The sequence below is a fragment of the Lithobates pipiens genome, unplaced genomic scaffold (genome assembly GCF_037356315.1).
Source record: "Lithobates pipiens isolate NorthernLeopardFrog02 unplaced genomic scaffold, aLitPip1_a1.2 Scaffold_25, whole genome shotgun sequence".
Taxonomy (NCBI): Eukaryota; Metazoa; Chordata; class Amphibia; order Anura; family Ranidae; genus Lithobates; species Lithobates pipiens.
Window position 1 is genome coordinate 215101267 of NW_027507787.1, and position 72089 is coordinate 215173355.

Below are 72089 nucleotides of genomic sequence, written 5' to 3' on the forward strand. Positions count from 1 at the left end.
TTTGTGAGTAGGCAGGTACATTTCAAAAAGACAATGTCAAACTAACAAGGGACACCAACCTCCTTGAGGTTAAAAAATACAAGATAATAATGTTATTGTGGTAACTTGACATACAAAAAAATATATAGCAATAGAAAATAATTTTTCAATAATCCAAAAAAAAGGACATCTTAATGAAATAAAAAAAAAGACTATAAAAAAGAATTCTAGGGGGCGTGACAGGAAGCCGACCCTGATGGACGCCTAGTCTCCTCGCTCTCCCACCAGCCACCGCTAATCGGCACTTAAGGGGACAATCTGCACCCATCCGATGGGTAGATCCAGGGCTACCCACTCGTCTGCTGCCTGGGGACCATCCGCACCCCCGCTAGGCTCCGCTACGGACCTCCGCTCCTTTTTTCCGCCGACCGAGCTCCCGGCCGGCGGATCCTCCAAGATGGCACTGGGTACAGCTGCCGTGCCATCCCGGGCTCAATCTCCAGCCTGCAGCATGTCTTCCAGCCGCCAGCATAGCCCTGAGGACTGCAGGACCATCCAGGGGATGGCCTCGGCTCCCACTACCTCCGGTGCGGTGAGTCAGCTCCATGTCCCGGCCTCTCTCCAGGCCACACAGCTAGGCCTGAAGCCTACCACACCGCCCCTCTCCCCCCAGCTGCACCAGGCTGTGCACCTCCAGGGGGCATGTCAGCACCTCATCCCAGCGGGTCCATACCCGCTCCAATTGGAAAGGCAGCCCCCCCCCCCCCCCTCATCTGGCCACGGACTGTACACCCGGCCTGGGGGATCCCCGAGGGGATGCACTGCACTGAGGGTCAGCAGGCTTAGGCCCGGAATACTCCATGAAGGGCTCCCCTCCCCCACAGGGCACGCAGTGCTCAGAGGCATTCCCCCAGCTACTCCGAGCAACCTTGGACCACTGTATCCCCACTGCTAAACATTATTATAGAGATCTGGCTTTTAAAAAATAAAAGATTATTCATGAGATCACGGGAAATAAGTTTGTGAGAACTCTGTGTGAATATGAGCAGCAAAACAACTTCATTATTCCAGCATTATAAAGAACAAAAGAATGCGCAGCATCAAAAGATCACAGAATTTGCAGCGTGAGGAATGTGCTATCTCCATTACGAATGCTAGTTTTACCACACCAATTGCTTCCGTCTCGTACTTGCTTCAGAGCATGCATCGTTTTTGGTACGTCGGAACAGCATACAGACGAGCGGTTTTCCCGATAGGAATTTGTTCCATCGGAAAAATATAGAACATGTTCTATTTCTAGGTCTGTCACAATTTTCGACATAGAAAGTCTGATGGGGCATACACATGATCGGAATATACGATGAAAAGCTCCCGTCTGACTTTTTCTGTTGGAAATTCCGACCGTGTGTACGGGGCATAAGAGTTGAATCACAAGGAGGTTTATCCACCCCCCCCCCCCTTCTCTTCACATGTGGAGGTGCTGGTGACAGGTTACTACTGCAATGTGTGTAGCCTCCCTGGCGGTATTCCCGAGTCTGGCTCGGGGTAAGATTTAAATACCATAAGCGGTATTCCCGAGCCAGACTCGGGATCGCATCTCTGGATCCATGGATGGGGTTACTTACCTTGTCCCCTGGATCCAGCGATGTCTCCCTGCACTGTGACCTGCGAGCCGTCCTCTGCTCGATCTGTCACATTGCCGGGCGACGCACGGGGACGGAGTTCGGCACCAAATTCAAGAAGTAAAAAACACAGTATAGATTATACTTACAGATTACAGTACTGTATCAAATAATTACACATCCCCTTTGTCCCCAGTGGTTTCTCCAGTGCCCTGTATGCAGTTTTATATTATAAATACTGTTCTTTATGCCAGGAAACTGGAGATTGTCCATAGCAACCAAAAAATGTCCGTTTACATCAAAAGTGGTTATAGACCAGCTAGAAAACAGCGATAATAAATTAGAATCACTCGCAGAATTGAGCGATAGTAATTTGTGGGGAAATTCATCATCAAACACTAAAAGTAATGACAATGACAATTCTGCAACTCAGCATATCTCAGTGTTTTTGATTTGATTACATTATTGAATAATTTTTTATATTATTATATTATTATTTGTTATACTTATTTATAGTTATTTATTTTATTATATATATATATATATTATAATTTATGATTTCATATTTCAAATTTTATCATACCCAGGATGTCTATTAGACTCTTGTTTGGACAGATTTAAGTGAATTATTTCTAAGAATTACAGGCCTACAATATAAAACGCCAAATTTCCATGCAAAATAATGGTACCGCTTTCAGCACCTAAAATCTGAAATAATCATACCACCAGGGAGGTTAACGAGATCTGTCTTTCTTCGGATTGGACTCTCACTATACATATAGTTTTGAATAACTGGCCAATTGCATATCAGAATAGACGTTTTTTTGCACATACAATTTGTTTGATATAGCACATCTTTTAAAAGTATATTGTGTACATTCATATGTAGCACTGCCTTGTTTGTTCTGTTTGATATGTGTCATTTTGATACTTGCTGTATAACAGCTTCAGCCTTAATTGGCCGGAATCTTTTCACCCATTAAGGGATTTATATGTATTACACCTTCTCCATAAGCGCTTGTGTATTTGGAAGGGATGGTTTTGGAAAGTGTTTGTACGTTTGTATACTACCTATTTACATATTGGCAAGAAGCACACAATCACCTACTGTACTGCAGAGTTGTTAAAACCACTAGAAAAATTGTTACAATAAAAAGGACCACTTAAAGCATTGAGATCCTATGTTTAAAACTCTGTTGAGGTGAGGGATACAATAGGCTGATTGTATAAAAGCTTCGGAGCAGAAAGTTTATGCAGTGTACAAAACAACCATTATTACCATTGTAACTAAATAAAAGCACTTCTCTGCTAGAGGAGTGTGAAAGCTAATCATACCTGCCATTATTTCATAGAAAGTCACCATTGCATGCGTAAACAGTGCATGCTGGTGCCATTATCCCAGAGCTTGTGTTTTCTGTCACCGGATGGCTGGTCTTTGGCAGCTTAGGAAATGAGGTATTATTAAGTGCAAATTCACAAGAATTTTGCTTGCATATGAAGGGATAATTGAAGTAAGCAAGTGTGGGCAGGTGCCTTTAGGTTATGGATGCATGGAGCACTGATAGGTTATTGTCTGGTAATGCATGGGTTAATATGCTGTGACTTTTGCCTTTTTGATCAGTGATGCTTACCAAAGTAGGAGTATACTGTAATATATTATGGGATGTTAATTACGAAAAGCAAATCCACTTTGCACTGCAAGTGCACTTGGAAGTGCAGTCGCTCTAAATCTGAGGGGTAGATCTGAAATGGGTGGAAGCTCTGCTGATTTAATCATCCAATCATGTGCAAGCTAAAATGCTTTTCTTAAATTTTCCTTGCACATCCCCCTCGGATCTACAGCGACTTTACTTCCAAGTGTACAGGGGCGTAACTATAGGGGGTGCAGCAGTCGCGACCGCAACCGGGCCCTGTGATGCAGGGGGCCCATGCAGCCCCCTCTACATATGGCCGGCAGCAGCAGCATAGGCAGCTAGGGATACCAGTGCACCATGCACATGGGTGGCTGGAGGTGGGGGGTGACTAGCAGAGCTCCATGCTCGACTATCGCACTGGCTGCTCTTTAGTTGTGCATTCCCCGCATGACCTGTGTCCTCAGCCGGCTCCTCAGAGTACCCCTCTCCTGCTCCATGCATTGCCGCTCAGTCCGAGGTCTGTTCTCCCCAGCCAGAGTCCCACCCCCCCGAGTCCGGACCACACTGCACTGCATACTTCTCCCGGGTAAACAAACTTTAAGCACACAGATGCAGTTCAGCCCTATGAGAGCCGGCTCCCCGGAGGACACTGCAGGCTTGTCTGCCAGCCCCCCTCCTTCCCCGTCATACACAGATGATGAAAGGTCTTTCTGGGAGATATGCTGGTCACCCGTCCAGCACACTGGATGGAGCCCAGGCCAACATGGATGAGTGCGCGGCCTGCAGCTTGGTCATGGTGAGTGAGAGAACCCCATCCCCCACACACCATTACATACCCCCTCCATCTCCCCCTGGGGACAGGGACCCCCACCTCCCCTGGGAACAGGGACCCCCACCTCCCCTGGGAACAGGGACCCCTTCTCACCTGGGGGCAGTAACTTCATCTGCCCTGGAGAATAGGACCTCATCTCTTCTGGGGACAGGGACCCCATCCTGCCTAGGGACAGTCCCCCAATGGGGCACCTAAAAATGTAAAAAAAATTATAAAAAAAAACTACCAGTGGTGGAACTACAGGGCTCACAAAAGTCATACCTTTGACCACGCCCTGGAATTCCACCACTGGACTCGGAAGGGAAGGGCCCTGGCTGGGGTTCAGGGGGGCCCTTCATGGTTTCTTGCATCGGGGCCCTGAAGGTTCTAGTTACGCCACTGCAAGTGTACTTGCAATGCAAAGTGGATTTTCCTTTAATAAACAACCCTCTATATCTACTTTATCAACTTAAAGTGGGGTGCCCCCTAAAAAATTGTTTTAAAAAGTCAGCAGCTCCAAATACTGCAGCTGCTGACTTTTAATAATCGGACACTTACCTGTCCCAGGGTCCAGCGATGCGGGGGAACGAAGCCTCTCCCTCATTCCCCGGCCTGCTCGTGGCGCAGGCATTCTTACTGTGGGCACCCAGCTGTGGCTTCACAGCCGGGCACCCACTGCGCATACGCGAGTGGCGCTGCTTGCTGTGATACGCCGCACAGTCATCTGCATCTGGGACACGTGACAGGTCACAGATGACTGTGCGGCGCGAGGGGAAGTGATGTCACCAGCCCGGGCAATGAAGGAGGCAGACTACGAGGGACCCCCTAGCAACAGGCATTTGGAGGTGAGTAAAAAAAAAAATTTTCCCAATTATTTTTTTACATTTTTTTATGAATTTTAAGGATTTTTTTTTTTGGTGGCAACACCACTTTAAGGACTGAGCCTCTGTTTGAGATTTGTTGTTTACAAGTTAAAAACAGTTTTTTTTTTGCTAGAAAATGACTTAGAACCCCCAAACATTATACATTTTCTTTGCTAACATCCTAGAGAATAAATTGGCAGTCGTTGCAATACTTTCTGTCACATCGTATTTGCGCAGCGGTCTTCCAAGCGCACTTTATTTGGAAAAAATACACTTTTTTTAATTAAAAAATAAGACAACAGTAAGGTTAGCCCAATTTTTTTTTTAGATTGTGAAAGATAATGTTACGCCGAGTAAATTGATACCCAACATGTCACGCTTCAAAATTGCACCTGCTCACAGAATGGCAACAAACTTTTACCCTTAAAAATCTCCATAGGCAACGTTTAAAAAATTCTACAGGTTGCATGTTTTAAGTTACAGAGGAGGTCTAAGGCTAGAATTATTGCTCTTGCTCTACTGACTGTGGCGATACCTCACATGTGTGGTTTGAACACAGTTTTCATATGTGGGCGCTACTCACATGTGCGTTCGCTTTGTCATGCGAGCTCGGCGGGACGGGTCGCATTTAAAAATATTTTTTTTTTTCTTATTTATTTTACCTTTTATTTTTTATTTTTACATTGTTCTTTTTTTTTGTCCCTTTTATTCCTATTACAATGAATGTAAACATCCCCCAAAAAAAAGCATGACAGGACCTTTTAAATATGAGATCTGGGGTCAAAAAGACCTGCATAAAAAAATATATATTGTCATTTAAAAAAAAATGGCCCTTTAAGAGCTATGGGCAGAAGTGACGGTTTGACGTTATTTCCGCCCTGCAATGATATGGAGACGGATGGGGGCCATCTTCCCCTCATTCATCTCCATACCCAGCTAGGGAGAAGACCCAATCGCTGCAGACAGAGGGTCGCGGAGGGGGACCCTCTCCACCAATGAAAGCTGGCCAAAGAAGAGAATACCGGGGTTATGGCATCTAGCTTCTGCCATAACAATGATATTCCTCTTCAAAGTTAGGATGCACATTGGCATACGGCAGTCCGTAAGTGGTTATAGAACTTTCATGACCCAAATGACATGAACCTCTGAAGAAGGATTATTAGGTCCAAAACATGTCAGGTGTCATCTCCAGTCTGTTGTCTAAATTTTGGATTAGACAGACCAGGTTTTTTGATTATACACCAACCAATTTCTCCTCATAAAGCAAAAAGTTATGAGCACCAAAGCACTTATTGGGAAAGGAATTGCATTTCATTGTAACTAGAGAGTGTACCATACTGTGTAACTTTATTGGAATTTACTAAAGACTGTATGACAACTAGTTCTCTAATAAAAGAGGTTGATGGCTAAGTAAATTGCCTGATTTAAATTACTTTGGGAAGACAGAGTTAAGCCCTGTACACACGATTGGATTTTCCAACGGGAAATGTTGGATGTCAGGCTGTTGGTGGAAAATCCAACCACATGTACGCTCCATCGGACATTTGTTGTCGAACTTTCCGCCAACAAATGTTGGCTAGCATGTCTTCAAATTTTCCACCAACAAATGTGTGTTGTTGGATTTTCCGATCGTGTGCACACAAATTCATGGGACAAAAGTCCAAAGTACAAACACGCATGCTCGGAAGCAAGGATGAGCCGGAAGCGGTCGGTCTTGTAAACTAGCGTTCGTAATGGAGAATTAACATTCGTGACCAAATTATGAAATCTGGAAATGCAGCGCACAATTCTCTTCTTCTTTAATGGGATAATAATGAAGCTGCTTTGCTGGTGAAACTGATGGAGTTATTGCAAACAAATTTTCAAAGGCTTTTTTTTCTATTGATATCAAGAATAATATTATGTTTTTTTTTTAAATTATTTGTGCAAGTTACCACAACACCATTATTGCGTAGTTTATAAGATCAAAGATCCATTTATGTTGGTGTCCTTTGTTAATTTTACATTGTATTTTTTTTAAATGTAACTGCCTACTCCCAAACTGTCATTTGAAGTAAAACACATAGCCAAGTATTATTCTCCACAATTCTTTTATTGTGCATTAAGAAAAAATAGACATGCTATCTGCCAATAGAACTTAACCAAAAAGTGCATTCTATGCATCCAAAAATATAGAAAATATACCAAATCAAATCATTATTCAACCCAAAAAAAACAAAAAAAAATGTAAAAGCAATAACTCCAAGGCCAATATTAAATAACACGTTATCTCCTCTGATTCCACAACATGGCTGGTTGACAAACAGCCACGCAGAAATGAACTAAAAAGCATGAAAGGAAAAGTGCAAACTGAAAAGCCCTAAATGAAAAACGCAAAAAGAAAAGCGAGAATCAATGCTTACCAAACTTCTAATAACATAAAATTAGCAGAAGGAGCCCAAAGGGGGGTGCTAAAGAGCTAAAAAACCATGCAGTACATCTAGTACGCCACTACATTTGTAATTGTTGGCCAACATTTGTGTGACCTGGTGTATGCAAGACAAGTTTGAACCAACACCCTTTCGGACAAAATTCTGCGGTTTTGTGTGTACGGGGCTTAAGAGTATGCTCCTATAGTGAAAAGGAACAAAATGAAGTGTAACGTTCATGTTAACCTTATGGGTAACAGAAAGTAAGAAGCAAAAAGAAAGGAAGAGCAGCTAGTTTGGAAGAGGAGGAGGCGGTGGTGGCTGGTGACAGAGGTTTCATCAGAGGGGTGAATTAGTGTTTGTAGTCAGTGCTGGGAAAGATTTCACTAGAAGGTGAAAAGACTTTATTCTCCCGGTGTGAGGCTCGGTGGAGGTCCAGCCATGAGGAGCACGGACTCACACATTAAAGCAACACCTCCATGCTAACACTTGGCGAAAGTAATTATGAAAAGTTGACAGCATGCAGTTCCGCCATGCTGCCAGCACCCAGCATCACCACATTCACTAAGCTAAGATAAAATTCACTTGGTCAAACTTCCTAGCAGTTTCCTACAAATAGCAGAAAGGATAAAGAATGCTGTTGTAATGGGCTTTTTATTCTTCGTAGGGATCCCATCTAGTCCAGAAACTGGTAATTGATAGTATTTAATTGACATTTAAAATGGTTTTCAAGTAAGAACAAATAAACATACAGAATTGATGGAAGCAAGGATCACGTAAGTGAAGCCTAAGTGCATATTTTATGTCTGACACTCATCCGAGACAGGTCAGTCTGTCAATAATTTGGGAACTTTATGCAAGTGAGAGGTCTCTAATTAGTTTCGCTGGATATGGAAGGATCAGTTGTACAATCTGTCAAGTGTTCTATAAATTGTTCTCTATTCTAGCAGCAATGAATTAAACATTGGGAAAGTATACTGCGAAATACTTTTATTTTACTTTTATTGAATGTATACTTTGACAGCTTTGCATTGTTGGAATTAATTGGAACAAATACATTTTTCTTTTCTATGTATTTTTATTTTTGAAACAAAAGTCACTCCAGAGTTTTTTCCACAAATGAAGATTTATTTTCCAGTAACAATAATGGATTTGGGTCAACTGTCATTTTTAAGGTTTAAAACAAATGATTTGTATCTTCTTTATTATTTATTTGAATCATTCTGTCTATTGCCAAATTTTTTTTAATGGCTTGCACTTTTTTTTAATGTATTTTCACCTTTGCAGGCAAATTAGGAAAACACTGTGACAGACCCCCCCCGCCCGTACTCCCGAGTAGGTATCAACCAATATAGTTTTTTCAATGCCGATACAATACCGATATTTCGGCCACCTCTCAGGCCGATAGCTGGTATTCTCTGCCTATATTCTGTATGTTTATAAAATTTTATTTTTACACTGTCCTTTTACATTTCTTTTTTTTTTTTGTATCACTGTTATTGCTGTCATAAGGAATGTAAACCTCCCTTGTGACAGTAATAGGCAGTGACAGGTAACCTTTATGGAGGGATCGGGAGTCTATAAGATCCTAAACCCCTCCTCTGCACTATAAAGTATTAAAAACATCAAGATCTGCATTTTTGAATACTTTCTATTTTTTAAAACTGGCGCCTTTAAGATGCCAGTAATCCGGGAAGTGATGCCATGGCATTGCTTCTGGGTTACCAGATCCAAAATCTGAATGAAGCATCGGCTTTTTTCAGGTCTTCAGCCAGCCAGTAGACGTGCCGGCTGGTTACTCTGGCCTCCTGGTGGGACAGGAGTGCCCAGGTGAGCGGCAGAAGCCGGCAGGAGGGGGACGTCACCTCCAGCTGCTTGTAATAACAGCCGATTGTTATTACAATAAAGCTGACCGCTCTAAAGAAAGGTACTGGGGTGATGCATGCAGCTGCATCCATCACCCCAATAAAACCCCTTGAAGCAAAATGGGTATTATCAGGTACATTTGTGACTAATACCGATACTTCCAAAAAAAGTGAATATTGGCAGCACTGATAATCGGTCCATCCCTACTCGGAGTATGTCCGCCGTATAAGCTTCCCTTGCCTGGTGTCAGCACGATCCAAGATCCCTTAGTCCACCCAGTCACTAGCCCTAGCCTCAGTGTAGGGTGGATGAAAGCATAATACTTTTATTGAAGAACAGACACAAGTATATATTCCCGGTGGAGACAATGCCCCCTTCTTGTTGGCATAGAGACACAAGATGGTTAAACTTTACATCCAATAACATGAGACACAGGTAAAGAAGCTGCAAACTTAAAAATTACAGAGCTGCAGATTGAAAAGAAAAAGCTTACTAGCATCTGATCCACCCTCCTGACTGCAACGAGATCTGGAGAGAGGTTGTCCAATCAAAGATCTGGTTTTCACGCTTTTAATTCAGTGTTTTCTCATGTCTGATGCAGAGGAGAATTTTCTTACCCCCCTGCATTTCTTTCACTTGTGGAGGTGTTGGTGACAGCTTGAGCTTTCCATCCCAGTAGGGAAATTAAACACAGTTTGGATTTTCCATAGTGACTGGTTTACAGCACATGATTGCAGCTTATTTGGACTTTTTATGTTGATTTGCACAACTTTTATTACTGCACACTTGAAAAAAACTGTATTGTGGGTTTTTTAGTGCTGCCTTTATCAATGTTTTATTTTATTTTGTTTATAAATGCTTGCCATCGGGTGGTGTGTTCGGTAGCTGTTTTAGACCTAATTGGTCAAATTTAGTCTATTAAGGCATTATAGGGTTATTCACCTATCTCATAAGTGGGAAAAAGGCTCAATAGTTTATTTTATTAATCCCCCCTCCTTGTTGGCATAGAGACACAGGGCGGGTAAACTTTACATCCAATAACATGAGGCACAGGTACTTTTCAACAAATGTTATAAAGAAAAACTGGACACGCAGCCAACTTTGTCAGTGGAAAGGACACGTGAGGAAACTTTCCCCTTTCTTACATTACCTCTGGTCTTGGAGCAGGCATAATACACACAGTAAAGAGGGTGGGGTAGCGTTAGTGCCCAGCATTAACCCCATGGGCTTGGTTAGATGAAGTGTGGCTTCTCTGTCACCCTGTGTTCCTAATAGACACAGGGTAACTTACACATAAGAGGGAGCCTGGGGAGCTGAATAAGGAGTTTCCTGACCGCTCTAAGGTAAGCTGGGTTCCACGGGCCCCCCACCCAAAGTGACTCCCATCACAAACACTTAAAGAGGTATTCCACCTACAAAAGAAATATTAAAAGCCAGCTGCTATAAATGCTACAGCTGCTGACTTTTAATAAATAGACACTTACCTGTCCCAGGGTCCAGCATTGTTGGCAGCCGAGACCGATCGATTGCTCGGGTCTCGGCAGTCTTTAGTATAGATTGGACCCTATGCAATTTCCCTCTCCACCTACTCTGAGACATACAACAAATAGCAGCTAGACTTAAAATCAGTTTTATTTATCAGATCAGGCAGCAATTGAGATTGGTTTCCAGCAGTTACAGCATATCATTATTGCTTACTGACTAGTTGCTAGAGGTTACAGCACACATTACGGCTCACTGATTAGTTTCTAGAGATTACAGAACATCACCTCCTCACAGCAGGGGAGCATGATATACATAGGAATGCCTCCTTTATTTGCATACCAATGTCGCTGGCCGCAGCTATTTACTTAGTATTGTCGCCACTATTTACATACGAATGCCGGTTATTTACATGTAAACATAGGATCTGCAGGTGAGTCATCTGCACACAACAATAAGGCAGAGCTGGGCAGCATTAGTACCAGCACTGCACACTGAGATATTGGGACACAGCACAGGAATACAACTCCAAGGGACAAGGGAATTTAAACCTGGATAGTTGGCAAGTATGAGGCAGCTGTTTTGGGCCCCACAACAATGACCGGGCCCAGGGCAGCTGCCCCTTTTGCCCTGACTTAAAGATGGCCCTGGCCGCCATTGTCGGTGAGGGAATCAGGAAGTGAAGCGTTGCAGCTTCACCTCCCGGTTTCCTAGTGCACATGCGCGAGTCGCGCAGCGCACTAGGAATGGTCCGTGCTGTCTCTGGGACCCGTGGGTGTCCCAGCAGACAGCGTGGTGGGACAGTAAACGGCATAGACTCCCGTGGGAGTCTATGCCCGGAAGTGGGTGCAAATACCTGTCTTAGACAGGTATCTGCACCCCCCTCCCCCCTGAAAGGTGCCAAATGTGACACCGGAGGGGGGGGGGGGTTTCCGATGAGCGGAAGTTCCACTTTAGGGTGGAGCCCCGCTTTAATTTACATTTGTTGCATGCACCATTTACATAACATTACTTAAAACAATATTTTATAAAATTACAGCTGACCTTTTTTAGACGCTTACAGAGTCTAAAACTAAGGAAATGTTTTCCTTAGTTCTCTTTGTTTGTGAGAGGGTAGATTTTCTAAAACCGGAGCACTAAGAATCTGGTGCAGCTGTACATGGTAGCCAATTAGCTTCCAACATCAGCTTGTTCAATTAAAGTGGTTTAAGTTTTTTTTTTTTTACCTTAATGCATTCTATGCATTAGGATAAAAAAAAAACCTTCTGTGTGCAGCCCCCCTCAGCCCCCCTAATACTTACCTGAACCCCGTCTCAATCCAGCGATATTGCGACTCGACTGTCCGGGACTCTCTCTCCCGATTGACTGAAAAAACACAGCGGTGCCATTTTCTCCCACTGCTGTCAATCAAAGCCAGAGAAGGGTAAAAAGGGAAGCTCCACCTGAGTGCAATAGTAAAATGTATGTTTTAATGACACAACGTATGATAACACTTACAAGACAGCAACAATAAAAAGGCTCATCTGTTATTCAGTGGTCCATGGAGATTTCCTCAATTCCCAATCTGGGTGACGCTGCAGAGATATGGGGCTGCAGATGGATCATTATCGGCAGAGACTGCTTACTGTAGCCATCAGGAAGATGCTGGGGCCGGCATGGAACACTCCTGGGGGAGGTCTTCCAACAAGGAGACAAGCTGGTGTTGGATCTGCGGATAGGCTACCGACACAGAATTGAGCAGTACTTCCTGATGCAGTAATGTCCTGATTAGGCCCAATTTGGACATTTTCACTTAGGGGTGTACTCACTTTTGTTGCCAGTGGTTAAGACATTAATGGCTGTGTGTTTTGTTATTTTGAAGGGGCAGAAAATTTACACCGTTATACAAGCTGCACACTCACTACTTTACATTGTAGCAAAGTGTAATTTCTTCAGTGTTGTCACATGAAAAGATTATTAATAAAATAAATTAATAAAATATTTACAAAAATGTGAGGGGTGTACTCATATAGATTATATATATATATATATATATATATATATATATATATATATATACACACATATATATATATATATATATACATATATATATATATATATATATATATATATATATATATATACATATATATATATATATATATATATATATATATATATATATATATATATATATATATATATATACAGTATATATATCATATTTCGGCTGTGTACTTAGCAGGGAAGGTTGTCTTAAGCAGATCTGGATGCTCTATACTAAATTGTGATTTTTGTGGCATGTAGCTGCTTGCTCAGATGCAATGAACATTGGGCTGTCTATGACACAGCTGAGTTTATCAGTGACAGGCAGCACCAACAATCATACAGCTCTGCGGGAGCTGCCCGTCTATGTATCACGGAGGATGATTTTTGTTGTGATGGGGGTGGGGGGGGGGGGGCACAGCTGTGGAGGTATTGGCCAGTGTTGCAATAATTACATACAGTGCTTGAAAAAGTATTCAGACCCCTTGAAATTTTCCACATTTTGTCATGTTACAACCAAAAATGTAAATGTATCCTATTGAGATTTTATGTGATAGACCAACACAAAGAGGCACATAATTGTGAAGTGGAAGGAAAATGATAAAATGGTTTTTCAAAATGTTTTACAAATAAATATCTGAAAAGTGTGGCGTGTATTTGTATTCAGCCTCCTTTAGGCTGGGATCGCACTGCTGCGGCAGCGAGAACCGGATGTGATTCGCACCGCACTGCAGTGCAAATCACATGCGATCTCTGTGCGATGTGAGTTCAGCCATACAGATAGTATGGCTGAATTCGCATCGCACCCGCCGCAAACTCGCACGGGACCCTTTTTTTGGTCCGCAGCAGAATCGGATCGCATTGGGTGTTCACACCATGCGATCCGATTCCTGTCCGAGTTTGCAGATCGCACTGCGATATGCGAACTGATCTGGGGGTGTCATTAAGGTTTCACTGACACTCCCAGCAGTCCACATAGGGCAGTGTGAACTGCCGGCGGGAGGCATGCGATGCGGGAAAACGCCGCGGATTCGCGGCATTCCCGCATCGCTCCGGTGTGAACCCGGCCTTACTCTGATACCCCTAACTAAAATCTAAAGGAACCAATTGCCTTAGGGAGTCACTTAATTAGTAAATAGAGTGCACCTGTGTGCAATTTAATCTCTGTATGAATACAGCTGTTCTGTGAAGCCCTCAGAGGTTTGTTAGAGAAGCTTAGTGAGCAAACAGCATCATGAAAGCCAAGGTAAAGTTGTGGAGAAGTTTAGAGCAGGATTAGGTTATAAAAAAATATCCCAAGCTTTGAACATCTCATGGAGCTCTGTTCAATCCATCATCTGAAAATGGAAAGAGTATGGCACAACTGCAAACCTACCAAGACCTGGCCGTCCACCTAAACTGACAGGCCGGGCAAGGAGACCATTAATCAGAGAAGCAGCCAAGAGGTCCATGGTAACTCTGGAGGAGCTGCAGAGATCCACAGCTCAGGTGGGAGAATCTGTCCACAGGACAACTATTAGTCGTGCTCTCCACAAATATGGCCTTTATGGAAGAGTGACAAGAACAAAGCCATTGTTGAAAGAAAGCCATAAGAAGTCCTATTTGTAGTTTGCGAGAAGCCATGTGGGGGATACAGCAATGTGGAAGAAGGTGCTCTGGTCAGAGGAGACCAAAATGTAACTTTTTGGCCTAAAAGTAAACACTATGTGTGGCAAAAAACAAACACTGCACATCGCCCTAAACACACCATCCCCACCGTCATGGTGGTGGCAGCAGCATGTTGTGGGGATGCTTTTCTTCAGCTGGGACAGGGAGTAGCTGGTCAGAGGTGGTGGGAAGATTTTTGATAACAAACATGCAAATTAGCTATTTTGGAGCAACATCCGACTGTGTGTACGCTCCATCGGACAAACTTTTTCGTTTTTTTATCTGACTTTTGTTGGCTGTGCGAATGGACAAACTTTCTGGCAACAAAAGTCCGATGGAGAAAAGTCCAATCGTGTGTACAGAAAACCATAGGACTTTTGTACAAAGTACAAACATGCATGCTCAGAGCCAATGCAAAAGATCAGACAACAATACAGAAGTTGACAAAAGGTGGTGGTAAAGAGCAGAAAAAACGCGTGATTTGGTGAAAGTTGGCTGAAAAAGTCCTGCCGTGTGTATGCAATACAAGTTCAGGGCCGACGCCCTTTGTACAAAAATCCAGGGGAAAGTTTGTACAAAGTCCGATCGTGTGTATGAGGCTTTAGAGTCTGCGAAAGACTTGATACTGGGGTGGAGGTTCACCTTCCAGCAGGACAACGACCCTAACCATACAACCAGAGCTACAATGGAATGGTAGAATGGCCCAGCCAAAGTTCAGACCTAAATCCAATAGAGAATCTGTGGTAAGACTTGAAAATTTCTGTTCACAGACACTCTCCATCCAATCTGACAGAGCTTGAGCTATTTTGCAAAGAAAAATGGGCAGAAATGTCACTCTCTAGATGTGCAAAGCTGGTAAAGACATCCCCAAATAGACTTGCAGCTGTATTCAAAGCGAAAGGTTGCTCTATAAAGTATTGACTCAAGGGCGCTGAATACATATGCATGCCACATTTTTCAGATATTTATTTGTAAAAAATTTAGAAACCCATTTATCATTTTCCTTCCACTTCACAATTATGTGCCACTTTGTGTTGGTCTATCACATAAAATCCCAATAAAATACATTTATGTTTTTGTTTGTAACATCACAAAATGTGAAAAATGTCAAGGGGTATGAATACTTTTTCAAGGCACTGTAAAGGCCCATACACACGATCAGACTTTTTGACAACAAACATGCAAATTAGCTGTTTTGGAGCAACATCTGACCGTGTGTACGCTCCATCGGATAAACTTTTTTGGTTTTCATCAGACTTTGGTTGGCTGTGCAAACGGACAAACTTTCTGCCAACAAAAGTCCGATGGAGCAAAGTCTGATCGTGTGTACAGAAAACCATAGGACTTTTGTACAAAGTACAAACAGGCATGCTCAGAACCAATGCAAAAGATCAGACAACAATACAGAAGTTGACCAAAGGTGGCGGTAAAGAGCAGAAAAACCACATGATTTGGTGAAAGTTGGCTGAAAAAGTCCTGCTGTGTGTATGCAATACAAGTTCACGGCCGACGCCCTTTGCACAAAAATCCAAGGGAAAGTTTGTACAAAGTCCTATCGTGTGTATGAGGTTTTAGAGTTCATTCACACAGGGGCAACACGACTTCCAGCGCGACTTTGGGAAGCAACTTGGACACGACTTGAGTATAAATCACAGCGTGACTTGGGGCAACTTACAACGCAACTTGAAGTTGCCTCCAGGACAGGGGACTTTGCCAGTGGCCAATCACATAATAATCAGCTCTGTGGGAGGGAGGGGTTTTGCCTAGAAAACTATTTTTACTTCCTTGAAAGTTGCTTCAGTTAAGACAGGGGATCCGACTTGGAGGTGACTTCCATTGAAATCAATGTGTACAAGTCGCCTAGAAGTCGGATTAAAGTAGTACAGGAACCTTTTCTGAAGTCGGAGCGACTTCAGTAGTGTGCATTAAGACGGCTCTCATTCACTTAAGACCCATACACACGATCAGACTTTTTGACAACAAACATGCAAATTAGCTGTTTTGGAGCAACATCCGACCATGTGTATGCTCCATCGGACAAACTTTTTTGGTTTTCATCTGACTTTTGTTGGCTGTGCGAACGGACAAACTTTCTGGCAACAAAAGTCTGATGGAGAAAAGTCTGATCGTGTGTACAGAAAACCATAGGACTTTTGTACAAAGTACAAACAGGCATGCTCAGAACCAATGCAAAAGATCAGACAACAATACAGAAGTTGACCAAAGGTGGCGGTAAAGAGCAGAAAAACCACGTGATTTGGTGAAAGTTGGCTGAAAAAGTCCTGCTGTGTGTATGCAATACAAGTTCAGGGCCGACGCCCTTTGTACAAAAATCCAAGGGAAAGTTTGTACAAAGTCCTATCGTGTGTATGAGGCTTTACACTGATTTTATCATGTCGCATGACTTGAGGCGACTAGGGTTGACTTGGGGCAACTACAAGTCGGATCCAAAGTCGTCCCTGTGTGAATGGACTCTAAAGGCCCATACACACAATCTGACTTTTCAACAACAACGGTCTGACCGTCTGTATGCTCCATCGGACAATTGTTGTTGGTTTTTCAATGGACAAATGTTCGCTGTGCATGCTCTCAAACTTTTCGACAACAAATGTCCAATCATGTGTACACAAGTCCATTGGACTAAAGTCCAAAGTACAAACATGCATGCTCAGAGCCAATGCTAAACATCAGCCAACAATAGCAGAAGTTGCCCAAAGGGTGGTGGTAAAGAGCTGAAAAACCACGTGATTTGGTGAAAGTTGGCTGAAAATGTTCTGCCATGTGTATGCAGAACAAGTTCACAGCCAACGTCCATTCGGACAAAAATCCATGAAAAAGTCTAATGGAAGTCCAATCGTGTGTATGAGGCTTAAGTCTACCAGTAACTATAATAATGGAATCCCCTGCAATAACCATTGTGGAAGTAGAAAGCTATTGAAAATAAAAACTACACGACTTCTCCTTGCAGCTTCAAAGTGCTATAAAAAAAATTCTTGCCGGCCAACCTAGCGTAGAACATGTTTGCTTCCTAAAATTTCTACCCACGTCTGTTTTCTTTCTCTACTCGCATTCTAATCTCACGTATGAGGAGTGTTTTTACAGAACAGATTTAATTGGTTAATCACAGACAAAGAGAAATTGGAGATTGTTGACATCAATAAAAAGGCAATGAGACAACTATATGCCTTTTACTGTGCTGTTTCATTAATTGTAAAGCCATTCATGTGTACAACAAAATGATTTGCATATAAATAGAAATTAAATTCTTAATTGAATATCTTTGCTTAAACCGCTCAACCAAAATGCAAATATATGCATAGAAAAGAGCTTCCATTTCTATGGAAATTGTCAGATTTTTAGAATTCCAGGCATTTGGCAGAAGGAAAGCTGCTGTTTTAAAGGGGAAAATGACCTCATCTCATAGCAGCATAGAATAGCTGGATTCAAAAACAGTGAGACTGATTTTGTAAACTGGTGTAAGGGTGGATTCACACCTAGGCATTTTTAGTGCTTTTTGCATTTTGCAGATTTGCACCACAGAACGTGTTCCATAGGAAACCATGATAAATGGACTGCAGTGCAAATCTGCAAAATGCAAAAAGCACTAAAATCGCATAGGTGTGAATCCAGCCTAAAGGCAGTTGTTTGGAAGACTTAGCCCTTGTACACACGGTCGGAGATTCCGACAACCAAATCCGTCGGAGTAATTCCGACGGATTAATTCCGGAAGAGGTCCGGAAGTGATGTTGCATACACACGGTCGGACAAAGTTGTCGGAAAATCCGATTGTACATAACGTGATGACGTTATTTCGTTACGATGGGACTACGTTCAGGCTAGTAGCCAATAGCTTTGGTCTAGGAATTTGATCTGAGCATGCGTGGCACTTTGTCCGTCGGAGTAGGCTACACATGATCGGAGTATGTCCGATCGGAGCAGTTTGTCTGAAAATTTTACCGGCAAGTTGGAAAAGTTGGTCCGTCGGATATTCCGACGGAAACAGTCCGATGGAGACTACACACAGTCGGAATATCCGACAAAACGGTCCGATAGGACACATTCCGTCGGAATCTCCGACCGCGTGTACAAGGGCTAACAGCAGAGAAGGACCTTTAGCCTAGGGAGGGAAAGAAGGGCAAATACAACCAAGTGGTCTTTTCAGGATTTATTCAACCGAACAATAAAAAGTGCGCTATCCTTGTGCTAGGTATAAGTTAATAAATCACATAAGAGACACTAAAAAAGTGCATTAAATGTATGATGAACACATGCTAAATTTACATATCTGTGCAAACACTGCGCAACAGCATATATATATATATATATATATATATATATATATATATATATATACACAGTAGCTCACAAAAGTAAGTACACCCCTCACATTTTGTAAATATTTTATTATATCTTTAAGTGTGACAACACTGAAGAAATGACACTTTACAAGCTGTACACTCACTACTTTACCTTGTAGCAAAGTGTCATTTCTTCAGTGTTGTCACATGAAAAGATAGAATCAAATATTTACTAAACTGTGAGGGGTGTACTCACTTTTGTGAAATACTGTGTATATATATATATATATATATAGGAGTGGACAGCACCAGTGGGGGACCTGAGAAGAGAAGGATTGGGGCTGCTCTGTGCAAAACTATTGCACATTGTGGGTAAGTATAGCATGTTTATTGTAAAAACAAAAGACAAATCTTTCCAATCACTTTAAGGCTGAATTCTAGGCAGATGTTAAAGACACAAATTATTGCAGCTCTGTAATATTATTAAATATATAAAAGGGTTTCTTTAGCTACTTGCCGACAAGCCGCTGTCATTGTACTGCGGCAGCTCGGCTCGTTCCCGCGATTTGCCGTCATTGTACGTCGGCTCAGAAAATCTATAATGTGGGAGCGCCCACTGGGCCAGCAGGGGGAGCCAATTAGCGGGTGGGGAGGACTTGATGTCTGCCGGCCACCCGCAATCGTTCCCCGCAGTGGTAGAACTGGGATCTGCCTGTGTAAACAGGGCAGATCTCCGTTCTAACAGGGGAGATCACACAGATCCTGTCTTTATGCTATGCAAGAAGACGGATTTGTGTGTTTCCTCAGGCAGCCCAGTTAGAAAACACCTGCAGGGAACACATGTAACCCCTTGATCGCCCCCTGATATTAACCCCTTTCCTGCCAGTGTCATCAGTACAATAGCAGTGCACTGATTACTGTAATAATGTCACTGGTTCCCAAAAAAGTGTCAACAAATGTCAGTGTCCAGAATGATGTCCAATCTGTCCGCCGCAATCTCGCAGTCCTGCTAAAAATCGCAGATCCCCACCATTGCTAGTAAAAAAAAAAAAAAAAAAAATGCCATGAATCTAATCCCTATTTTGTAGATGCTATAACTTTTCCGCCCCCCAATCAATAAATGCTTATTGATTTTTTTAACCAAAAATATTTAGAAGAATACATATCGGCCTAAACTGAGAAAGTAGATTTTTTTTTAAAAATAAAAAAATATTGCTTTTTTTCAAAATTGTTGCTTTTTTTTTATTTATAGCGCAAAAAATAAAAACCGCAGAGGTGAGCAAATACCACCAAAAGAAAGCTCTATTTGTGGGAAAAAAGGACATGGATTTTGTTTGGGTACAACGTCGCACGACCGCGCAATTGTCAGTTAGAGCGACCCAGTGCCGTATTGCAAAAAATGGCCTGGTCATTAAGGAGGTAAATCCTTCTGGTCCTTAAGTGGTTAAACAAAAGCAGTGTGAGTGCCTGAATGTAACCTGGTATCAGTTTTTGTCATTACTATAAAGCAGAACTAGAGTGTGAGATAAAGAGGCAGCACTAGGAGCCAATCAGTTCATGTGCTGACAAGAAGCATGATGATAGGAGGAGAAAGCAGGGATGCGGAGAGATGAGCTCATCATTGTGCTTCTTCTCCTTTCACTGTCCAGTCACAGACTATGGGAGGTCCAGGATGACCTGTGCTTAGAAGAAGTGAGTTGAAGTCATAAGATGACTAGAGGATATCTAGTGGTGGAAAAATGCACTGCAGGGGAAATCTCTGGATTGAAGCAAAATTTTGTTTTGTTCTATCTTTTAATTGGCTACCCATGCTTATCTTGGTATTTTTAGTTGGAGTTCTGCTTTAAAGGTTCCTAAAGGTGAGTTGGCCTGTAAAGGGTAACTATACTTAAGAATTATTATCCTTTAACTTCCTCCCTAAGCCTTACACTCACCTGTCAGGTTGGCTATTACTTTTCACAGCCTAGGACCCCTTCCAGTAGTGGAGGCTGCCATTACAATTGTTTAGGTCCCCTTTGTCCTCCTAACATTTTACTAGTGTCCCTTTTACCTGCTTGGTTCTTGTTATATTAGTTTGAGTGTTTTGAATAATGGCTTTTACTACTGTATATAATGATATTCCGTGCACCTATGGTTACATTGTTCCTATTGTTACAGTGAAATTATTTCTAATAATATTATTGTCATCATCATTTTAAATACAAATTTTATTATGCACCATACTTTTCCAACAGTTATTGAGTTTTGCCATTCTCCATGTTTTCCTGATGAAGGATATGTTTTGAGCCCCTGAAATATGCTGGCTATATCCCCAGATCCGGGATACTTTTTCTGGATCCAATGCACACCTCTGGTGCTCTAATCCTTTTATAAACTATTTTGCTCTACTAATATACTTTTTGAAACTGTCTGAAGCACCTGGAAGCATTGCTAGTTCTGGGGCCAACATTCCTTCTGTGTGATGCTGCAGAAGTGTGCTATGCCCCATAACTACAGCCTTAGTGACACCCTCACCTGTGACAGATAATGGCTGTCTTCATGGGTCCTTGTAAGAACTCCAGGTGAACAAATAAACCCCAGTTTTATCCAAATGTTGTCAACCCCTGGCTATTTAAAGTGCCTGGTTCATTTCTTCAATGCCTTTGCCTAAGTCAAAATATTTGGGGACTCTCTGCTGTGTTCCTATTGAAGACTTGCCCGGCTGACGCCCCTTCTGGTTCCTGATCCTGTTTGATGCCTCTGACTATGCTAATCTGGCTTCCTGATTTCCTGGCTTGTTCTGACTACCCTCTTTGGCTACTGAACCCTGGCTATGTTTATCAGTTGTACCATTTTTACCTCTTTATTAAAAGGTGTGATTTTTTTACTGCATTTTCTGTCTCCGTCTGTTTCATGGTTCCTCACACTCTGTTACAATTGAGGAACACACTGCTGACACCACTCTCCCCTATCCTGCAGAGTGAACAGTAAATCAGCAGCAGGAGACTGGGGAGGTCAGCTCTATACTCTTTCTATTCTCTCCTCCTGTACATTTGTTTTATATTATCAAATTTGCATGCAATGCATATTGGGCCTGATAGAACAACTAATTCCCACCGTATGTATCCGCACTCTGGTCGGGCTACTCCTCTTTTACGCCCGCAAAGCTATAGCCATTAGCTGGCGTAAGCCTACTCCTCCTCCTTTCTCTTTGTGGAAACAACTAGTCAACAATAGCCTTCCTATGGATTTCTCCACAGCCTCAGACTCGCACCCTTCTTAAAGTGGTGTTGCCACCAAAAAAAAAAAGTGTTTAAAATTCTTAAAAAAAATAAATAAATAATAATTGGAAAAAAATTTTTTTTTTACTCACCTCTAAATACCTGTTGCTAGGGGGTCCCTCGTAGTCTGCCTTCTTCCTTGCTCAGGCTGGTGACATCACTTCCCCTCACGCCGCACAGTCATCTGGGACCTGTCACGTGTCCCAGATGACTGTGCGGTGTATCACAGCGCCCTGCGCCGCTAGCGCATGCGCAGTGGGAGTCCACAGTACGAATGATGGTGCTGCGAGCAGAGCCGGAAACAAGGGGGGGGCTTCGTTCCCCCGCATCGCTGGACCCTGGGACAGGTAAGTGTCCGATTATTAAAATTCAGCAGTTGCAGTATTTGTAGCTGCTGACTTTTAATTTATTTTATTTTTTTAGGGGCACCCAACTTTAATTCCCTATCTTCTCCCAATGTATAGGAATTTGCAACTGTGAAAGCAATTTATGTTTCAGCAATACATGTTCTAGCCTCATTATGGTGTCCTTCAACCCGTGAATGCCAACCTGCTGAGACCATTGTGATGTCTTGAGCTCCCTACTGTATTACATGTAATTGTTTGCCTCATCTCATATTTCTGTAGGTACCAAAGTCAACTCTTGTCATGACCAATGTATGTTGTTTTTCTGTTAAATGTTCAAACTTAATAAACAGATTTTCAAAAAAAATAAAAAATTGCATGCAATGCACCTGATTGGCTCCAGTCCATAAGGAGCGCCGCCCCCACCCCAACCCATGCGCCCACCTGTAATCCACATACAGGTTGCCAGACACATGGATTTCAATGTTTTTCTTTTTTGAAGCACATGATTAGAGCCCGAGGCTCTAATTGGCTTAAAAAAAGGGTGGGCTTGGGGCACAGCACTGCGCCCTGATCCCACCCAGTTGTGTGACAATAACAAGGAATATTCGCTATTGTCTTCCTGATTCTCCTCCTGCCCAATTAGGAAGCGGGTCCTAAGACCCGATTTGCCTTGGAGTCTTTGCTGCCTTCCCGTCTGTCTTCCGCGGGAAGAGGGGGAAAATCACCATCTTCCTGTCTGTCTCCCGCGTGGGGGGTATCATTTTGCCCCTCCCTCAAAATATTGCGCACCAGCCACCACTTCTCTCTATCATGCCCCTCCCTCACTGGATTTGGATGCTGATGGCCATATGGGAATAACATAAAATAAAATCAATTCAAATTTGAGTACACTAGTTGCATTAAAACTATATTTACTGGTTTACTAATACTGCGATAATGAGTGTCATTAAAAATGCAAATCCTTCACTGTAAAGCCCAACGTGTTGCTGGACCTGCCTAGAATCCCTTCTTCAGGGGAATTTCATACGACATAAAGCTTTTATATTGGTATTCTATAATGAGACAAAATCGTACATCAAAATCATGCTCAGGGTCATGACCCCAAACATGATTTTGATTTTGATGTCAGTATTACATTGTATATCCCTGTATGTTGCGGTCGTTCAGGTGCTTATCTAATCGTTTTTTGAAACTATCAATGCCCCCCGCTGAGACCACCGCCGGTGGAAGGGAATTTTACATCCTTGCCGCTCTTACAGTAAAGAACCCTCTACATAGCTTAAGGTTAAAACTCTTTTCTTCAAATTTTATGTGGCCACGAGTCTTGTTAAACTCCCTTCCACAAAAAAGTTTTATTCCTATTGTGGGGTCACCAGTATGGTATTTGTAAATTGAAATCATTTCCCCTCTCAAGCGTCTCTTTTCTAGAGAGAATAAGTTCAGTGCTCGTCACCTTTCTTCATAACTAATGTCTTCCAGACACTTTATTCGTTTTGTTGCTCTTGATATACCATGTTCATATTTACACTTCACACTCCTCCTGCACAAACTTGCTTTCAGACTATTACCTCTTATCTCTCTCTCTCCAGCATATCACTTCTCCTCAGGCACAGCTAGCACATGGTTAGGCTTGACTGGTTGAAGCCAGGTCTTGTAGAAATGCATTTTGTAGACAGAGACCATGTCCTTGGTGGACTACTGATCCCAGCCAGTCCTCTTCAAGCCCTGCCAGCCCTCCTGGCTGCAGCTGCCCAACTCCACTGCCCGTAGCATCACAGTCTCTCCCTCCGGCTCTACATCCATCTCAGGCTGCACACTCCCAGTCCACTCCGGCATGCCTCCCCAGATTTCCTGACTATGCCTGTCCCTCACCAACACCAGGTGGATCCCTCCTGGAGACTTTGTCTGGCAGTACCTTTCACTGTCCTCTCCTGCTCCTGGTCAGAACACCCCTGTGGTTTGTATGAGGGTAATTTCCACCGCCGAGCTCCAGGCCCAAGCCCCCCGCCCCCCAGACTTGGGAACTTCCTCAAAGGCCACAACAGCTAGTACTCCATCTCCCAGTTCTTCCACCGACAACTCCTCCCCAGCTGGGCTGACTCTAGGTATTTAAGGAGGCCTGCCCATTGCCAATCCAGGTTGGGGATTGGTCAGGGCTACTCAAAACACCCCAGACAGCTCCACCTCTCTTCCCCTTCTTCCTTCTAGAAGCCTCTAGAAAGAGAAGGGAGGTAACCGAAAGATGATGCTATCTGAGTTAGAGGTCGACCGATATGGGTTTTTCTCTGGCCGATGCCGATGCCGATATTTGGAAATCATGGCGGCTGATAGCCGATATATGATGCCGATTTTTTTGGGCCGATATGTTAGGCCGATTTTATTTTATTTATTTATTTTTTTCCTTTTTTATTATTATTTTTTTTTAATCCCCCTTGATCTAACACACCTTTCCCACTGGGGCGTTTTTCAGGCGCTTTTGGGCTAAAAATAGCGCCTGTAAAGTGCCTGCAAAATGGCTCCCCTGCAGTCTGTGTGAAAGACAGAGTGCTTTCACACTGAGGCGATGCGCTGGCAGGATCTTAAAAAAAAAAAGTACTGCAAGCAGCACGTTTGGAGTGGTGTATACCGCTCCTCCATCACTCCTGCCCATTGATATGAATGGGCACCACTGCCGAAGCGCATGCAATGCGATTTGCCAGCAGTGCTTCATGGGCGCATTTAACCTCTTCCTTGGCCGCTAACTGCGTTATATGTGCCCCACTAGCAGCCGAATAGCACCGCTAAAATGATGGTAAAGAGCCGCTAAAACTTGCGTTTTACCATCAACGCCTGCCCGCTCCAGTGTGAAAGCAGTCTTCATAAGTGATGCAGAAAATTTCTTACATTTAAACATTTATTAAACAAAACAAACCTCCAATCAGTTTACTTGTATGTATGATTTAGATTAAAAAAACTAAAAAAACCTATATATTAAATAAAAACAGGTAGTCAAAACTTTTGGACGAAAAAAAAAAATGGGCTAACTTTACTGTTTTTATTTTATTTTTATTTTTTAAATAGTGTATTTTTTTCCCCAAAAAATGCATTTGAAAGACCTCTGTGCAAATGCCGTGTGACATAAAATATTGCAACAACCGCTATTTTATTCCCTAGGATCTCTGCTAAAAAAATATATATAATTTTTGGGGGGTCTAAGTTATTTTCTGGCAGAAAATACAGGATTTTTACTTGTAAGCAACCAGTGTCAGAAAAGATTTAGTCTTTAAATGGTTAAACTGAGAACTCTACACACTGAGATGACTTCATTCATTCAAGTGTATCTTTCTGTTCTTTTCTTGGCAGCCTGCCCAGAGAGGAGGAAAGACGTTTCTATGACGACTCAGGCAACTTACACTGACTTCTATTACAGAAGTCATTTCAAAGTCCCGCTGTAGTTCTAAATCGGCTTTTTATCAGCACAATCGGCCGATGCCGATTATTTAAAAAAACGGCAAATATCGGCCGATATATCGGTCGACCTCTAATCTGAGTCACCAGCCTACTCTGAGCCACTCCCAGCCCACACAGATCAAAACAAACAGGCCTAGCTCACAGCTAGGCCTGGTAAAATTTACCTGTACTGACAAAAATCCTACTACTAGCACCTACCTAAAGTAGAGGGTGCTACATATGATTGTTATATTGGTGGCTTAGTTATTTTACTATAATTATCCCCTGGTGTTGTTAGTCTGTGTATGAGATATTTTAGTACTGTACTCAACAACAGAAGTGCATCAGAGCGCCCTTTCCATACTTTCTCTAACCCTAGCAGACTGACATGTTAATGATGAACACAATGTAGGCGTGAATGCAGGTTAGTGACACTGTGTGCTAACATTCATCAGACTCTGCTTTTCTCCCTGCAGATCAAATTGTGTGTTAAATAAGTAATGTAAAAGTAACTTGTTAAATGTACTGAATATAATAGAACCTTGATTCAGCAAATGCCATGTACTTTAAAAAGGAACTTGGAGCTTAGGCTCATTCCCTTCACTTAATATTATGTGTTACAGGCTGTTAAATCACTTTAGAATATATCATCGAGTAGTTACAGCTCCCTTTTCAGTGGAAATTGAGACTCTTCCTTTCTGATGGTGTCTTGTAATAAAATCATACTCTGAATAGAAATTGAGCATTTTCTTTCCTGATGGTGCCTCTTGATTAGGAATGAGCGAATCTGTCCAAGTTCGATTTGCATAGGAATCATTGGATCCTGCTTGAAATCTGCACAACATGAACTTTGTCGAGGACCTGATTGAATGGGGTGGGGGTGAATCTTGATACTAAATTCTGGCCATTTCAAGACTAATAGCCTAGCTATTGTCAAAAAGGGCATAGGGAGCCGGGCACTTCCATTTGGGTCATTTAAGAATGCAAAACAAACTGTAAAAAAGTAACTCATCGTGAGGTGACTTCAGGCTTAAAGCGGAGTTCCACCCAAAAGCAGAACTTCCACTTATCTGATTTCCCACCCCCTTCGGTACCACATTTGGCACCCTTTGGGGGGGGGGGGGGTGAGTACCTGTTATTTATGGGTATTTTTGGTGGCACAGTGGTGTAGTGGTTAGCATGCTCACCTAGCAGTAAAAAGGGTCGCTGGGTCAAATCCCAACCATGACACTACCTGCCTGGAGTTTGCATGTTCTCCCTGTGCCTGCGTGGTTTCCTCCGGGTACTCCGGTTTCCTCCCACACTCCAAAGACATGCAGGTAGGTTAATTGGCTTCTGTATAGTATATGAATGGGAACCTTGGTTTGTGGGCTCTTTGAGGGTAGGGCCCGATATGAGTGTACAATGTACAAGGATAGGGACAATTGTAGACACTCATTCAGGTTGAACTGGATGGACTGGTGTCTTTATTCAACCTTACTAACTGTTACTATGGGTACCCTGTCCCCACTTCCAGGAGACCGGGTCGTGGCAAATTATGTCAGCAGCTTGAGCCAGCAAAAGTGGCCAAGGAAAATGGAATATATAGTATAAAGGTAAGTAGATAACAGCTACTAACACGTATATATATACCAGCTATATAACAAAGTAAAATATATTGTAATAATTATCATATGATCTCTTAAGTCAATACAATGATATAAACAGCAAAACAAATGAATAAAAATAGTAGTGACACTTTATAGTGATAGAGATAAAAAATAATAATAAATAATAAAACTGTAGTATCGAGTGAAGGATTATGAGATTATTTAAAAGATAAGCAAAAAGTGCAATAGTGCTATGAACCAAGTCCAAGTAACAGGAATAGGAAATGTGATTATTCACAGTGGCAAGGAAAGGTCTGATGAAGAATCTGTAGCTTTGAAATGCATTCGAAGATCACACCAGTGCCCCAGGCTGCTAATTTAACCTTGACTCTTAACCACTTGCCGCCCGCCCTATAGGCAATTGACGGCGGCAAAGTGGTTTCATAATCCTGACCGGACGTCATATGATGTGATCAGGATTATGAGCCGCTGGGGGCCCCGGGGGCTCGCATCGCGGCGATCGTTGTTGCGGGGTGTCAGTCTGACACTCGGCAACTACGATCTCTGTAAAGAGTCTCCGACGGAGACTCTTTACCACGTGATCAGCCGTGTCCAATCACGGCTGATCACAGTGTAAATAGGAAGAGCTGGTGATCGGCTTTTCCTCACTCGCGTCTGTAAGGCGCGAGTAGAGGAGAGCCGATCGGCTGCTCCTCTGACAGGGGGGGGTCTGTGCTGATCGATTATCAGCACAGCCCCCCCGAGGATGCCCACACTGGACCACCAGGGACACCACCAGACCACCAGGGATGCCCAGCAAAAGGTAATCCTCCCTAGACCACCAGGGATGCCAGTCAGTGCCACAATGGATGCCAATCAGTGCCCATAATGGATGCCAATCAGTGCCCACAATGGGCATCACTGATTGGCATGCATTATTGTTTGGCACTGATTGGCATACATTAGTACAGTATAACATAATACAATGCTGCCTATCAGTGCCCACCTGTGCCGCCTATCAGTGCCCACCTGTGCCGCCTATCAGTGCCCATCCGTGCCACCTATCAGTGCCCACCCATGCCCATCTGTGCCGCCTATCCATGCCCATCTGTGCCGCCTGTGCCGCCCATCCATGCCAATCTGTGCCAGCTATCAGTGCCAATTTGTGCCACCTATCAGTGCCCATCCAGGTCGCCCATCAGTGCCGCCTATCAGTGCCCATCAGTGCCACCTATCAGTGCCACATATCAGTGTCCATCAAGGCCACCTCATCAGTGCCACTTCATTGGTGCCCATCAGTGCCGCCTTATCAGTGCCCATCAGTGTAGCCCCATCAGTGCCCATCAGTGAAGGAGAAAACTTACTTATTTACAAAGTTTTGAAACTGAAACAAAAAAAACATATTTTTTTTCAAAATTTTCGGTATTTTTTTATTTGTAGCGCAAAAAATAAAAACCGTAGAGGTGATCAAATGCCGCCAAAAGAAAGCTCTATTTGTGGGAAAAAAATGCTAAAAATTTCATTTGGGTACAGTGTAGCATGACCGCGCAATTGTCATTCAAAGTGCGACAGCGCTGAAAGCTCAAAATTCGTCTGGGCAGGAAGGTGTTTAAGTGCCCGGTATTGAAGTGGTTAAAGAGGCCACGTACCATATAGAGAGCAAGAGAGGGACACCAGGCAGGAGTTACTGTAATAGGATCCATAAAGGAAAAAGGTCTCCAGGGACACCCAAAGATGCATGCTGTAACCTTACAGCAGTGAGGTAAGGGGACACCCATAAAAAGACCATCTAGGACCACACAGAAAATAACGCCACCCCACTGAACTTTGTTGGATCACCTTAACCACTTGCCGCCCGCCCTATTACAAATTGACGGCGGCAAAGGGGTTTCATAATCCTAACCGGACGTCATATGACGTGATTAGGATTATGAGCCGCTGCGCGCCCCCGGGGGCGCGCATCACGGCGAACGTTGTTGCGGGGTGTCAGTCTGACACCCGGCAACTACGATCTCGGTAAAGAGTCTCCGACGGAGACTCTTTACCATGTGATCAGCCGTGTCCAATCACGGCTGATCACAGTGTAAATGGGAAGAGCCGGTGATCGGCTTTCCCTCACTCGCGTCTGTCAGACGCGAGTAGAGGAGAGCCGATCGGCTGCTCCTCTGACAGGGGGGGTCTGTGCTGATCGATTATCAGCACAGCCCCCCCGAGGATGCCCACACTGGACCACCAGGGACACCACTAGACCACCAGGGAAAAGGTAATACAAATCCATAATCCTCCCTAGACCACCAGGGTGCCAGTCAGCACAATGGGTGCCAATCAGTGCCCATAATGGATGCCAATCAGTGGCCACAATGGGCATCACTGATTGGCATGCATTATTGTTTGGCACTGATTGGCATCCATTACTATAACACCGATGCCGCCTATTAGTGCCCACCTGTGCTGCCTATGAGTGCCCACCTGTGCCGCCTGAGTGCCCACCTGTGCCGCCTGAGTGCCCACCTGTGCCGCCTATGAGTGCCCACCTGTGCCGCCTATCCATGCCCATCTGTGCCGCCTATCTATGCCCACCTGTGCCGCCTATCCATGCCCACCTGTGCCGCATATCCATGCCCACCTGTGCCGCCTATCCATGCCCATCCGCGCCGCCCATCCGTGCCGCCCATCTGTGCCAGCTATCAGTGCCAATTTGTGCCACCTATCAGTGTCCGTCCGTGTCGCCCATCCGTGTCGCCCATCCGTGTCGCCCATCAGTGCCGCCTATCAGTGCCACTTCATTGGTGCCACATTGGTGCCCATCAGTGCCACCTTATCAGTGCCCATCAGTGTAGCCCCATCAGTGCCCATCAGTGAAGGAGAAAACGTACTTATTTACAAAGTTTTGAAACGGAAACAAAAAAAAACTTTTTTTTTTTCAAAATTTTCGGTATTTTTTTATTTGTAGCGCAAAAAATAAAAACCGTAGAGGTGATCAAATACCACCAAAAGAAAGCTCTATTTGTGGGAAAAAAATGATAAAAATTTCATTTGGGTACTGTGTAGCATGACCGCGCAATTGTCATTCAAAGTGCGACAGCGCTGAAAGCTCAAAATTGGTCTGGGCAGGAAGGTGTTTAAGTGCCCTGTATTGAAGTGGTTAATTATCACCTATTATTTTGATAACACCAGCCCTTTATTTAAACCTAAAAGCTTACTCAGATTGTATGTGATTTCTGGATATAATCGCATCGAGAGTTTACTCAGTTTTTAATGCGATTCCTAGACATAATCCCTACACGGTTTCTCAACACATTATGCGATTTTGTATAGTCACCACTTTACTGCACTTTTGCACTTCTACATGGACATTTGAAATTGATATTCATCCGTCTGCTTAGACGACTATATAGTTTTATAAAATTGTTATTTTTACTTGGACTTGTTTCATAGCACTATTGCACTTTTTGCTTATCTTTTAAATAATCTCATAATCCTTCACTCGATACTACAGTTTTATTTTGCATGTATCTTTATCACTATAAAGTGTCACTACTATTTTTACTATTATTTTTATTCATTTGTTTTGCTGTTTATATCATTTTATTGACTTAAGAGATCATATGATAATTATTACAATATATTTTACTTTGTTATATAGCTGGTATATATATATATATATATATATATATATATATATATATATATATATATATATATATATATACACGTGTTAGTAGCTGTTATCTACTTACCTTTATACTATATATTCCATTTTCCTTGGCCACTTTTGCTGGCTTTACTGTAATGTAATTTCCTTACTTTTTAAGTACACCACTATTGTGAATTTACATATCTCTTAGTATAGCGCACCACTACTCTTATACCACTTTTTTTCCTGGGTTCAGACATTTCCCCTCAGTGAGTGCATCAGTACCCTAGCCCATTAATATAATATCCTTTCCCATCTTGGCGCAGGAATATATTTTCTCTGACTATGTCAGCAGCTTGGCCCCCTCCACCTCTCTCCTCCCCTCCTTCTGTGGGGCCAGTGCAGCACGCTTCGTGCATGCGCAGTAGGGACCCGGCCATGAAGCTAAAAGGCTACACTGCTGGGTTCCCTTACCTGCAATGGCGGAGGCAACACCCAACCAGCCAATGTAAACATCAGCTGCAGTTGCGGTGCAGACATCTCTGGACTCCAGGACAGGTAAGTGTCCTAATGTTAAAGGTCAGCAGCTACAGTATGTGTACAGTACAGTATGAACTCCACTTTAAAGTGATTGTAAAGGCTTGTTTTTTTCATATAAAAATAACAAACATGTTATACTTACCTCCTCTGTTGCAGTGGATTTGCACAGAGCAGCCCAGATCCTGCTCTTCTCGGGTCCCTCTTCTGTGATCCTGGCCCCTCCCTCCTGTTCAGTAACCCCACAGCAAACAGCTTGCTATGGGGGCACCGGAGCAGAGTCACAGCTCCCTGTGTCTATTCAGATATGGAGCTCTGACCTGGCCTTTTCCCCCTGTCTTCCCTGATTGGCCAGCTGACTTTGACAGCAGCGGCAGCCAATGGCGCTACTGCTGTGTCTCAGGCAATCAGGAGGGAGAACCTTAGAGGGCTGAAACACTTGTGGACATCGCTGGACAGAGAGGGACCTCAGATAAGTGTTAGGCCGCGTACACACGGGCGGATTGTCTGCCCAACTAAGTTCGTCAGACAATCCGACAGACAGTCCGTTCAACTTTTGAATGAACGGACTTGACCACACACGATGAACAGACAGTCCGCTGAAAACTTGCGCGATGACGTGTACAGCACGTACGACGGGACTAGAAAAACGACGTCCAATACACTGCAATGCAACCTTCGGCCGTGTAAATCCTTTCTGAGCATGCGCCATACTTAGTCCGTCCAACTTGCCTACACACGAGCGGACTGTCCGCTGAAACCAAGTTTGGACGGACAAAACCAAGTTTGGACGGACAAAATTACGGAAATTCCGAAAGACTAAGTCCGTCAGATTGTCCGCTGAAAAAGTCCGCTGAAGCCCACACACGAGCGGATTGTCCGCTGAAACACGGTTCAGCGGACTAAGTTGGGCAGACAATCCGCCCGTGTGTACGCGGCCTTAGGGGGGCTGCTGCACACTGAAAGCTTTGTATCCTAAAGCATAGACTGCATTAAGATAAAAAAGCTTCTGCCTTTACAACCACTAATAAAGGAAACACCATTCCTTTAACCACTCGTGGACCGCCCACTGTACATGTACTGCAACAGAGGGGCCGCTCTGTGCCAGATCACATAACTAGTATATGATCGAACACTTCCGGGTCGGGGCGTGCACATGGATAAGTGAGCCCTTAGGAGGAGGGAGAGATTGTGCCTTTATTGTGGCCAGGCAGGTCACTTTTTGAAGTCTTGTCCTACCCATCCAGGGAATGCCTGAACCTTGAGGTCCTGTCACGGACAGACCTTAGGTGGCATTGTTTCGTCCCCAGTTATCCAGAGGGATAAGCCCCTGGTTTCGGTCACCCTTTCTTGGGCTGAGTCATCCATCGAGATACAGGCTCTATTCGACTCTGGGGCTGCAGGCCTGTTCATTTGTGCTGCATTTGTTTCGCAGCACTCGATTCCACTGCAGCTGCGGGACACTCCACTTGCCATTGAGGCTCTTGACGGGAGACCTTTACAGCCTGCCCATGTGACTCATGTGACGGTTCCATTGTCCATGGCCGTAGGGGCTCTTCACTATGAGATAATCCAATTCCAAGTTATTTTCTCATCCAAATTACCGCTGGTTATTGGTTATCCTTGGTTACCCCCTCTTTTTTGATTGGCTCCATGCTGAGGTTCTCTCCTGGTCACCACAATGCAGTGAGACATGCTTCCTGAAGGTATCCAAGGTCCTGTGCACCCCTTCACTCTCCTCCCTGCCGGAGGAGTACCGTAATTTTAGTGATGTCTTTGACAAAGGACAAGCTGGTAGCTTGCCTCCACACCGGTATTATGATTGTGCAATTGACCTTCAACCTGGTGCCATACCTCCTCATGGCTGGGTTTACCCTTTGTCGGTCTTGGAGGATAAGGCCATGGAGGAGTATGTTGCTGACGCACTTTCTCGAGGTTTCATCTGCAAATCCTCGTCTCCTGCTGGTGCTGGTTTCTTCTTTGTGAAGAAGAGCGGTGAACTGAGACCTTGTATAGATTATAGGGGTCTCAATCGTGTCACGATTAAGAATGCCTACCAGATTCCATTAATTACAGAGTTATTTGACCGCCTCAAGGGAGCAACAGTTTTCACGAAGCTTGATTTGAGAGGGGCATACAATCTTGTGCGCATTAAGGAGGGTGATGAGTGGAAAACTGTGTTTAATACCAGAACAGGCCATTATGAGTACCTGGTAATGCCTTTTGGCCTTTGTAATGCCCCGGCAGTTTTCCAGGAATTTATTGACGATGTCCTCCGAGATTTGTTGCAGGTGTGTGTGGTGGTTTATCTCGATGATACCCTCATATTTTCCAAGTCCCTGGAGACACAATCAGACAGATGCCTGTTGTGTGCTTCAGAAACTAAGAGAGAACAATCTCTATTGTAAACTGGAGAAGTGAGAGTTCCATCGTGAAAAGGTTACATTCCTGGGCTATATAATTTCCACTGCTGATTTTTCTATGGACCCAGAGAAACTTTCGGCAGTCCTACAGTGGCCTCGACCCGTGGGTTTACGTCCTCTGCAGCATTTCCTGGGCTTTGCCAACTACTAACGGAAGTTTATTTGTAACTTCTCATCTCTGGTCAAGCCCCTGACTGATATACCCAGAAAGGACGATAACCCACAGAGTTGGACTCCGGAGTCCATTAAGGCCTTTGAGACTCTCAAGGCTGCCTTTGTTTCTGCTCCTGTGTTGGTACATCCTGACCCTACGTTGCCTTTTATCCTAGAAGTTGATGCTTCTGAGACTGGAGTTGGTGCCCTTCTGTCTCAACGTCCTAACTCTGAGATGCATCCATATGGCTACTTTCCCAAGAAATTGTCACCTGCTGAGTGCAATTACGATATTGGAGACAGCTGTTGGCGATCATTTTAGCCCTGAGAGAATGAAGACATCTCCTTTAAGGTACCACTGTGCCTGTTCTCATTCTTACTGACCATAAGAATCTCACATTCTTGTCTGAGGCTAAGCGCCTCTCTCCCAGAAGGGCGCAATGGGCTCTTTTCTTGTCGAGCTTTAATTACATTGTCTCGTTCTTACCCGAAACTAAGAATGTGAGGGCTAATGCCTTGTCACGACAATTTTCCTCCACTTCCAAGTCGGAGTCGGTTCCAGTCCCTGTGATTCCTCCTGATCGTATCTTGGCTATGGTTCGCACCAGTCTTACTTCTCCTTTTGGGTGACAAAATTCTTGCTGCTCAGGTCCATGCTCCTCCTGAGAAACCTTGTGACCGCTGCTTTGTCCCAGAGTCTCCGTACTGCCGTGCTCCAGACTTACCATTCTCCCAAGCCAGCTGGTCATCCTGGGAAGAATCAACTCATTTGGGCCATTTCCCAACAATTCTGGTGGCCTAGTCTACGGGCTGATGTAACTGTCTTCGTAGCTGCCTGTTCTGAGTGTGCTCAGAGCAAGACTCCACGACACCTTCCAGTGGGTCTCCTACAACCCATACCCAATGGAGAGAGGCCCTGGACCAACCTGTCAATGGAATTCATTGTGGAGTTGCTCAACTCCCAAGGCAACAATTATTCTTATGGTGGTTGACCGGTTCTCTAAGATGTGTCATTGTATTCCTCTTAAGAATTTGCCTACTTCTAAGGAACTGGCTTCCATTTTTGCTCGGGAGACCTTTTGCTTACATGGGCTAGCCAATGTGATTGTCTCGGACAGGGGTAGTCAGTTTGTCTCCCGGTTCTGACGAGTCTTTTGTGCACAGTTGGGAATTCAGCTTGCTTTCTCTTCTGTGCATCACCCGCAGTCTAATGGGGCCGCAGTGCGAGCCAATCAGTCCTTGGAACAATTCCTACGTTGCTATATTTCTGACCACCATAACAACTGGTCAGACCTATTACCATGGGCAGAGTTTGCTCACAACAGTGCCTTGAATTCTGCTTCCCAATTGTCTCCATTTATGGCGAATTATGGTTTCCAACCTTCCATGTTGCCTGACTTGTTTGTTCTGCAGAGTATTCCTGCATTAGAAGAGCATCTCTGTGGTCTTCGTTCCACTAGGGTACAAGTCCAGGAGGCTTTGCGTCATGCTAATGATAGGTACAGACTCCATGCTGACCGCAGACGCCTGCCCGCACCTTCCTACCAGGTTGGGGACAGGGTCTGGCTGTCATCTCGCAACCTCCAACTTCATGTTCCCTCACTGAAGTTTGCACCTCGGTTTATTGGGCCTTTCCGTATCCTTAGTAGGATTAACCCAGTGGCTTGCGCGTTGGACCTTCCTCCTAGTATGCACATCTCAAATGTGTTTCATGTCTCCTTATTGAAACCATTGGTCTGCAACCGATTTACCACCTTGGTGCCATGTCCTCACCCTATACAGGTTGAGAACCATGAGGAGTATGAGGTACAATCCATTGTTGACTCCCGTAGGTTCCATGGACGCATACAGTACCTGGTGCATTGGAAGGGGTACGGTCCAGAGGAATGCTCCTGGGTTTCATCCTCGGACGTACATCCCCCTGTTCTCTTCCACGAGTTCCATAGACGTTTTCCCCTCAAGCCCGGTGGCCCTCCGAGGGAGAGGGGTCATTGAGGAGGGGGTACTGTCAGGGCTGGCTTAGCCCTTCCTTCTCTGGGCTGGCTGCTCAGCTGTTAGCTAATTGCCAGCTCTCATCTCTCTCCACAGTTACCCAGCTGTCCCAGATCCTGCTCGTCTGACCTGCCTACTTAAAGCTGTCCAGCTCACTTCATCTCTGCCTTCGCCTTGGCCACATCACAAGAAATCATCTCTTGCGGTTCTGTTTTGCTAACATCCCTTCTGGCTCCTTATCCTGCTTGCTGTTGCTCCACTTGGATCCCTGACTTCTGGCCTGGCTGATTACTCGATCTGGTTATAGAACTCTGGACTGGCTGACTACTCAATCCGGTTACTGGACTCTGGCTATGCTTTGATTACGCTTACTCTATTTACCCATTTATTTTTATTAATAAACAAGTGTGATTTAATTATACTTCTGTCTTGGTCTGGTTCATGGTTTCTGACACTGTGGTCTTCATTCAACTTGGACACAAGCCCAGGAGGCTTTGTGACATGCTAATGATAGGTACAGACTCCATGCTGACCGCAGACGACTGCTTGCACATTGCTACCTGGCTGGGGACTGGGACTGGCTGTCATCTCGCAACCTCCGACTTCGTGCTCCCTCTCTGAAGTTTGCACCTCGGTTTATTGGGCCTTTCCGTATTCTCTGCAGGATTAACCCAGTGGCTTACTCGTTAGACCTTCCTTCTAATATGCATATTTCAAATGTATTTGATGTCTCCTTCTTAAAACCTTTGGTCTGCAACCGCTTTACCACCTCAGTGCTATGTCCCCACCCTGTACAAGTTGAGAACCATGAGGAGTATGAAGTGCAGTCCATTGTGGAATCCTGTAGGTTCAGTGGGCGCATACAGTACCTGGTGCATTGGAAGGGATACAGTCTGGAGGAACGCTCTTGGGTCTCATCCTCGGACATACATGCCCTTGTCCTCCTCCCATGATTTCCATAGATGTTTTTTACTCAAGCCTGGTGGTCTTCCGGGGGGGAGGGGTCATTGAGGAGGGGTAATGTCAGGGCTGGGCTCAGCCCTTCCTTCTCTGAGCTGGCCGCTCAGCTGTTAGCTAATTGCCAGCTCCTATCTCTCCACAGTGACTCAACTATTGATGATGTCCTGCTTCCAGTCCTGCTTACTTAAGCCACCCAGCCCAGATGATCTCTGCCTTTCTCCTGCGCTCCAGTTAAAGACTTGCTTGGCTGACATTCCTTCTGGCTCCAGATCCTGCTTGCTGTTCCACCTATGTTGATTCCTGACTTTCTGGCTTGTCCGGTTACCGAACTTTGGCTATGTTTTGACTACGTTTATTCTATTTACTTTTTTATTACTAAACAAGTGTGATTTAACTGTACTTCTGTCTCAGTCTGATTCATAGTTTCTGACAATTCTCATTGGAGAAGAGATGCTTGAGAGGAGATATGATAGTAATTTTGTTGTTGTTCACTCATTTAGTCATGTCTGACTCTTCATGACCTCATGGACCATAGCACACCAGGCTTTTCTGTCCTCCACTACCTCCAGGAGCCTGCTTAACTTCATGTCTGTTGTTTCGATGGTGCTATCAATCCATCTTGTTTTCTGTCATCCTCTTCTCCTTTTTTCCTGCCATGTTTCCCAGCATCAGGGTTTTTTCCAATGAGTTTGCATTAGGTGGCCAAAGTATTTGAGTTTCAGCATCAGGAGTTGGCATTCCAGTGAATAAACAGGGTTGATTTCCTTCAAGATTGACTTGATATTTTTGCTGTCCAAGGGGCTTTCAAGAGTCTTCTCTAACACCATAGTTTAAAATCATCAATTCTTCGGTGTTCAGCCTTCCTTATGGTCCAATTTTCTTAGCCATAGGTTACTAGGTTACTACTGGGAATACCATTGCTTTGACTATATGGCACTTTGTCGGCAGGGTAATGTCTCTGCTTTTTGTAATGTTGTCTAAGTTTACCATTACTTTTTCTCCCAAGAAGCAAGTGTCTCTTAATTTCATGGCTACAGTCACCTTCTGCAATGATCTTGGAGCCTAGAAAGATAAAATCTGTCACTGTTTCCAGTTCTTCTCTTTCTATTTGCCAAGGTGTGCCATGATCTTAGTTTTCTTAATGTTCAATTTCAGGCAAGCTTTTGCTCTTCTTTCACCTTCATTAAGAGACTCTTTAGTTCTTCTTCACTTTCTGTCATTAGTGTGGTATTGTCTGCATATCTCAGGTTGTTGATATTTCTCCCGGTGATCTTAATTCCAGCTTGTGATTCGTCGATAATGGCATTTCGCATGATGTACTCTGCATATAAATTAAATAAGTAGGGTGACAATATACAGTACATCCTTGCCACACTCCTTTCTCAATTTTGAACCAGTCAGTTGTTCCATGTCCCTTTGCTTCTTGACTTGCATATCGTTTTTTTTCAGAAGACAGATGAGGTAGTCTGGTATTCCCATTTCTTTCAATATTTGCCACATCCTAATGTGATCCACACAATCGAAGGCTTTTCTGTAGTCAATAAAGCAGAAGTAGATATTCTTCTGGAACTCCCTTGCTTTCTCCATAATCCAGTGAATGTTGGCAATTTGATTTCTAGTTCCTCTGCCTCTTTGAAATCCAGCTTGTACTTGTTGTATCTCACAGTTCACATGCTGCTGAAGCCTAGCTTATAGAATTTTCAGCATAACCTTGCTAGCGCGTGAGATGAGTGCGATCGTTTTACCATTCTTTGACGCTGTCCTTCTTTGGTATCGGAATGTAAACGGCCCTTCTCCAGTCCTGTGGCCATTGCTGAGTTTTCCAAATTTGTTGGAGACAAAAATGAGAAGAGACGCTTGAGAAGATATGATAGCAATATACAAATATCTTAATGGTGATCCCAGCATAAGTATGAAACTTTTCAGTCCCTGGGAGTGTAAGAGAACACAGGGCCACACGATGAGACTGGAAGAGAAGCGGTTTAACCTTAAGCTGAGTAGGGGGTTTTTCACTGTCAGGACAGTGTGGATGTGGAACTCTCTTACGCAATTGGTGGTGTCAGCAGGAAGTATGGATAGTTTTTTTTTTTTTTTGTGTAATTATTTTATTTTCCATGAATTTTATAGTAAATAGAAAAATAGAAAACAAAACATAGTCAAGTGATACTGATAGTCTCACAAACAGATCCAAATACCAACAGGTCTAGCATAACAGGGTATAGATGGTCATATATACTATTACAGGTTGGTAAATGGTCATCAGCTGTCAGAGCATATATCGCACATATGGCAGCGGTAAGAGAGACTTAGAACATAGACTCAAGGACTGTGCAGCTACCGTATTTATCGGCGTATAACACGCACCCCAAGTTTAGGAGGGAAGTTAAAAGAAAAAAAACTTTTAGGAGGGAAGTTTAAGGAAAAAAACGTACATTTAAATGCCCATCAATGCAGCCTTGTCAGTGTCATTTGCAGCCTTGCATTGCAGCCTTGTCACTCATTTGCAGCCTTGCATTGCAGCCTTGCATTGCAGCCTTGTCAGTTATTTGCAGGCTTGTCAGTGTCTTTGCCATTTTAAAAATGGTGCCACGGAAATACAGAGCGGATGTCCTGTGTATCTCGGCGGTGCTGGTTCTCAGCCGTTCTCGACGGCTTTTGGGTATTTTCGGCCACACTCGGCAGTTCTCTGCTATTTTCAGCCCTTCTCACCTATTTTCGGCCGCACTCGGCCGTTCTCAGCGGCTTTCGGCTTTCTGAAAGCTGCCGAGAATGGCCGAATGTGGCTGAAAATAGCAGAGAACGGCCGAATATACCTGAAAGCCGCCAAGAGCGGCAGAGAAAGTTAGGAACAGCGGGGGATCGGTGTATAACACGCACCCCCGATTTCCCCATGATTTTAGGGGAAAAAAGTGTGTGTTATACATAAATACGATATATATATATTATATTATAGCAAAACAATATACTGGGAAGCCTTGCATCCTGTTAGCATGGGTAGTTTTAAAAGGCTCTTGGACGTGCATCTTAGCGAAAACAATATAAGGGGATATGGGAAATGATTTTCTACACACACCTACACAGGTTGAACTGGATGGACTATTGTCTTTATTCAACCTTACCAACTATGTTACTATGAATAAGCAACAGAGGGGAGGGGTGGGCATCTTTGCTCTGTGTGATTCTCTCACAAAGGGTCATAAACCTGTCAGATATAAAAAATGGTGATAAGTTCAGGAGATGGCATGCACCTCCTTGGACTTAACTCATAGTGTGCCTTTACTTTTTGCAAGGTGGCTGAATTTTTGGAATTCAGTTTTAAGATTTAACAATGGGATGAAGAAATGTAAAAAACTTTCCTCCCTGACCCCTAAATGCTGCAATTTACACAGAATTGTGCTACTTACATGACATTTAGTAAGGGATTACTTCTACTTTAACAGATCTGCCAGTGCCTTATCAGCAGCACCCTCTATGTTTCACTATTGCAGCTAAAGTACATTGTCAGTATGGATGCTGTGACCTCTAAAAAGAGAGAGGCTTTACTTATTCAATGGGCCCTTATTGGCCTTTATAGCCAGCTGAGCTAAGTTCAAAGCACAGGTAGTGCATTTTGATTTACAAATAATTTGGTCTGGAGAATTCCAGCATTAGTATTCCAGGTCTACAAACACTTGGGAACCCATGTTAGTGGCAAACCCAAACTTCATATAGGACTTGACTTTAGTTCTCCTTTAAAATCTATGAATGTGTCTTAACCCATGTTCATCTTATTCTCAGATTTCAAGACTAGCTACTGTAGATACTAGGAATCTCCTGCGAAAAAGACGAGCTGTGTTTATAAATGGCATCCTCTCAAGGCATTCAAAAACAATCCGCTAAGTACTCTTTTGCTTCTGACACTAGCTGTCAAAAATGGTTGCGTTTGTTGAATGTCCATAGAGATATAAATACGGTCTAGAGCCTGCAGTTAAAAAAATTACATAAATAAAAATCCTTTTTAATAACATATTCCCTCATAAGCATTACTCATTTGCATCTTCATATGGGGCCAACTACAGGGATATGACCGTTCCACAGATACTCATGTCTTCAAAATACACTACCTTGAACAGCAGAAAACTGCTAACATGGCCCAACAGAGAATTGAAATACAGAGAAAAAAAAGGCAAAAACGACTTTAATGAGATTGTTGATAGTGTTGACTTAAATCCACAATCTTTGTTGCTACAATGAAGCTTTCGCAGCACATTTTGTAATATAAGGATTATTATTTTATCAATTTAATTTCAGGACATGCGTGTTAATGTAATGTGACAGTTGCAGTCTATTAAATGTTTCTGCAAGGTTGAATGATCTTTCTTTCATTACATCCTCGTTCCCGAAGGAGGCACAAAGTCTTGAGGAATGCAAAAAAGACCCAGCTATCGGGAATCATATGCAAGACCACAATTTGTTTTCCTGCTGCCACCATTAAACAAGTTTTATTATCTGAGAAAGGTGATAGCTTCTCGGGAATTTGAAGGTTACACAGCCGACTCCGCGATAGCAATAAAAGAAAAAGAAAATTAGTTTAACGCCATTAGGCCTCTTGTTCTGGCAATTCGGCGGGTAGACTTTAGAAACTGTTATAAGCCGGGCATGTATATTGTGAAAAGAATTGCGGATTCTCTATAGACAAGGGCAGAGGAAACATATAGCACATGATGGAATTATTCCTACTGTTAAGAGCTAAATACGAGCATTGTATATTAGAAGGTAGACAGTTGGAGATCATCATTTGTCTTTTATTTCCCTGTAGGGTAAACACTCTTATGAGGAACTGGAGCATTGAATGCATTAAAACTTAACCCCTTAATAACCAGCAAAGAAGATCCACATATTCACCAGAATTTTCAGGTTAAGATTATGAACACTGCAGCTGAGCTGGAATATCTATAACTGTCACCTACAATACTGGGTCGGGTGGACCAACAAGCACTATACAGTATGTATTCAATGGGGGATGTAAATAATTGTTTTAAATGTGTTAACTGACTATTTTTATAGAATTTGTGAAGCTTAAGACAAATCAAAATTAAAGATACTGATTTTTCATCCAAATACACAGAAAAGTATTATTATTATTATTATTCACGATTTATATAGCGCCGACAGTTTATGCATCGCTTTACAATGTAGAGGGGGGACAGCACAATTACAGTACAGTTCAATACAGAAGGGACAGGTGGGCCCTGCTCGTAGAGCTTACATTCTAAAGGGAGGGGGTGGTGGTACAAAAGGTAATAGATGCGGGGAATGATTTGATGGGGGGTGGCTCTGGGACAGTTTTTAAGTGGGTTTGGGCTTCCCTGAATAAGTGAGTTTTCAGGGATCTCCTTAAGGTGGACAGCTTAGGGGCTGATCAGATATACTGGGGCGGGGAGTTCCAGAGGATGGGAGAGGCTCTAGAGAAGTCCTGAAGGTGAGCATGAGAGGAGGTAACAAGGGAGCTAGAGAGCAGGAGGTCCTGGGAGGAGCGGAGGGGACAATTTGGGTAATATCTGCAAATGAGGTTGGTGATGTAGCTGGGGGCGATGTTGTGGATGGCCTTGTATGTTGTAGTTAGCATTTTGAATTTTATACGGTGGGGTAGGGGAAGCCAGTGAAGGGATTGGCAGAGAGGGGCAGCAGTCACAGATTGATTAGTGAGGTTTATTAGTCTAGAAGCAGCATTCATAATAGACTGAAGGGGGGATAGCCTGCTTAAGGGTAGGCTATTAAGGAGAGAGTTGCAGAAGTCAAGGCGGGAAATAATCAAGGAGTGAATAAGTTGCTTTGTGATGTCATTAGTCAGGAAGGGTCGAATTCTGGAGATGTTGCGGAGGTTAAGACAGCAGGATTTAGCCAGTGATTGGATGTGGGGGCTGGAGGAGAGGTCAGAGTATAGGGTTACACCCAGCACCCTGTCATGTGTGGCGGGACCAATGGTTGTGCTGTTGATCTTAATTGTAAAGTAATGGGGGGGGGGGACCGGGAAAGAGGAAATATTACAAGCTCAGTTTTAGAAAGATTGAGTTTGAGAGTGGTGTGACATCCATACCTATATGCCATTCAGTAAGTTTGAGATCCGTGAGGAGATCGAGGGGGTGAGTTTAGGAGTGGAGAGATAGATCTGGGTGTCATCAGTGTAGAGGTGGTATTGGCAGCCATGGGAGGTTATCAACTGGCCCAGGAAAGAGGTATAGAGTAGACATGTGCGATTAGTTTCGTATGAATCCAAAATTCGTACGAAATTCCTTAAATTTGTTCATTCGGGAGGATGAATTGCTATGCTTCGTTTACGAATTTTCGGATCCAAATTCCGTTACAACGGAAACGTGACTGGTGTTTTGTTGACCAATCAGAGGTTTTCTTCTGCTGCTGAGTGAGGGTTGTAAAAATGACCCTGGATGGATTCTGCGGAGGAGACGAGTGACCACATGATCTCCCCAGCTGACGTCAGAGGGAGATCACGGCTCCTCCTGCAGAAGACATCCATCAGAGCTGTATCAGAGCTGTATGGCCTGAAGACAACTGAAATTCGGTATTTAGAACACTCGTTTTTCAAAACAACTTACATAGTGTGCTATGTCAGCCTCTAATAGAGGGGTATAATTGTGTATCAAGGGGGTAGTCAACAGCGCACACCTGCTACTAATATGTGCAAATTGCAAATCAAGTAATGAAAATCACATAATAAAATATCTCAAGACTAAATGCATGATGACCCGTAGATTGGGTGAAATTATTTCATACCTAATACAATATTCAAAAATGTTCCTAAGAGTGCATATTGTTAATATAAGGTGCTTGGTGAAAAGTGCATAGTGCTCTGAAAATTATAAATACCCAAAAATCCAAAAAACAAAAAAACCAAAAAAATTATTAAAACCAAAAAATAATAAAATAAAATATCAAATTGCAATCGTGTTCTTTATGCGATTCCGAAATCGCTAAGTGGAGATATATCGCAAATGTATATTGCAAGTCCAACAGCAGGATGTTGTAAGCAAAAAGGAAATTTCATTAGACCAGTAAATAAGGAAAAAAATGAAAAATTATAAAAAATCTGAAAAAACAATCAAAATGTCTTTTAAGACGAAAGTGACAAAGTGCTTCCGTGCTTCAGAATTTCCTGGATGACGACCGGTGCGTTTATAGTAAAAAAGCTGTAATTCTCACTCACCAGCTCCCCATCCCCTTATGGGGTTAATGCGCCTTCACAGTGTGAGCCCCTGTGTCGCTGCTTACAGCTGGTCCGGTTTAAATATCCATGGAAATCCTCATAAAAAGTAAAGTGGGGCAGACATAGTGTAATCCAGTTTAAAAGTATTTATTTAATTGTTTAAAATCGATACTCACATGTGTAAAATAAAAACCGGCATTACAACCATTCCAAATGCAACAGTATGTTTGAATTCGCCGCCGCCGCCGCCGCCGCCGCTATGCACGAGTGGAATCACCTGAGGCCACGCCCTACGCATTTCGTCATCGGACGTCGTCTGGAGCGGCCATCTTGGTGCTCCACTGACTTCATATAGGGTGTATTATTAGTACGGCGCATGCGCGAGTGCGCAAGCGCCATTTTACTAGCTGGAAAAGGGAGAACCAATGCGGTGCTGTCCCTCGGGCATGCGAAAGCTGCCTGATCTGTTAGAATACAAAGATTCCGGATAGCCAATAGATGCTGCGGGGCGGGAGCATTAATTATATGCGGCGGCGAATACAGACTTGGAAACAACTAAATGGACAAATTAATTGAACGTACACACACATATATAATTCCTCAACAATGACATACAAAATATAAAAAATATATAAATATTGAATATTATTATGTAAATAAAACTGTCAATATATCTGTATATCAGAAGTGGTGAGATCGAGGAATAGCTAATATATTACCATCTCTCAACAAGGAAAAATGTTTTTAATAAGGAAATTTTTTTTAATTGTTTTTGTTATTGTTAGTATAGGAAACAAAATTGAAATGAAAATAAATTAACTACATTATACATTATTTTATTTTGGGAACTATTTCGCTATCTTTAGACACTAAAATCTATCTGGGCCCTATCCATTGTATATTCCCATTTATGGTGGCACAGATAAAAGATAAAAATAAAAATGAAAATAAAAAATAAAAATATAAATAAAATATATATATAGAAAAAGGTGGAATCAATTGCTTAATGTTTAAAGTGGTTATTTAAAAGGTCACCATATATGTATTTGTTAATAAATAATTATAGTGAGCTATAATTAAGATAAAAAATTACAGAAAATTGAGAAAAAAAAATTAAAATAGAAAAAATAGAAAAAAATTGAAAAAATATATATATAGATAAATATGTAGACCAAAAAATTGAGAATTAAAAATATTAGACGACATTCAATCCCAGAGGATATGTTATATTCGACCCTTTTAAAGGATTACTATTGGGTGAAGGAAAAAAGGTGGGATGAAAAAGGGAAAAAAATTGAGAAAAGTTGGAAAAAAATTTCACTGTATTATAATGTACTATAATTAAACTAGTTGATACTCCTATAATCAATCAAAAATGTATTCGACCTTGCTGAATGTATTACCTTCGATCTGAGATATGGAAAATAGATCGAGGAAAACAGATGTGAGAAAAAATTATTAAAAATATAAAAGAGGAAGTAATAGGCAAACTCTATCATAAAATGTCATAAATGGATTAGTAATTAGTTAAAAAACAATTAAGATCCAGTTCTATGTTAAGGCCCGCTGGTTGTAAAGTATCCAAAAGGAATATCCATTTAGTTTCATTCTTTGAAACTTTAATTTTTTTGTCTTCCCCTCACCAGTGACCATTAATTTTATCAATACCATAAAAAGTCATAAGGTTGGGGTCTCGATTGTGATAATCTCTAAAATGTTTAGAAACACTATGATTTTGAAATCCTTTCTTGATATTTTTAATATGTTCTCTAATTCTTATGTATAATTTTCGTGTGGTCCTACCATCATACTGTTTACGACACGGGCATTCTATCACATACGTGACATGAGTACTGTTGCAAGTAATAAGCTCGTTAATTTTATATTCTCTTTTGTTGGAGAAAGATGAAAACTTTGCTATTTTTTTCGGAATGTTTTTTGAACTTGTTTTACAAGGAAGGCATCTGCCACATTTGAAAAAACCTTTCAAATTTTCAAAGATTTTGATATTTTTTGGTGGATCAATGATGTTCTTGGCTAACGAATTTCTTAAGGTGGGGGCTCTTCTGTATATAAATACAGGTTTATTAGGCAGTAAAGATTTTAGTGTATCATCAGTGTGTAAAATTGACCAGTGTTTTTTAAAAATTTTGTTTGCGTATAATAAGTGCCCTGATACCAAAAAAAGTTGTGTGACATTGCCAGTTGTAACCCTTCAACTATAAAGCCGATCTATTCCTGTCTGAGGTCCGTCTGGGTTTGTAATGCCCAATCAATGCTGCTTAATGCATGTTCTTGTTTGATGTTGGTATATAACGAATTAACGTCAATTGTAACCAAAATATCTTCTTCTTTTAAATCTATATTTTTTTAATTCAGTAAGCAACTGTTTACTATCCTTTAGATAGGATTTACCTTCTGCCACCAGAGGTTGTAGGTAACCATCCAGGTACTCTCCCAACCGTGAAAACAAAGACCCAATGCCACTGATTATGGGCCTACCTGGGTTTTTTTTTTCATTTTTGTGAATTTTTGGTAAATAGTAAATCACTGGTGTTTTGGCTGCTTTCAATTTCTCAATTTTGTTTCCTATACTAACAATAACAAAAACAATTAAAAAAATTTTCCTTATTAAAAACATTTTTCCTTGTTGAGAGATGGTAATATATTAGCTATTCCTCGATCTCACCACTTCTGATATACAGATATATTGACAGTTTATTTACATAATAATATTCAATATTTATATATTTTTTATATTTTGTATGTCATTGTTGAGGAATTATATATGTGTGTGTACGTTCAATTAATTTGTCCATTTATTTGTTTCCAAGTCTGTATTCGCCGCCGCATATAATTAATGCTCCCGCCCCGCAGCATCTATTGGCTATCCGGAATCTTTGTATTCTAACAGATCAGGCAGCTTTCGCATGCCCGAGGGACAGCACCGCATTGGTTCTCCCTTTTCCAGCTAGTAAAATGGCTCTTGCGCACTCGCTCATGCGCCGTACTAATAATACACCCTATATGAAGTCAGTGGAGCACCAAGATGGCCGCTCCAGACGACGTCCGATGACGAAACGCATAGGGCGTGGCCTCAGGTGATTCCACTCTTGCATAGCGGCGGCGGCGGCGAATTTAAACATACTGTTGCATTTGGAATGGTTGTAATGCCGGTTTTTATTTTACACTTGTGAGTAGCGATTTTAAACAATTAAATGAATACTTTTAAACTGGATTACACTATGTCTGCCCCACTTTACTTTTTATGAGGATTTCCATGGATATTTAACCCGGACCAGCTGTAAGCAGCGACACAGGGGCTCACATTGTGAAGGCGCATTAACCCCATAAGGGGAAGGGGAGCTGGTGAGTGAGAATTACTGCTTTTTTACTATAAACGCACCGTTAAAAATTTTTCATTTTTTTCCTTTTTTACTGGTCTAATGAAATTTCCTTTTTGCTTACAACATCCTGCTGTTGGACTTGCAATATACATTTGCGATATATTTCCACTTAGCGATTTCGGAATCGCATAAAGAACACGATTGCAATTTGATATTTTATTTTATTATTTTTTGGTTTTAATAATTTTTTTGGTTTTTGTGTTTTTTGTTTTTTGTATTTTTGGGTATTTATAATTTTCAGAGCACTATGCACTTTTCACCAAGCACCTTATATTAACAATATGCACTCTTAGGAACATTTTTGAATATTGTATTAGGTATGAAATAATTTCACCCAATCTACGGGTCATCACGCATTTAGTCTTGAGATATTTTATTATGTGATTTTCATTACTTGATTTGCAATTTGCACATATTAGTAGCAGGTGTGCGCCGTTGACTACCCCCTTGATACACAATTATACTATTCACCTTTTAGGGTGATTATAAAGGTAGTGGCAGCCCCTGTCCTTACCACTAGGGTAATTACTTATTTATTTATTTATTCTTTATTCATTTAATTATTCCTTTTTATTTCAAATATCTTTTCATTTAAAATACTTTCATTCACTTTAATCACTTTTCACTCCACCTTTTTTTTATAATTTCAATAGATTTAGGGTCCATAGCGCACCTTTACCCTTTCTGACTTTTTCAATAGAGGGGTATAGTCTTAGCCCTTGTACACACGGTAGGACATTCCGACAACAAAATCCGTCGGATTTTGTCCGACGGATTTTGTCCGAAACTGGTGTTGCATACACACGGTCGGACAAAGTTGTCGGAAAATCTGATAGTTTGGAACGTGATGACGTAATTTTGTTACGATGGCACTACGTTCAGGCTAGTAGCCAATAGCTTTGGTCTAGGAATTCTCTACATACGCTCGGACAAAGTCCGATCGGATCATGTTGTCGGAAAATTTTATAGCCCAGCTCTAAAACTTTGTCGGTGGGATATTCCGACGGAAACAGTCCGATGGAGCCCACACACGGTCGAATTATCCGACATATCGGACATTTTCCGTCGGAATGTCTGACCGTGTGTACAAGGGCTTAAAGAAATGCCTTAACAAACACTTTAACTGATGCTGTAAAATTCATCCTGGGCATCCAAGGTAGGTACAAAAGGTAGGTACAAAAGACAGAGCAACATAAAAACATGGCACCATGTCAGATAATATACATAGATTCACACTTTACAGAACAATAATCAATAAAGTGCCATAAACAGTGTTAGACAATAAACATACAAAAAATGAGCTGCTGCCTCCATCTAAAACTGGCCTTACAGCAAGAAGCATTGGAGGGCAACAAAACTGACAAAAAAAACAACCAAGGAAAAATCCAAGCTCTACTTACCGACCAGCTTGCGACCAACCAAATAAACCTAAGGCCGCGTACACACTTAGTTTGTCAAACAATCCGACAAACAGTCCGCTCAAAATTTGCATGAGCGGACTTGACCACACACGATGAACGAACAGTCCGCTGAAACCGTGCGCGATGACGTGAACGGCACGTACGACGGGTCGAAAAATACGACGTCCAATACACTGCAATGCAACCTTCGCCGTGTAAATCCTTTCTGAGCATGCGCGACACTTAGTTTGTCGAACAAGCCTACACACGAGCGGACTGTTCGCTCAAACCAAGTTTCAGCGGACTGTCTTACGGGAATTCCGAAAAACTTTGTTCGTCAGACTGTCCGCTGAAACTGTCCGCTGAAGCCCACACACGAGCGGACTGTCCGCTGAAACACTGTTCAGCGGACAAAGTTGGGCGAACAGTCCGCCCGTGTGTACGCGGCCTGACAGTCTGCACACATTTGCAAATACATGCGCAAGCTACAGGCCCTGGCAAGGCATCCTGTTACCTGTAGTTCCTATCCCTGTTTTTAGCGCATACTGTTAGATAGGTTCATTTGGTTGGTGGCAAGCTGGTGGGTAAGTAGAGCTTGTATTTTCTTTTTTTGTTGGCCTCCAATGCTTCTTGCAGTAAGGCCAGTTATAGATGGGGGCATTGGCTTACTTTTTGTATGGTTGTTGTTTAGGTCAGGTAACGCACTGACACCTTTGCAGCCATGGTGCTATGTGCTGGTTGCTCAGTGTGTCCCTGTACCTTTAAGGAGAGCTGGGAGGGGGTGTGTCCCTGTACCTTTAAGGAAGGACCATCCATGCGCCTGGCCCCTTTCAGGATGCCAGACGCATGGATTCCTATGGTGGGACGGGAGGGGGTGGTACTCTTTGAGGCACCTGATTGGAGCCAGAGGCTCTAATAGGCTTCAAAATAGGGTGGGCCCGGGGGCAGAGAGTGCACCCTGATCCCACCCAATTGTGTGATGATAGCAAATAAATGTTTGCTATTTTCACACTAACCTTCCTCCCCGCCAATCAGGAGTCAGAAGAGGAGTGGACTCAGAGGTGGAGACACATGCTGGAGCGGAGGTTGCCACTGCTCTGGTGCGCTCACTGCACTGAGAGGAGCTGTTGCCTTGCGGTAAGTGCAAGGGGGTATGTCAGAGCCACGTGGGCGGGGGTGGGGCATTGGGGGTGCTGCCAGAGCCGGTAGCTCCATGAGTGGAGGGGGTCGTGGGCAAAGTGGCTGCATATGATGGGCACAAGTGGCTGCATATACTGGGCACAAGTGGCTGCATTTGACGGGCACAAGTGGCTGCATATGATGGTCACAAGTAGCTACATATGATGGGCACAAGTGGCTACATATGATGGGCACAATGGCTGCATATGATGGGCACAATGGCTGTTATTGATGGGCACAGTGGCTGAAATTGATGGGAACAGTGGTTGCATTTGATGGGCACCGTGAGGCTGCTATCGATGGGCACAGTGAGGCTGCAATTGATGGGGGAGGTTTCAGTATTTTTCAGTTTGTTTTTGCCCAAAAAATTTTGAGCACCAGCCGCCAGTGATAGGAACTACAGGTAACCGAGTGCCTTGACGTGGCCTGTAGCTTACGCACACCTCCCAACATTTTGAGATGGGAATGAGGGACACCTATCAGCAAAAGTATGTAGGTATAGAACACACCCCTTTCCACGCCCCCTTAAAGGAGAATTGTACAAAGAAACAAGATTGGTTAAACCCACAAGTGCTTTTTTTACCACTATTATTCCTTTTATATTGGCTTTTGGAATTTACAAATGCAGCAATTTAGAAATCAAACGAAAGGCTTAGTGCTGGGAAACACTTTTTGATAGATAAATAGTGCATTTTATATACATCTATATAGATCAGACCAAAATGAGGGACAAATGAGGAGGAGTGAGGGACAGAGGGACATTGTTCCAAATCAGGGACAGCCCCTCCAAATCAGGGACGTTTGGGAGCTATGGTTTACGCACGCATTTGCAAATGTGTGCAGATTAAATCCCTGTTGTTAACACATACTGTTAGATAGGTTCATTTGGTTGGTCGCAAGCTGGTCGGTAAGTAGAGCAGGAAATTTTCCTTGGATTTTTCCATGGTTGTTTTTTGTCGTTATACAATAAATAATGTAACAAAAGTTTCCCTGAGTGTGGTTGAACCATAAGTAGATATGACCCTCTAGCAATCCACGATGTACCAAGGTGTCATGGAGTGTGGAGGATGTTAATCCAAACTTCAATAAACGCTGGTCACGAAGGGGTTAAATAGCTGCAATTAACACATACACGGATTTTAGCACTTACAGGAACGAATCAATATATGTGTACATTCACATACACTCCACCGCTGTTATAACTTGGCTGTTACTTAGAATTGTGATAATTGAGATGAAGCTGGGAATATGACACAGCAGTTCCCAGCTGGTAATCATTGTGATATGACAGTAATCATGAGGCAAAGCAATGATAGAAATGAAGCAAACCTGTGTCTCAACAAATGTATTTCCCTCCGGCCCTTCTTGTTATCATTATAGAGTGGAAAAGTGTCTACAGAGCTCATACAATGCTTGTTCACAACAGAAGAAAAAGATAAAATAAATACTTTCCAGTCAGAATGACTTAAGTTGTGAAGACCAGGCCCTGGGTCATAAAGGAGGTATGGTGACAGCCTCAGAATTTATAAGATAAACTTTAATACTTTCCACCTTGCAACTTTTTTATCTTCATTATTATTAGTACACAGGATTTATACAGCACCAATGGCTTGCACAGCAACTTACAATATAAAGAGAGACTGTACAGTTAGACCCCTTTCACACAGGCAATCCAGGAGGACCTGATCAGAAGGTCCTACCTCCACCTGATCAGAAGGTCCTACCTCCACCTGATCAGAAGGTCCTACCTCCACCTGATCAGAAGGTCCTACCTCCACCTGATCAGAAGGTCCTACCTCCACCTGATCAGAAGGTCCTACCTCCACCTGATCAGAAGGTCCTACCTCTAGGTTCAATCTGGTCCGCTAAAAAAAAAAAACAGAACGGGGATTCATCTTTTTTATCTAGGGGAAGCTGAATGGAGGGTAGTGGGTTTTAAATAAGGATGCACCGATGCCACTTTTTTGACACCGAGTACGAGTACCGATACTTGACATCATGTACTCACTGATACCAATTACCAATACCTATCGCCTACGAAGAGGGGTGGTTTGGGAGTTGGTGGGGGCTCTTGTTTGGGAGCTGGGGGGGGGATAGGAGGGTTATTGGGAGACATGGGAGCAGAGGTGACAGCTGGTAGAGGGAAGGAGGAGACCACAGGCAGAAGTGACTGCAGGCATGGTACAGGAGACAGTCAGAGACTACAAGCATGGTACAGGAGACAGTCAGGGACTAAAGGCATGGTAAAGGAGAAAGCCAGAGACTGCAGGCATGGTACAGGAGACAGCCAGAGACTGCAGGCATGGCATAGGAGACAGTCAGGGACTAAAGGCATGGTATAGGAGACAGCCAGAAACTGCAGGCATCTTTCAGCAAGGAAACAACGCTTGTGGGCTGTTAGGATGGGCGGGCCTGCACTTAGTGATACAGAAAACAAAAAGCAGTGCACAATGGAAATTGCATGAAAACTTATTAGTCTTTAAATAAGTAACATAATAAATTTATTGCACTAAGAGAAGAAAATAAAAAGCTGCAGCAACAGTCAATAGTAGTATAAATACTTGCAGATGGTTGCTGATCCTCTTCTTGAGAGGAAGCTGGGCTCCAGAGAAGCCAAGAAGTGCTCTTTATTGCTGGAATCACACAGGTAAAAGGTTTCCCTGGGACAGTGATGGGGAGGGGATTTCTTTCTAACTGGGCCCCATACAGCCGTAACATTTTCAGCACTCTCCGGCCTTCAGGAAGAAGCTTAAGACCCATCTCTTCTGAAAACCCAGACGGACACTGGCAGCAAAAACGCCCTCAGGCGATTTAGTTCACATATGTAGCGCTATACAAGTTATTAATTAATTCATTCCTTTTTCTGGGGTTCCAATCCTTCTCCATTACATACAAAAGCAAAAAAAAATAAAAAACCACATCTTTGCTATAGATACACATTAACCACTTGCCGACCAGCCGCTGCAGTTATACTGCGGCAGAATGGCTCGGCTGGGCGAAACAACGTTATGTAACGTCACTTCACCCTGTGGCCACTAGGGGCCCCCTGCTCACCCACATAGCCGATGCAAGTGCCCGGCGGTCACGATCACCGCCAGGCTCACATCGATCGCTCGGGGCACACAGAGAACCGACATCTGTGTGTAAACACATCATTTCCGGTTCTCTGAGGGGAGAAGTGACAGATCGTCAGTTCATACAAAGTATGAACAGAAATCTATCTCTTCCCCTACACAGTCCCCTCCCCCCTTCAGTTAGAACGCACTCTAGGGAACACACTTAACCCCTTGATCGCCCCCTAGTGTTAACCTCTTCCCTGTCAGTGACATTTTTACAGTAATCAATGCATTTTTATAGCACTGATCACTGTATGAATGCCAATGGTCCCAAAAATGTGTCAAACTTTTCCGATGTGCCTGCTAAAAATCGCAGATCACCGCCATTACTAGTAAAAATAATAATAATAATAAAAGTGCCATAAAACTATCCCCTATTTTGTAGACAATATAACTTTTGCACAAACCAATCAATATACGCTAATTGTGATTTTTTTTGCCTAAAATATGTAGAAGAATACAATACAATATTTTTTTGGTTGATATTTATTATAGCAAAAAGTAAAACAAAAAATGTGTTTTTTTCGAAATTGCCGTTCTTTTTTTCTTTATAACACAAAAAATAAAAACCGCAGAGGTGATCAAATACCACCAAAAGAAAGCTCTATTTGTGGGAAAAAAAGGACGTCAGTTTTGTTTGGGTGCAGCATCGCATGACCGCGCAATTACCAGTTAAAGTGACGCAGTGCCGAATTGCAAAAAGTGCTCTGGTCAGGAAGGGGGTAAAACCTTCCAGGGCTGAAGTGGTTAAAGAAGGCTGTAAATAAGACAGATTCAGGTACCTAAGCTAGTTGCATATAAACATATATTTGATATTTTTTAATGACTGTATAATTTCATTAAAATGTTTTCATTACATCTGCCTGAAGTTGAGCTTTAAGCAACAAGCAGTAGGATTTTTTATTACATACCTATAACTCAAAATCTACATATGAAACACTTCAAGGTAAGAATCATTAAGTCATGGTTTAAACAATTCTTGCAGTAATATTTGAGTGTACTGTTTGCGAAGAGATAATTACTAATTAAGCAATCCGATCCGGCTCAGGAAAAATGTATATGATTGATCTTTTCTAATTAAGGTAAACTGCATCATTTAATCTTTTTCAACAGTAACGTCATTGCTGGGGGAAGGTATTGAATGGTATTATTGAGTTCTGAGTAAATAATGTAGAAGCAATTTAATTATGCATATAGTATAGTGGGTCACATTTGCTAAGCTATTAAAGCCAACTCAAGTGAATAATACACAACACGTCACTCAAAAACAAATATCATGCAGAAGGCTCACATTTTCACTGTGCCAGAGACGTTTTAATACCAACAGTCCATTGAACGGAGGTAAAAAGCCTTCTAATGTAGAGGAGAGAGCAACAACATCAAAATAATATGTAGTCTATGAATTAAAGAGATTATCAAGGCTAAATGAAAAAAAATAAATAAAAAAAAAACTCCTGGTAGTGTTGTTTATGGTGCAATATGTTTTACCTGCTCATGGCTTACATTCAGACCTTTAACCACTTCAGCCCCGGAAGAATTTACCCCCTTCCTGACCAGAGCACTTTTTGCGATTCGGCACTGCGTCGCTTTAACTGACAATTGCGCGGTCGTACGACGTTACACCCAAACAAAATTGACGTCCTTTTTTTCCCCACAAATAGCATTTTTTTTTGTAGTATTTTATCACCTCTGTGGTTTTTATTTTTTCCACTATAAACAAAAAAAAAGAGAAAAGTTAGGGAAAAAAAACAATATTTTTTACCTTTTGCTATAATAAATAACCCCAAAACAATTTTTTTCCTCAGTTTAGGCCAATATGTATTCTTAGTAAAAAAAAAAAAAATCATAATAAGCGTATATTGAGTGGTTTGCGCAAAAGTTATAGCATCTACAAAATAGGGGAAAGATTTATGGCTTTTTTTATTATTATTATTTTTTTACATTTTTTATATTAGTAATGGCGGTGATCTGCAATTTTTATCGTGTCTGCGACAAAAATAGGGGATAGTTTTATGGCATTTTTATTATTCATTTTTTTTTTTTTTTAGTAATGGCAGCGATTTTTATCGTGACTGCGACATTATGGCGGACACATTAGACACTTTTGACACTATTTTGGGACCATTGTCAATTATATAGTGATCAGTGCTATAAAAAAGAAAGGCCCGGGAACGAAAATGAGGGTAACGAGTAGTAGTGTAGGGACAGCATGACAGTGTGAGAAGGGCACAGGAAAGGGTTAAGGAAATCAACTTGTGAGAGGGGGGTGGTTAGAGAGAAGGGGAGGGGAGCCTTTAAATATGACATGCAGGAAGAGGAGGAGTATCATTTACCAAAGCACGAGGAGAGGAGAGTTTCCCGCCCACCCTCCCTTGGTTTTAGTGGTTGAGGAGGGAACTAATAAACCCTTGTTTTGCAGGTGGTGGAAGTTTCGTCATGGCAGCTGTTTTTAAGGGCGGTGGTGGTGGCTTGTATGGTGGTAACGGACCCAGGAAATGGAAGTGTGGGGGGGCCCATTAGGGACATGGGCTCCCTTGGTTTCAGCTAACGCGGGTTAGCTGATTATGGGATGGTGGACACTGCGGGTAGCGAGTTGTCTCCGGGCTGATGCTATCACGGCCGGAGGCCTAGTACGGTAGCTTGCCCGCAGTGTAACAAAGTGAGACGGGGTTGGGAAAGTGCCATACAAGCCACCGGGTTCAGAAAACTGATGAGGTTTCAGAGTTATGTTGAGGTTTATTGAGGGTTAAAATGGTTAATTGTTATATGTTGATATATTTTATATATTTATAAATAAAAGGCTGCTGTGGCCGGTTATACCCCATAAAAAGGTGTGGTCTCATTTCTATAGATAAGAAACAGGATGCAGGTTGGGGGGTGTAACGGTGGGCTGCAGTGGGTAAAACGAGGATGTGCATCTTATGTACACTGGTCATGCACTGATTACTGTATAAATGACACTGGCAGGGAAGGGGCTAAACACTAGGGGGAGATCAAGGTGTTAAGTGTGTCCTAGGGAGTGATACACATGGTCGGATTTTCCCATGGAAAATGTTCGATGGGAGCCTTTTGTCGGAAATTCTGACTGTGTGTAGGCTCCATCGGACATTTTCCATCGTAATTTCCAACACACAAAATTTGAGATCTGAATCCCAAATTTTCCGACAACAAAATCCGTTGTCGGAAATTCCAATCGTGTGTACACAATTCTGATGCACAAAGTTCCACACATGCTCGGAATCAAGCAGAAGAGCCGTACTGGCTATTGAACTTCACTTTTCTCGGCTCGACGTACGTCACCGCGTTCTTGACGTTCGGAATTTCCAACAACATTGTGTGACCGTGTGTATGCAAGACAAGTTTGAGCCAACATGCGCAGGAAAAAATCCTATGGGTTTTGTTGTCGGAATGTCTGATCGTGCGGACGCATTACTGTGAGGGGGGGGGGGATGGGCTACCTAGGACATGACAGAGATCACGGCTCCTGATGACAGGGAACACTAGATCCCTGTCATGTCACTAGGTAGAACGGGGAAATGCCTTGCTTACATAGGCATCTCCACGTTCTACCGCTCCGTGACATGATTGCGGTATACCGATGGACGTTGAGCCCACGGGCAGGGTCACGGAGCATGCGGCGGGTGCGTGCCCACAATGCCGCATCTTAAAGGGGACGTACCTGTACCCCCATTTGCACAGCCATGCAATTGTGCCGACGTATATCATTGTGCCCTGGTCGGCAACCGTTCATCAATTTATTGGATTGTAGAAAACTAGTTTGGGCAAAGGGGTTGTTTTCCTTTGAAGCTGAACTCTAGCCTTCTCTATATTCTTGTACAGTGCATGCTCCTCTCCGGTACTGAAATAGCTTACTCTGATTTTACTACACACTGTAAGCTTCTCACAGTTTGCATTAGAAGCTGTAGCAAATCAGATCTATCCCAACTTATTTCCTGGCTGGAGGATGTCCAGCATTCTAACCTTGTCACATAATACTGTACGTTCTGCAGCCTTTTGGCTAGAATCAAACGTATCTGTTTTTATCAGTGTCCAGTAGGGGTGCGCCACTGTGTTCTACCCTTATGGTTGGGATGGCTGTCTGTCTAGTATCCCTGCTGGTAATATGGGGGTCCTGAGATATATTCTCCATGGGAACAGAAACCAAAGTGCTCATCAGGTAACTGGTTTTGAGAAGTACAATGTCGGTGTGAAACGCGTCACCTCTAACCCTGTCTGTGTCCTTGTCATGGTGGAAATCCATTATATGTTCAATAAATCTGTTGGATCTGCAAAGGTGTGCAGCCAATTTCTTCACTTTAATGCTGATGGATGTGAGCCAGGGGTTGCACCCAGACCTTCCAGCCGCGTGGATTATCTCACTCACCTGAGGCTTGTTTTTTTGTTTCCTGCCCACCAGGTAAAGTGGGTGCAGGAGTTAATCCCCGGTGCCATGTATTTTGAGGAGCCCAGTGCCTCCTAATATCATCTGAACTGAAGGCTGGAAAGGCCCACAGTCAAGTTCTCCCTGGGAGTGGTGTCCTGGGGGTTGCTGTAGTAGCACTATTGCTTTGGAAATCCACTGTATGAAACTGCACTTGGCTATGACACCTCTGCTTTTTTCTGCACAACATCTCATGGGCTCGGTCTTCAGGCAGAGAGCAGGGCAATTCCTGCTACCAGACCAAAAGGGCTAGCCTATGTGCTTGCACATGCACTGAAACTTCTTTATTTTTACCTAGGTATTTTCTATCCATGTTTGTCACCTGCATTTATATATGTGTTTTCCCTCTTCATTTGCATCATAGGGTGTGGGTCTTCGAGGCTACCCTAAAGTCTAGGGAGAGAATATGTGGTTATTAGGTTCCTTTCTCCCCTGCTTTGGGGGGTCTCTCTTTGGGAGAGCCCTTACCTATTGTTCCTTGGTCAGCTTCGACTAATTAAGGAATGGGTTACATCAGGCCCTTTGGCTAGGTGGACCTGAGTGTGCCTTACCGCCCCCTCAGAAATCCTTTGCCCCAGGGGGGTCAGGGAAGGGCCATTCCACCTCATAAGGGGACTGTACAACAAACACACACTTTTTTGTTCATTTTTGGTGTTTCGTTTTTGCGCACTGCAGAGTCAAATATTTTTCTCCCTAGCCATATGCCGTGTACACATCAGCAGAAAAAGCCCTTCTCCCCATCAACATGGGGACAAGGTGCTTTGGGGGGGGGGGGGGCGCTACTCCAAAACACCCTCCCAATGTTGAGGGCATGTGGCCTGGTATGGTTCAGGGGGGTGGGTGCTCTCTCGTCCTCCCCTCTTTTACTGCAGCCTGCCAGGTTGCGTGCTCGGATAAGCGTCTGTTATGGATTTGGGGGGACCCCACGCCATTTAAAAAAAAAATTGGCGCAGGGTTCCCCTTAATATCCATACCAGACCTGAAGACCTTGGTATGGAATTTGGGGGAAACTCCAGGCATTTTTTTTTTAAATTTTGGTTTGGGGTTCCCCTGTGGGGAAATTCCATGTCGTTTTTATCAATGAACTTTTATGTGTATTGTCGGATCGACAATTCATTATAGCTGCAAATTGTTTTAAATTACTTTTTTTCCTTTAGAAATGTCATTTTGCTGTCAGACTGTTCTGAACACGGGAAACATGCGCCCCTTTACAGGCATACTATAGACACCCCCTGGGTACGAAATTTAAAATCACTTCTCCTGAAAAAACAGCCATTTTTAGAAACTTTTTTTTTTTTGCATTGAGACATGTCCCCTGGGGCAGAACCCTGGTCCCCAAACACTTTTTATGACAATAACATGCATATAAGCCTTTAAAATTAGAACTTTTGATTTCTCCCATAGACTTTTAAAGGGTGCTCCGCGGCTTTCGAATTTGCAGCGAACACCCAAAATTGTTCGCTGTTCGGCGTACTGGCGAACAGCTAATGTTCGAGTTGAACTCATATTCGACTCAAACATAAAGCCCATCCCTACTCCCGAGCCACGCTCCTGTGAATGGACATTGTCCATTCACACACAGAGCACAGATTGGCCTTGCCCCCCACTCTCTCCTTATTGGCTTACTGCCTGGGAGCCAATGGCACCCGCTGCTATGTGAACTAATGAGGAAAGAGAGACCCAGGAGAGCCGCTGCTCTCATGCACATCGCTGAATTGAGATCGGGTTCAGGTAAGTATAAGGGGGGGGGGAGCTGGAGGGGGGGAGGAGCTGCGCCCAGAAGGTTTTTTACCTAATGCATAGAATGCATTAAGGTAAAACACCTTCTGTCTTTAGAACCACAAGCTTTAAAGTGTTTGCTTTATATATACAGTACTTTAAGAATGAAGAACCCTCGAACCCTGCTAGAAATTTGTTTACAGCCATATACATAAAATACAAATTAAGGGGATTATTTATATAATTGAGATTAGATTGCTATATGTATCAAAAAAACTTTTAACCACATGCCGGCCAGCATACGCCGACATACATCGGCACAATGGCACAGCTGGGCAAATGAGTGTACAGGTACGTCCCCTTTAAGAAGTGGCATCGTGGGCACACATGCCCACCTCGTGCTCTGTGACTGTGACCGTGGGTCCCGCGGACTCAATGTCCGCTGGGTGCCTGCGATGGTGTCATGGAGCAGAAGAACAGGGAGATGCCTTTGTAAACAAGGCATTTCCCCATTCTGCTTAGTGACATGACAGAGATCACTTCTCCGTGTTATCGGAAGCAGTGATCGCTGTGATGTGAGTAGTAGCCCCTCCCCCCACAGTTAGAATCACTCCCTAGGACACACTTAACCCCTAGTGTTTAACCCCTCCCCTGCCAGTGTAAATTACACAGTAATCAGTGCATTTTTATAGCACTGATCACTGTATAAATGACAATGGTCCCAAAATAGTGTCAAAAGTGTCCAATGTGTCCGCCATAATGTCGCAGTCATGATAAAAATCACAGATCGCTGCCATTACTAACAAAAAAACTGAATAATAAAAATGCCATAAAACTATCCCCTATTTTGTAGACACTATAACTTTTGCACAAACCAATCAATATAAGCTTATTGCAATTTTTTTTAACCAAAAATATGTAGAAGAATACGTATCGGCCTAAACTGAGGAAAAACATTGTTTTTTTTATATATTTTTGGGGGATATTTATTATTGCAAAAAGTAAAAAAAAAAATAGCTTTTTTTTTCAATATTTTCGCTCTTTTTTTGTTTATAGCGCAAAAAATAAAAACAGCAGAGGTGATTAAATACCACCAAAAGAAAGCTCTATTTGTGGAGAAAAAAAAGACGCCAATTTTGTTTGGGTGCAACATCGCACGACCGCGCAATTGTCAGTAAAAGCGACGCAGTGCCGCAAAAAGTACTCTGGTCAGGAAGTCTGGTCAGGCTGAAGTGGTTAAAGGTTACTCTTTCCTTTCACAAACGCATATTGTGGGATAAATATATGGGCTTCTGTTTTCTGGCCTCTTTAAAATGTTAATGGCCTGGCAAATTCAAAAATAAAATAAATTCTTATCTTTTCACGCGTTCCGGGTCGGTGAATGAGAAAGCATTGAAGCCAAGGATCAGCTTTGCTGTAGTGTTTTCAGAAGAAGGGGAAACATGGCAAGCTACCTATTACAGTATAGGATTCCTGCTAGATTTTAAAGCTTAAGGGTATTAAAACAGTTGGTACTTTGATTCTGAGTAAGAGAAATCTAAAGCCCAAACTACAAGGCTGCAGTACTATCTATAATGAATACACAGCGCTTTGCTTATGTCTGCTTTTCTGCACATTACTATATATTATGTAGTTCTGCCTTGAGAGGAGATCCCCTTTGAGCGCTGACCTAAATGACTTTACAGGCACTAATAAGTTACAGATAATGAGGACGACACATGGCTGGCTCACTATATCTCTCCGCTGCGAGGTCGTTTTTAAATTATATATCATGTGACGGTGGGAACAGTCAATAGAGTTTCATTAGTCCTTGGTTTAATATATACTGCAGTACTGAACGTCCTGTTCACTGATGAGCCACCGTCTACAAGGTCAGTATGGTAAACCGTGAAAGAGAACTACTGGAATTTGTAGTAAGATTTTAAAAACTTTAACTGGACACTAGACAAAAACAAAAAAAACAAAAAAAGTCAAGTCACAGAAATAGATATGCAGTTAGGTGCTAACAAACTCCAATTTTCTGTTACACCATTTTTTTTTTCGCTGTAGGGTTTCCACCTGTCCAGGATTCACCTGTTTCACAGTTTGGGTTTGGAATCATGTGTCCGGGTTTCAAACAGCTTGAAACCCGGACACATTATATAGACTGGACTATGACTTCCCAACAGGGTTTCTGGCTGCAGTTGTCTAAGCTGATAGTGTTTGCTATGCCGCATACACGCGACCGGACTTTCCGCCAGATTAGGTCTGAAGGAATCAGTCCGTTGGATAATCCGATCGTGTGTGGGCTAATCCGATTGTTTTTTTCATTTTAGTATTCCGACGGACCTAGAAATAGAACATGTTTCAAATCTGTCTGACGGACTCAGTTCCTATCGGGAAAACCGTTCGTCTGTATGCTGGTCTGACGGAGCTAATACGACGCAAGGGAAGCTATTGGCTACTGGCTCTTGAACATCCTTTTTTAGTCCCGTCGTACGTCATCACGTTCAAAACAAACAGACTTAGTCCGTTCGTGTGTGGCCAAGTCCGTTCGTTCGGAAGTCCATCGGAACTCTGCTGAAAAGTCAGTCGGGAAGACCGTCGGACCTAGTTTGCCTGAAAGTCTGGTCGTGTGTACGTGGCATTACGCTCTTTGGCACTGCTCGAGAGAGGGCTTGATCTGCACCTATTCCTCCTCACCCCTACCCCTCTGTGTCTGCTCACACTCCAATCCCTGGCGCTGTGCCTCAGAAAAGGAAAGTTGGGGCTGGAAATTTGAAGTCCAGCAGCCTCAGATACATCTGGATGAGAGGTGCTGAATGCCAAGGGGTGAGTGAGCTCACCATGCATCCCCGTCTGTGACTGAAGTGTCCCTCCTTCTCTCTCCTGTCTCTGAGTGAGTACACTAAGGCAAATCAGGGTTCTCAGAGCACCCCTTACATCAAAGTTCCACTTTATACCAGAGTTCTCAGTGTTCCCCCTTAAATCATGGTTCCTAGAGCATCCCTTATCTTAGAGGCCCCAGAGTTCTCCCTTACATCAGAGTCTGCAGAGTCCCCCCCTTACAGTGAAAGGGAACTCTGTGAGTTCAGATTTAAATGGGGACTCTTTTCTTCATATGATTAGAAATGGTATTTAATAGCATAATGCATGTATAGTTTATACTATGAAAAAAATTTCTGTGGGCCGCTAAAGTGTTTGGGTTTGACTTGAAGAAAAGGTGGCAACCCTAGTGCAGTGTGTCTAAGTGGGAAAGTTAGGTTGGCCATACACTGAAGGCTAAGCAAAATAAATCTAACAGGTTCCTGCATCCAGGAGAGATAATCAGGATTTATATTGGAGAGGACTTGTACTTGGAAAGGGAGATTTGTTTTGGGGGGGGGGGATTTGTGCTTTGTGCTGGGGATGGGGAAGCGATTAGTGCTGGGAGGTTGATTTAGGGAGGAATTGGGGTTGGGGTAGAGTGATTAGTGGCAATAGGGGGACTTTGGGAAGAGGATAAATGCTGGGGGGAATTTGGGGGAGGATTTGTGCTAGGGAGGTGGAATTTTGGGGGATTTGTGCTGAGGGGTGGGGTAATTAGTGCTGGGAGGGGAAGGGGGGTTTGGGGGGGGAAGAGAGGATTTGTTCTGGGGAGCATTAGTGCTGGGGAGGTGGATTTGGGGGGGGGATTTGTGCTAGGGGTAGTGTGATTAGTGCTAGGAGGGGGGCTTTGGGGAAGAGGATTAATGCTGGGGGGAATTTGGGGGAGGATTTGTGCTAGGGAGGTGGCATTTGGGAGGATTTGTGCTGAAGTGTGGGGTAATTAGTGCTGGGAGGGGAAGGGGGGTGTGGGGGGGGGGGAGAGAAGATTTGTTCTGGGGAGCATTAGTGCTGGGGAGGTGGTTTTGGGGGGGATTTGTGCTAGGGGTAGCGTGATTAGTGCCAATAGGAGGGCTTTGGGGAAGAGGAATAATGCTGGGGGGAATTTGGGGGAGGATTTGTGCTAGGGAGGTGGCATTTGGGAAGATTTGTGCTGAGGGTTGGGGTAATTATTGCTGGGGAGGGGGTTTGGGGGGAAGAGAGGATTTGTTCTGGGGAGCAAGGATTTGTGCTGGGAAAGGGGGCTGCGGGGGGTTGTGCTGGGGGAAAGATTTGGGGGAAAGGATTTGTGCTGGGACGTGGGATTTAAGGGGTAGAGGACATATGCTGGAGGGCTAGTGGTTAAGGCCCATGTCTTGTCAAAGTATAAAAACCTCCCCATTCCTCACAATAAAAACAAAACAAAAAAACATTTTAACTCACCTGGGTCTGATGTCCCATGACCCTCCATGGCTTCTGTTTCAGAAGTGAAGACCAGTGATCCACCTCTGAGCCAGGCCCACCATTGACCGGTCTTGTTATCAACCCTCGTCTTAATGACATCACTCCCCAGCTAGAGGTTTTTAGACCCTGTCAGGATCCTACCAATGGACCCGATGGGCACCTAAAGAAATGCCCTTCCAGTCCAGAAGAGAGAAGTCGTGGGACCTGCGACCACATGTTCTGGGAAGTATTCATTTTTATTATAAAAAAATAGAGATCCAGAGAGAGATCACTTTGATGCAGTTGGCCAGCTTGAACACGTCATTACATCTCTTTAGTATCTCAATGTCGTATATATGGAAATTATTTAGGACCTGACCTGAAATCCTGCTACAACTCATTGTACGCACATCTACCACCCCAATCTTATATAAAAAAAAAAAAAAAAATATATATATATATATATATATATATATATATACAGTATATCTATCTATCCATCTGTCTATCTATATATCTATCCATGTATCTATCTATCTATCTATCTATCTATCTATCTATCTATCTATCTATCTATCTATCTATCTATCTATCTATCTATCTATCTATCTATGTATCTATCTATCTATCCATGTATCTATCTATCTATCTATCTATCTATCTATCTATCTATCTATCTATCCATGTATCTATCTATCTATCTATCTATATATATATATATATATATATATATATATATATATATATATATATATATATATATATATATATATATATCTATATATCCATACTATTTCTCTCTCTATCTGTACATACACACACATATATATAGCTCCCAACTGTCCCGGATTTTGAGGGACCGTCCTGGATTTCGAGGGACTGTCCCGGATTTGGAACAATGTGCCTCTGTCCCTCTTTCCTCCTCAGTTGTCCCTCATTTTGGTCTGATTTATATAGTTGTATATAAAATGCACTATATATCCATCAAAAAGTGTTTCCCAGTGCTAAACATTTCATCCAATTTCTAAATTTCTGCATTTGTAAATTTAAAAGCCAGTATAAAGGACTAGTAGCTGTTAAAAAAGAAAAGCACTTGTGGGTTTAACTAATATTTTTTTTGTATAATCCTCCTTTAAGGGGGTGTGGCAGGGGGCGTGTCCTATGCCTACATACATTTGCTAATAGGTGTGCCTCATTCCCATCTCAAAAAGTTGGCTGGTATGTATATAGAAGAGAAAGATGGTCCATTCATCTGCTCTATAAAGAAGAAAATATATAATGCCATGGCTACCTTGTTCCATGACACATAAAAGTTAAAATTCAGCTGCCTGAAAAGCTTATTTCACCTGGGATCAGCTTATAACACATAACAAGATCAGAATAAAAGACATGGTCAACTGCACATCCTTAAATTGAACCCTAAGAGGCATATGGTCTGTGCCTACTGATAATGAGAATCTACAACTTACACTTTATGTTTTGGAATACTTGACGTTTGCTAAGGAACACGGTGACTGCCTGCGGATATTCTGTACAAGTGTATTTTCACAGTAGGAATGGAAAACGAGGGACTGTCAAAGAAGAACACTGCTGAACACTAACTACATATAAATTGTAAAATGAAAAACCTATTATCATTTCATAAACAACTACAACACCTGAAAATATCACGATAAAGGGATCTCAATGGCTCTACCAGTTGTATAAATGTCAAAAAGTGAAAAAACGCAGTAGGCGTGTGTGCCCCTGGTCATTTTTTGCCTTTCCATAGCTGCCAGTGGTGAAAGCGAACACAGATATAGTGCAAACGCTGACTTCTAATTAAGCTACACTGTCCAAAACTAGATACAGCAACATACACTATATTACCAAGAGTATTAGGGCACCTGCCTTTACACGCACAAGAACTTTAATGGCATCCCAGTCTTAGTCCGTAGGGTTCAATATTGAGTTGGCCCACCCTTTGCAGCTATAAGAGCTTCAAATCTTCTGGGAAAGCTGTCCACAAGGTTTAGGAGTGTGTCTATGGGAATGTTTGACCATTCTTCCAGAAGCACATTTGTGAAGTCAGGCACTGATGTGGAAGAGAAGGCCTGGCTTGCAGTTCCCACAAATTTGAAAGCATGAAATTGTCCAAAATATCTTGGTATGCTGGCTCCTTAAGAGTTCTCTTCACTGGATGTCCAACCTCTGACCCCCATTCTTGATGCAATATTTTGCAGGAGGGTTCATTGCTGCACTCAACTACAATATTTGTGAGTGGTTGCAGTGTTATGGCACCAGCACCAGTGCCTAAGGCCTAATTTTTAAGCCCCTGTTTAACAGGGGCGTGTAATTACAATTTTTGATGCAATATTTTGCAGGAGGGTTCGTTGCTGCGCTCAACTACAATATTTGTGAGTGGCTGCAGTGTTATGGCACCAGCACCAGTGCCTAAGGCCCAATTTTTAAGCCACTTTTTAACAGGGGCATGTAATTACAATTTTTGATGGAATATTTTGCAGGAGGGTTCTTGCTGCGCTCAACTACAATATTTGTGAGTGGTTGCAGTGTCGTGACACCAGCACCAGTGCCTAAGGCCCAATTTTCCAGCCCCTGTTTAACAGGGGCATGTAATTACAATTTTTGATGCAATACTTTGCAGCAGGGCTCATTCCTGCTCTCCAACTAGAGTTTCTGTGAGGTGTTGCAGTGTTGTGGCACAAGTGCCTAAGGCCCAATTTTTCAGCCCCTGTTTAACAGGTGCATGTAATTACAATTCTTGATATAATATTTCACAGCAGGGCACGTTCCAGCGCTCACCGAGAGTAACTGTGAGGACTTACAGTGTTGTGGCACCAGCACCACCACCACCATCACAACCACCAAAGGCCCAATTTTTCTACCACTGTTCAACAATGGCATGTAATTACAATTCTTCATATAATAGTTCACAGTAGGGCATTCCAGCGCTCACCAAGAGTCACTTTGAGGGCTTACAGTGTTGTGGCAACACCAACACCTTAGGCCGAAATTTCAGCCATTTTTCTCACTGATTTTCATCCATATTGCCGGAACCAGACATTACATTAAAACCCCAAGCTGTTTTAAATGACTTTTTTTCCATTAGAAATGTAATTTTGTGCAGGGACTGTTCTAAACATGGGAGACACCTGCCACTTAACAGGCATACTATAGACACCTCCAGACACAATATTTAAAGGAATATTTCACTTTTTTTTCACTTTAAGCGTCATTAAAATCATTGCTCCCAAAAAAAAGTCAGTTTCTAAAAACAATTTTTGCATTGATACCCTGGGGCAGGAGCCGGGTCCCCAAGCCCTTTTTAGGACAATAACTTGCATATTAGCCTTTAAAATTAGCACTTTTGATTTTGAACGTTTGAGTCCCATAGACTTTAATGGGGTTCTAAAGTTCATGCAAATTTTCGGTCCGTTCGCAGGTTCTGGTGCGAACCGTACCGGGGGCAGGGGGGGGGGGGGTTGTTTGGCTCATCCCTAAGTGACACTAATGTGTAATACTGTAATAATGACAATGGCTGGGAAGGGGTTAAACATCCAACAGTGTTTTTGTGTACCATGTTAGGTGCTTTTGGTATGGCAAAAGATGGATTTTGTTCCCTGCTTTGGAGGAATCAAATCAAATCCATCCTTTCCTCCGTCAAAACGGCGCTCCGCCTTGTTTACACTGATGATCGAAGGGTGCTGATGAACATCCAGTGCCCGGCATCCACAGATCGGCTTCTGCTGTTAATAATCACACCAGGAGTAGACCTTCGATGGTGCGTGTGCCTCCTGCAGGCAGAAGTGCAGAATCACATATATATGTGATTCTGCACAGGAGAGTCGCCCTGTAACAGTAAAACTGCTATGGGGTGGTCTTTAAGTGGTTAAAGGGGTTGTAAAGGTTTGTTTTTTATTTTCTACATAGGTTCCTCTAAGCTAGTGCATTGTTGGTTCACTTCCCTTATAAATGTTTTTTTTCTTTGTCTGAATATCTCACTTCCTGTTTCTCCTCAGTAAACTTCTCACCATCATCCGAGCTGGTGGTTAGTCAGCCAGAACAGCTTACTGAACAGCTTACTGAGGAGGAACAGGAAGTGAGAAATTCAGACAAAGAAAACAAAGAAAAAAAACATTTATAAGGGAAATCGAAGGAAAAGGTAAGTGAACCAACAATGCACTAGCTTATAGGAACCTATTTAGAAAATAAAAAACGAACCTTTACAACCCCTTTAAATAGGGCTTTATGTTTCCCATGTATGAATAACTCTGCTGTATAGGGATGGATAAAAAGATGGTACTAGGATCGGATCAGTCTCCTGCAGTAAGATGAGGGACATTTACCACTGCGGAAGGTATGTAACGGAAACATAAATAGTACAGTATATAGAATAGAAAAACAAACTATGCAAAGAGAGTACAGAAATACACTTGGGATCAATGTATAAATTTTTTTCCATGCAGACATTTTAAGCCAGGGGTAGGCAACCTACAGGCCCGCAGGCCGCACCCGCCGCCCCTAAATGCCCAGCCCGTCAGTGTATGTGATGAATTTGTGGACATTTTAACCAGCTTTCTTGGGATAACAACCCATGTGGCTAAGAAGCAGCATGAGGGAGTGTCGCCCCCCCCCCCCCTTTCTGTGGCTCGCCTGGGCTCTCCCGTTCCACCAGGAGGCTTGAGCGACCAGCTGGCACTTCCACAGGCTGGCCGGAGACCTGAATGGGGTTGGAATTGGTCTTGATCGGGTCTCAGATCTAGTAACCCGGAAGCAATGTCATGACATTACTTGCAGTTTACAGAAGACTTAAAGGTGCCAAATTAAAAAAAAAATGACAGTATTCAAAGCAGCCAAACTTGGTGTTTTGAATGCTTTCTAAGCGCAAAGCAAGGATTTGGGGTCTTATGGACCCTAGATCCCGCCATACCTGTCACTGGCTATTACTGTCACAAGGGATGTTTACATTTCTTCTGACAGCAATAAAAGTGATTTTTCAAGGGAAAGTGTAAAATAAATAAATAAGAGTTTTTTTTTTTGTTTTTTTTTACGAAACCCAACCCTCCGTGCTCATGCAGAAGTGGACACATATGTAAGTTGCACCTGAAATTGTAAACAGTGTTCAAACCACACATGCGAGGTATCACTGTGATCGTTAGAGCAAGTAACTCTAAACTGGTAACCTGCAGAACATTTTAAAGCGTCGCCTATGGAGATCTTTAAGTACCGTAATTTGTCGCTGTTCCATGAGTGTGTACATGTTTAAAGAAGAACATGAAGAGGCTGTGTGATTTGCAGAGGGGGCTGTGTAATGTAAAGGGGTCCAGAGGTGCAGGGGCTGTGTAATGTAAAGGGGTCCAGAGGTATGGGGGCTGTGTAATGTAAAGGGGCCCAGAAGTACGGGGGCTGTGTAATGTAAAGAGGTCCAGGGGTATGGGGCTGTGTAATTTAAAGGGGTCCAGATTATCATCTTCATTGATAAGCAGGTGAATGCGGCTCTCCATGCATTCACATACAGTGAATCTAGCCCTTAAGTGGAAAAAGGTTGCTGACCCCGTCTTAAGCATTCCAACAGGCACAACAAATGATCATCAAATAGTTTGTAATATAATTATCTTCTATGATTATCATCTACATCCTGTGCCCATAATATAATATTTTTGGAATTTTAGAAATATACTACATTATGGCCACAAGATGGAGCTAGAGATCATAAGAGATAATTATAAAACAAGCAACACAACGATCATTCCATATGCTTGTGCGAATGCTTATGACATCTACATAGCAATTTTTTTAATACACAGAAACCTTAAAGCACTTGTAAAATATTTTTTTCTCTATTAAAATAAAAGGAGGGTATACTTACTTGCTCTGGGCAATGGTATTGCAAGTGGAAGTTTTTTTTTTTTTTTTTAACCTTAATGCAAAAGAAACCTTTTGACTTTAGATCCACTTTAATATCAAATTATTATTATTATACAGCATTTCTATAGCGCCAACAGTTTATGCAGCACTTTACAATGTAGAGTGGGGACAGCACAATTGCAATACAGTTCAATGAAGAAGGAATAGGAGGGCCCGACCCCTTACCACATGATCAGCTGTCAGCCAATGACAGCTGATCACGTGATGTAAACAGAAGATCGGAAAGCCCATCACCGACTTCTGTTGAAGGGAAATCGGTCCCGAAGAGGAAGAGACAAAGTCGCCTCATATGTGCCCACCAGTACTGCCTGCCAATGCCACAAATCAGTGCCCACCAGTACATCAGTGCCACCTATCAATGCCCACCAGTGGTGCCAATAAGTGCCTCGTCAGTGCCACCTAGCAGTGCTGCCTATCAGAATCACCTATCAGTGCCCATCACTGCCACCCATCAGTACTTATCACTTCCAGCTATCAGTGTCCCCTATTAGTGGCCTTCAGTGCCACCTATCAATGCCCTTCAGTGCTGCCCATCAGTGCCCAGCAGTGCCACCTCATTAGTGCCCACCAGTGCCGCCATATCAGTGCCCATCAATGCAGCCCATCGGTGCCCATCAGTGCAGCCTATCAGTGCCCATCAGTGTAGCCTAAGGGTCCTTCTATTGGGTAGAAACGAGCCGCTACCACTTTTAAGAAAAGTGAAGAATGTGAACTTTTTGATGACTCAACAATGTGACCTTGTAATCAGATCCCTTCGGATGAGAGTTTTTGGCTTTCCAGTCTGACTGCTTAAAGAGGAAGTAAACCCTGATGAGTTTACTTCCTCTTTCATTCCCTGCAAAGGTAAAGCATAATGGACTACTATGCATCGCATAGTAGTCCATTATGTGTCACTTACCTGACACAGGAGCCAGCGAAGTCGCCGCTGTCCCCTGTAGTCCGGCGCATCCATCTTCTCTGTGGGTCTGGCTGCTCTGCCGCTGTCATTCGGTGAAGCCTCGATGACGTCACTCCCGCACATGTGCCTGCGCGCCACTGTCTACGGCGCATGCGTCGTAGACAGCGGTGCCTGTCTTTCAGCAAATATCTCCTAAACCATGTAGGTTTAGGAGATATTTCTTGGACCTACAGGTAAGCCTTAATCTAGGCTTACCTGTAGGTCAAAGTGTGTTGTAAGGGTTTACAACCACTTTAACATCTGAGTTCCAGCCTCACAGTTACCTGCACTATTCCCTAGATTAATTCTTGGAACTCTTTGGATTCCCTGGATTGTTTTGGAAATCTGCTGATCGGGCTATCCTTGCTTGATTAACTCATTGTCGCTGACGTTCGAGTCCACTATTTCCAGTAAGAGTGTATACCCCTTATCTCAGGAGGAGGACACACTATCCCTGATGCTTTACATGCCTGCTTAGGCCTTTGTACCCCACTTCTGAGCAACAACTTTTCGTGACGGACTCCATATATGTTTACTATAGGACTGTTTCCCCTTTGGGACCTGTGTTTCTACTAATTATATACATGTTCTGCTTTATGTTCATTATATTTGAGATTGAGTTTTATCACAACGTTTTTATTATTTACACACAATACTTGATATATTCTTCAATGTTCATTGTTTTATATTTTTAGCGCTGCATTTTTCACTGATCTTTTTCAGTAATAGTTACGTTGTTGGTTATTATTTTGGATCTTCAAATTTCCAAATATTCAACGTTACTAATATTCAGAAAAATTTGTTAAACGGGTTTTCGTTATTTCGGATATTTACAAATTAACAAATTTGTCTAAATTCGTTAAATGAATTCGGAACTAAACAAATTGCACGTGTCTAGAGGAAGGCATTGATCCATGTTCCTGCTTAGCAGGAACACAGGATCAATACCTTCCCTTCCGACAGAACGGCAGCCTGCCTTGTTTACAAAGGCAGATTGCTGTTCTGCCTGTGTACTGTCTAATCGGCAAGTGGCGGCAGACATTGAGCCCCCAGTACCTGCCGCTAGCCCCCAATTGTATATGATCGAAGTGGAGGCAGGTTGACGGTGGCGTGCGCGTGTGCCCCCAGACCCAGAAGTGTCAGATCACATACTAGGTACATGCTCTGGCACAGGGTGGCCGCCCTGACGCAGAATATGTATGTTGGGCGGTCCACAAGTGGTTAAAGTGTATGTAAACCCGTACAATGATTTCTCTTGTTGTTAGATCATTATATACACCATTAAACATGTTTTGTTACATCTGTTGGATTAACAAAAAAACTCCCTGTGGACTCTGCCCGTAGTGCCTGAAATCACAAACCGTATTATCAGCCCTATGTAGTTCACCTCTGTACCTAGAGGACAACTCCCTTCATGTTATGGAGAGGAGGAGAGGTGAATGCGCTCTGTAGCCTAAATCTGCAGTGAGCACACTAGGGGGACAACACTGCTTCTTCTACAGCACAATGAGTGAGCGTTGTCACCCC